This window comes from Neltuma alba, unplaced genomic scaffold, assembly GCF_004799145.2.
Source record: "Neltuma alba isolate B1F8T4 unplaced genomic scaffold, ASM479914v2 tig00002178_pilon, whole genome shotgun sequence".
Taxonomy (NCBI): Eukaryota; Viridiplantae; Streptophyta; class Magnoliopsida; order Fabales; family Fabaceae; genus Neltuma; species Neltuma alba.
The window spans coordinates 236,334-295,376 of NW_021632769.1; the positions used below are offsets into that span (position 1 = coordinate 236,334).

Consider the following 59,043-nt stretch of genomic DNA (forward strand, 5'->3'; position numbering starts at 1 on the left):
TTTTATTTCTTTTCTTATATTTTTATGATCCTACTATCCTTAATACTCCTTGATTTGCTATGAGGTTTATGTTTATCTATAAAATTACTATATATGATTATCATCTCTGATATTGGTTAATTGTTGTCTTGGAAAGTAGAATGTTAAACATATAAATGAATGGCTAATAGCCATTATATTCTTGATTTTGTGATTAGATGGCCAGAAGCCACATCACGTTTTGATGATTATTTGATAACAGACTATCTTGTGGTAGTAACAGATGGCATGACAAAATTGTCACAATTTGATAATCTATATCAAAGTCTTGAAGATTGATGGTTAAAAATGAAACGATACAAAAGAACTTTGTAGTTCTAAAAATTTTGTTATAGTCCGGAAGACTAATATTTGAGAAAATTGATGGTGTGCTATTGAAAGCAAAGAATATATTCATAAGAGTGATAAAGAGTATGATCACATTCTATCAGTGGAACTGATAACTAAATGGACAATAATCTTGGGGCTTGGCTATTGAATCATAACAGCAGAATTAGTAATAGCCCTATGATCAATATGATAAAATTATGAATAACTGTTATAATATGACCAGAAGTCATATAGACAAATATGTATTAGTTCATTGAAAAGCAAATGTTAAAGAAAAATGGTTGTGGAATCAAAAAAACCATGTGATATTATGAAAATATCGAAGCTAATTTTAATGCCTGAAGGCAGTAAGTTGTGAAGAAAGATAGATATCCAAAGTATATATAAAAATAGAAAACATATAAGTATATGCCTAGAAGGCTATGTGTATAATGTTTAATTTTTATTGGTCTTTAAATTTATTGTGATTTGTGAGAAACAAATGTTATAAGAATTTGATATTGTAATATTGATAAGTGTGTGATATAAAACTAAATAGATCAAATAGACTCAAGAGTTACTAGTTATATTTTGTTTATTTATATCTTATTTATGTGATTTGATTTAATATTAGTTTTGAACATTTTAAATGTCTATAGTACCTTGATTAATATTGAGAAGTTTTGAACATTAAGTACTTTACTTTTAAAAGTTCATTTTAAATGTTCTTCATCATTTTTGTGTGTTTTCTGTGTCTTGTAAGTTAAATCTATGATACTCATAATTATTTGTTATTATGTTAACAATATATTGAAATAGAGTTGTCTTTCACACTCCCCCTTCATATTTTGAGTTGTCTTTCATATTCCTCTTAAATTATATAGTTCCTGAAGAACTAGATGTAATAGTATTAATATAGTTCTAGAAGAACTAATACTGATTTTTCTTTATGAGCAGACAAAGTATTGATAGTGAAAAATATGACTCATAGATCTATATCACAGCTTTGGTTCTCCAAAGAGTGTAAATGTTATAGTATAATTGGATCAAAGTCCATAACTATATATGAACTAGGAAGTACTTAGGCTTCTAAGCAAAAGATAGGTTATTGGCTTTAACCTATTTTATGCTAGCAGCTATTTATGAAATATATGAATAAATGAATCATATTTGAATGACTCAATTTTGAGGGGAAAAACTATTGAAATACAAATATGAGTTGATATTGGATATATTTTTCATATCAATGGATATCATCAATCATATATTATATTGAAAAGTTTATTATTGGTAACGAAACATGATACAGTAAACCAGAAGTTTACTGATATAATTAGATTTATTGTTGGCATGACTTGTTTGATCATCTTAAACTATATAATTATTGAAGATTATGTATTGATATCCATTGAAAAACCAGAAGATTCTTCCGAATAGCCAACATTTTTAAGAATCCGTATGTGCTGCTTGTTCTCAAAGAAAATTGATTATAAAATATCACTAGTTATGTTTTGTTTTCGAATGGATCACTATATTTCTGGAAATATATATGGGCCCATTTAGAAGCACATAACCCATACAAGTATTTAATATTTGATAGATGCATCTATACAAAATGGTAAGATGTGTGATTGATATTAATTTGCAACCTGAAGTTTGCAAGATTATTTAGATAAATATTTCCAGACTATGTGATTCCCAAAACTTGATTTCAAAGATGCTAGTGAATTTATATATCAGGCTTGTAATGTTGAAAAGCCTGCTTAACAAATTGATCTAGCAAAATCATTTGTTGATGCCTCCGTGAATAGCTTGATCAATATTTATGAGAACAAATTTTTTCATTTTAGTGTTGGCATATTTGATATATTGCAGCACTTATAGACATCAAGGCAACAAAATTCTCCCAATGAAATTGGCTTTTGGTCAGGAGCAAGATATTTTCCATCTAAAGATTGAAATGTGCAATATTTATTCTTACCAATCCACCACAATGCACATAGATGGATATTTAAAGAAAGTTGGGACATATGTTGGGTAAGAACCTCCTTCTTCTTGTTTGTTTTTAAATGGAACAAAATAATGTTCCTAAAAGAAGCAAATGGATTTAGGAGACTTATACTACATAATTAGTTGACTGTTATTCGACAAAGTTTTCCTAACATAAGGGGGAGAAATTGAGTAGCTGGAAAAGAGAATGCATGGAATGCATTATTACTATTAAATATAGATCCTCAAATATATTAGTATGGACCAGAAGTTCATCAAAATTGCATTCATGAAATATTACAAAATATTTTACTGACTTGAATGAAAATTTTTAAATCTTTTATTCCAGCTAAAAATGCTCTAATTATTTTGAATATTAAGACATGCCAGAAGCATGAGAGGTTAATCGGTTCCAATATATATCTTGAATAAAGAGGAGCATACAAATTAGAAGTTGTATTGAGGAGGCATGTACTCTAGAAGAGTGTCAAGACATAACTAATTGTAAAACCCCAGAAGAGGTTCAGGTACCTGAAAAGAAAGAAAGAGATCTCAACAAGTTATGTCACAAAAGAAAAAATAGAACCGAAAAGATAAAGTTGTCGACAATTAAGAATATCACGTGATAAAATGAGGATCTTACACATAGATCTATCATGCAAAGTAGAGATAAATTTGGCCAAGAAGAAAAGTAAAAAGGAAAATACGTGATGGAAATATTGTTTCGATATGTGAAAATAGGCCTGCAGTCTGAACACATAAAATATAAAGTTTCTATAGAATAGATAGATGTTTATGTGAAAATATAGATTTTCACAAATGATTATGATGAGACATATTACTTTGTGGTGGATATCATTTTGCATATTTGAATAGTCTGGCATTATGAAATGTGCCTGCTAGATAACCCCTGGATGAGGATCATTAAATAGTAAAATTTATATGATAATCCTTGAAGGATCAAAAATATGCCAGGAGCATATATAAGAAAGTCTTTCAGTATATGAAATATTATGAAGATTAAAATAATTTCAATATGTATCATCATCTTATAGTTTTGAATCAAAATATATGAAATTCCCTAAAGAATTTCACTTGCCAGGAGCATACAATTAAGTTCTTGAGAACAAAGATTAAGTTAAATAAGTTGCTAGAAGCAATCAGGGCGTATGTGGTATAACCGACTAAGTAAATATCGGTTGAAGAAATGATATAAAAATGATCCAATTTGCCCATGTATTTTTATGAAAAGATCTGGAAATGAGTTTGCGATAATTGCGGTTTATGTTGATGACATAAATATCATTGGAACTCCTGAAGAGCTTGCAAAAGCTATGGGTTGCTTAAAGAAAGAATTTGAAATGAAGAACTTGGGAAGAACAAAATTTTGTCTTGGATTGCAAATTGAATATTCAAGAAATGATATCTTTTTGTATCAAGAAACCTATACAAGAAAGGTCTTAAAGCGTTTTCATATGGATAAATCACATCCATTATGTACTCCGATGGTTGTAAGGTCTTTGGAGAAAGATAAAGATCCTTTTAGACCTCAAGAAAATGATGAAGAACTACTTGGTCCAGAAGTACCATACCTTAGTGCAATTGGTGCACTCATGTATCTTGCTAGTCACACACGACCTGATATATCATTTGCTGTTAACCTACTAGCAAGGTATAGCTCGTCACCAACACGAAGACATTGGAATGGAGTTAAGCACGTTCTTCGTTACCTCAGGGGTACTATGGACATGGGGTTATTCTACTCAAATGTACCCAAAACTAACCTCATTGGTTATGCAGATGCTGGATTCTTATCTGATCCACATGTCGGTAGATCACAAACAGGCTATTTGTTCACATATGGTGGTACAGCCATTTCATGGCGTTCTATGAAACAAACCATATCAGCCACATCATCTAATCATGCAGAAATTCTTGCAATACATGAAGCAAGTAGAGAATGTGTATGGTTAAGATCGATAATACATCACATACGAACCACTTGTGGCTTGTCTTCCAGCAAAATGATCCCGACAATTCTATATGAAGATAATGCTGCATGTATTGCGCAACTAAAGGAAGGGTACATCAAAGGAGATAGAACAAAACATATTTCGCCAAAATTCTTCTTCACTCATGATCTTCAAAAGGATGGTGAAATCGGCGTCCGACAAATCCGTTCCAATGAAAATCTAGCAGATTTGTTCACCAAGTCACTTCCTTGTACAACATTTGAAAAGCTTGTTCATGATATCGGATGTCGTAGACTCAGAGATATCAACTGATATTACCAAGAGGGGGAGTTAACACATGCTGTACTCTTTTTTCCTTGACTATGGTTTTTATCCCATTGGGTTTTTCCTAGTAAGGTTTTTAATGAGGCAGCACTGAATAGCATATCAATAAATGTGTACTCTTTTTCTTCTTCTAGGTTTTTATCCCACAGGGTTTTTCCTAGTTGAAGTTTTTTAACGAGGCACATATTTGTATAATGGACATCCAAGGGGGAGTGTTATGAATATTGTGTGGATGTCCATTTACCCCTTGCTCTTCATCTTCTCCAAGTAACTTCTACTACCTCCACCATCCATTACTCCTCCACTACCCATTACTCCTCCACTACCCATTCACTCTTGTAACTCACCTCCATTCACATTCATAGGATTGATTATCCACTATTTGTCATTTAAGAACAATTGTAACCTATTTGTAAGATTATGCCTATAAATAGGGCATGTCATTTGTGTTGTAATGCAAGTGAAGAGATACAAAAGCAATCTCATTCTCTTGTCTTCATCTTTCTACTTTTGTGGTTTCATTTTTGGTTCTATTTCATAACACATAATAAAATATTGTGTAAAAATATACTCCTCTGGTTTTATTTATAAGACATTTTCAGCATATTTCACATAAACAAAAAAAAACCTCAAACTTCATCAATTCTCATTTAAAATTTAATAATTTTTTAACTTCATCCCTATTTAATATACATTATACCTCATGTAAATAAAGTTAATACAATAATAAATAAAAGGTAAAATTGTATATCTATACAAAAAATTTCTCTCAACAATACCTTATAAATAAAACTAAAAAAAATGTTTTCTTTCTCTGTCCTATAAATAGGATTATAAACATTTTAAATCCGATAAAAATGTCATATCCGTTGAGTTTTCCGAACGTCCGTTAGTTTTCTTTGTGGGTCCCACCAAATGCACATTCTTCTCCCTCCTACCACCCTCCCCGGTCAACTCTGCCTACCCATCAATCATTGAGGAAAATTAGATCCCCTCCATCACTCCAACACGTGCACCAATCAAGCAACCATTCATCATCATTCCTTCCTGTGTCTCTCCACTTTCTCCCTCCCTGCCTTCCTCCCTCCTGCTCGACGATAGTAGCGCCACACAACTCCTTCTCACCGATAAAACCCATCAAACCCAACCTTACTCTCATCTTGCCTCCACAGTCCACAGCCACTTCCCACCCCAAACTAATGGATACCTAACCTCCGTTATCTCTCATGTTATTCATCTTCGTCAGACTGCTACGAAGTGAATGACCAGCAGCAGCGATGGCGTCCTAGATTCTTCCTCCACCTGTTCCCAACGGCGTCTTCTTCATCCAGCTTCAGTGACAATGTTGAGCTTTACTCTTCTCGATGTCGACGACTGCTATGAAGATGAAGATAGAAGAATAAAATGGCAAACGGCGTCGTTAGAGCCGGGAATCAGGGCCGGCCCGGCCCTCTAGGGCTGGCCCTTCAGGGCTGAAATTTTAAAAATACTCCAATTTGCTAAGCCCGGCCCTTAAGCTACAGGGCCAGGGCCGGCCCGCGGGCTTTTGGCCCGTTTAAGAAAAAATACTATTTTTTATATTTATCATATTTTTTTATAAAAATATAAAAATAAACCAATGAAATTATTAATAAAAGACATAAATATGAATAAAATTAAGTCACAAATATAAAATATTATCATATATAAATATTCATCAACATCTAAGAACATCTAAAACATTCATTAACAAGATAACAACATCTAAAAGTTTTATCTATAATGCAATTATGCAATAAATAAACAATCATTAATATTTTGAAACTTCATCATCACTATAATTAATTATTTTTCTTCATAAGTATGCTTTTCTTTCGTAACAAAAATATCAAGTTTTTCTTCTTTATAAGAATTTTATTTTTAAATTTTGCAATCTAACTATTATTTTACTTTAATGTGAGAAACATTGTTGTTGAAACTCATGAATTTCTAATTCAAATTATAGAATCACAAGTTATATAAGTATAAAAATATTCTATTATCAAATATATATATATAGTTTAAAAATATCAACACATATAATATAAATCAAATCATTATTAAAGTCCAAATTAACCCATTTTTAAAAAATTTAATTGGATAAATTATTGTCTAAAACTAAATTTAATTTTAAAATGATAATAATAACTAAATATTTGAAATATTATTAACAATGTAAAAAATTAATAACATTAATATTATATAAAAAAATTTTAAAAATAAAAAATTATAAAAGGGCTTAAAAGGGCCGGCCCGCGGCCCTCCAGGGCCGGCCCTTTTAAGCCCTCGGCCCTCCAGGGCAGCCCTCCAGGGCTTATTTTCATTTTAAAAGAAAAATATCAAGCCCGGCCCTCATAATTTCATGGCCTAAAAGGGCCGGCCCGACGGGCTCGGCCCGTTTTCCCGGCTCTAGGCGTCGTCCCTCTCGTCTCCCCTCCAAACGTCCACAGCCTCCATCCAAGGTCCTCCTCTGGTTCAGTTCATGACGGTGCCTCTGGTTTAATTGATTTTCTTAAGCTTCGGACCCTTAGATTTTTTTCCCATCTCGAATTATTGCCTACGCTCTGTCAGATGAAAAATCAGGGATGAATTCAGGAGAGGAAGCAAGAGAGAGCGAGAGTCCACGGCCGAAAAAGTTGAGGGGAAAGAGTTGACAAAGATGAGAGAGATGCCGGGCCAAGAGTTGACACTTGTACATCATGTGGAACTAAAAAAAAAGAAAAAGAAAATTAACGCTCGTTTTAACAATATTTTTGTACCGTTTAGAAAGGTTTACATATATTTTTTCTTGCAGCATTTTATTATGATGTGTTATTCCTTTTCGATATTACGGGTAAATCTGTCTTTTTACCTTTTAATAAATAAATTGAACTCATAAAAGATAAAATTTTAAAGCTGTACAACTTATTTTATTGTAAATTATACAATCATTACAAAAACAAATGCATTTCAAGTGAATTAATTAACTTATTGGGTCGCTTAATTTCAAAACAAATTGTTGTGAAATGTATAAGCCCACTCTCATGCATTATGCCGTGCGAGATAAGGGATAATTATTTTTTTTTAAAAAAATCTCGTTTTTAGATGATCTTCGGTATACATAGAACATACATTGATCTCAGACGGATTTTTCTTTTTTCAAACCAACCTGATATATTTAGGATATTTCCCAGAAAAACCTTTGTTTCACTTTTTTAGTTTGTGCTGAGTTATCATTCAAAAGTCAAAGATAAAGGAATGTAACCACAAACCATAAAAATCATAGTTCAATGAGAGTCTACAACAGAGAAGCAGGCCAAATTCTTTAGTCTTGTGCTACCAAGAATACATGAACTTATTGTTGAAAACAACTAAATGGCATCAGAATAATGTGAAGCACATCATCAAAAGACTGACTGCTTCTTACTCGTTGGAAGGTGCATCCTCTGATGGAACACTTCCTCCTTCTATAAAAGGCAGAACCCATATCAGAATTTTGTTCACTTCCCTGAAGAAGCTAAAAAGAAGAAGAAACAATAACATTCCACAGAGAAAAGCAAACGGATTCAGAAAAGGCATACCTTCTCCTGAAGGAGCACAAAATGACTTCCTGTAACGTGTTTGCTGTTGTGTTGGCTGAAAATGCAGAATTGCCAGACAAAAACTGGTCATTCACATTTTGAGGAAATGGCAGTAAAATTTATAAGTCTTTCATTAAGAAAGACATCATACCACCACGATCCAATACCTCAGATTTTATGCACTTGTGCTTCGGGTGAAACTTTAGATACTGTTCAGATGTTTCTACCAAGTTTTCTAATACAAATACAATACAATGTAAAAAATTTATCACTTTGCACATGATTGGATCTTCTAAAAAAAATTTCTCCACATATTACGTATTTACTTAAAAAATCAGGCAACAAACACCTAAAAACTTCACCTAAATTTTGCCATTATATTATTTGACATACTTAGTAGTTAATAATGCTGAAGAAGGAGCCACTGGGCCAGAAAGTTGGCTGTATATCAAGGGCTGCTGCTGGTAAAACGAAAGTACCCATAACTACATAGTTGAATAAAGATTTAATTCCGACGTACATGTTTCCATTATTCTGGATATTAAAACTAGTAAAACGAAGAGCATACTCCACATTAATTTGATAACTGCCACAAACACTACAAATGGTAACTCATAGCCTTATATACGATTACTTCGTAGTTGATCTGATGGTAGGCTGTGAGCCCAATTGCTCTGAGGTACATTTAATTTCTTTCTCTCACACACACAACTGGTTTGGAGTGGTTGGAATCCGCCTTTTCACAAATAACAAGGTTAAGCAAGCAAAAAAAACTTTATATCACTAATGATACTGCAAATAACATTTTAACAGCATAGATATTTCAACAATGTCAAAGACGACCCAATCGCTGAATAGCATGCCAATTGCAACACAGAAGAACAGAGTGACAATAAAAAGAGAAGCAATTGTTATCAAGCTTCAAAAAGCAGAAAGACTTCCATACAATCATGCAATAATATTTGATTAAATACCTGTAATTTAGGCCGCAAAGCCTCCAGCGGTCCCTTGGGTTTTTCACCTCCTTGCTGTTTCAAGGTATATCAGAGTGTAAGAAAAATCAATATATGGATATCCAGCCACAATGCAATCACACTTAGAGATTTCCTTCCAGAAATACCTTTCCAAGTGCCCAATCAGCGGAATCAAAATAGGCACGTTCATGGTCCTGGAGTCAAAAAAAACAAAAAATGTTAAGCCAAAAGAACGAGAACACACATCATCAGATATAACAGAATAATTTAAATATGATAAAGTTAAAAGAACATGTACATAAGAACACCAATTACACATCTACCTTAGATATAAGCGGTTGCTTTTTAGGAAGTAATCCTCCATATTTTTTCTTTATAACTTCCTCCTACAAGATTCAGGAACTCAATAAGCCAAAGTAATGTTATCAAAATCCTTGACATAAAAAGGTCGTCCCAGCTTCACTGAAACATGCAAAAATACAATTTCTTTAGAACAACCTGCTCCTTTGTTGATGGCATGGATTCATTAGATGTGTTTACATCCATCTGTCCTTGTTCTTTGTTATCCTCCACACTAGACATAGGATCTTTTTGCAAGTTGTGGCTGCAATAACGTCCAAAAGTGTAAAACGCCACAATTGTGAACAAGAGTCTGACATCAATTACAACTAGAAATTCTTTCAAAGTTCAAAATCATCAGCAAATGCTACTATTTATTCATATATGTTCCCTTGTGAAGAGGAATTTGATCAACTGTTTTTATAAATGCAAAGCACCATCATGCTCTTTATAGAAAGAGTCTGGACAAAAGATACCGGCAAGGGCTAACAAACAAGCATGGGCAGCTCCCAATCCAAATCAACTAGGATGCTTAGATTGTGCTAATGCTCTTCAAACAGATATGTGACAGAACATAGATAAATAGACAGACAGCTCAGTAAACTACATTGATAAATAGACAGACAGATCAGTAAACTACAATAACAAATGACAGTAAATCGTTTCAGAATGGATCCAAAAAAAAAAATCCAAAATGTTCCACACTTCCACTAGAGAGACCTTAGGCAACAAAATATACAAGAATCAATTAAAATGTCAGAAAATATCACATATAAACAAAAAGAAAACAAATATTCTGGTCTCACTGGCAGTTTGACAGACTAGAAAACAAGCATCCACTTCAAACGAATATTATTCAAACCTCACCCAGGTGCCAAATGATAAAGAGGTTCAGACCAGCTGTGGTAAAGAACTTCTGTATATTGGCTCAAACAACACCCCGCCTCCCTATTCCCATTCTATTCATAAACTTCAACTGAGGGGGACAAATCCATATTTCTAAACGTTTTGCCCACACTTACATCAACTGGAAAGAAGTGCTTTAAAAAATCATAGACGGTCATGTACACATGGCATAGAAAAAATAAGAAATATTTTTTTTAATAAGTTCACAAAGAAACTCTAACAATAGCTTATCATTAGCAAAGAAAACATTTTCCTGTGTTTGACTAAACTTTTCAGCATAATAATGATAGCTTATCCTTGACAAACTGCAAATAAAAAAACTCAGCAACACCACGCCTCACAAAAATGAACAGCCCTTCTTCAAGGAGCTTTTAGCAGCTAAAATTAATTGTCTTCCAAGAAGTTAAAATATAAACGGGCAACAATCCAAAATAGCATAATTGTTTAATCATTACAAAGCTGAAAAGCCCAACGAGCATCACCCCAACCAAATCAGCTAATATACCAGTATTTTGCACATAAAAACACGTACGAATGCTTTTCAATTCGACGACCCCATTAAAAGTCTAAGCTATTGAAAATAAAACGTCAAATTAATATGTTCTTGACGAATATAAGATTGATCATGGGGCGAAACAAAAGCATCAAAGGAGCGATAGCAGGAAAAATAATTAAATCAGTTGAAGATCAATCATCACGAGATGAAGAAACTAAAACGGAAATAACAGATCCAAGCTTGAAGAACTCACTGCAGCAGTGGGGGCACAACCGTGATCAGCGGAGCACCGAACGATGGGCAATGGGCCGTTGTTCACGTCTCTGTCCTCTTCCCAGCTCTTGCTTCTCTTCCTTGTCGACGAACCTATTCAATTTCAGATTTTCTTTCACTTCTTTATTATATAAGATAGAATCCAAGATCTTGATTTTAGCCTTTTCATTTTAATTATTATAGTATTGCAGGGACCCTTTTTGGATTATGTTTTCAAAATGCTACCCTCTGACATTTTTTTTTACCTCTAGATCTGGAGAGTCTCAAAATGAAAATAATTTCAAGGTAAAAAAAAATGAAAATAATTTTATATTTGTATGCTTCTTTCGGTAAGTGTATATCTATGTACATTTATAATTAATATTTAATTATTTTTATTAGATTTTTTTAATTTTATTTCTTACATACTTAACATATGTACTCCTCCGGTCCTTAATATAGGACCCAATTGTTAATTTAGTTTTGATCCTAAATATAAGACTTATTTCTCATATTTGTCAATTTTCTCTAAATTACCCCTATGGATACTCCCTCAACCATAATCAAGTAGAATAGGGAGAGGAGGTATTAAAAAAAGATGATTCTGGTATTTTAGGAAAAATGTGTCACATTTTTTATAATTAACTAACTTACCTAACTTCCTTAATCTAATCAAATTAATTAAATGGGTCTTATATTAAGGATCGGAGGAGTATCTTTTTTGTTTGCACTTCTTGCAAGTTGCAACTTTTTTTAAAAAAAAAACCAGCATTGCAAGTTGCAACTTACAAGTTGCAACCTCTAAAAAGATATGCTGATTGCTGATTTTCCCTCTGTCGGATCATACTCATTTTTTCTAATCTGTATAAAACTTTGAAACGATTATATAAATTTCAGAATAATAAGATTATAATTAAATCGAACTCTTTTCCACTAGCCTCGTACTTAACAGGTTTGAGATCAGCTATACTATTTTACAGCATTAATAACATTTTTTTATAAATTTAACATGCTCTTCTAATTTTTAACATAAGATCTAATTTAAAAATTGATACTAGTCTTATACATAATATATATTTAACATATTTTTCAAATTTATTTAAAAATTGATACTAGTCTTATACATAATATATATTTAACATATTTTTCAAATTTTTAAATTAACCCTATTAATATTTTCTTAACAATAATCAAATAAAAAAAGCAAAAAAAATTTTAAAAAAATGATTAGAATGTTTCGAAAAACACGTATCATATTAACCAATTTAATTAACATCTTTAATTTACTCATTAACTAGGTCATACAAGCCACAAGGATCGTATATCTATAATGGTCAAAAATAACACGCCTCGGTCATTAGAGGTTAAAATGTTTTGTAAAGATTTAAAAAAATGTCATCTTCCATGGATAGGTAAACGAGTAAATTAACGGCAAAAGTGGGGTCAAAATTTAAAACTGTTATCCCCGTTTTAACTTGGTCTGCCAACATTCCTGATCAGCTAACGATAACCACGATAATAGATAGACATAAGTAGCTACTTCAATAAACAAATTGAAGTGTAGGACATTAAATGGAAGCTGATAATCGAAGTCAGATAGCAAGTGAGATTTTTATTAGCTAGTAATTTACAAAAAGGACACAAAGTAGCCCCCACAAAACCAGCTTATGCTCTTTGGTATTCTGAACCTAGGGATGCAAAGAAGCTTTGCGTATTTTAATGCCTTGCATTACAAGGATAAGAGAAATAGTTAGATCTTCTTGTCAGCCATGAAGCGCATAGGCCTGCCTTACCACCACTCTCAGCAACATTGATTAAATCTGCAAGCTCATCATCATCATCCCAGTATGCTTTAATTTCAGAAACCCATCTCCTGATTCAACAGGATGTTTGCTTCATCAATCCCCTGGAGATGGCCAGTGAACTAAATAATAATTGCATCTAGGGATTTCAGCATGATGTTCTTCGCCACTGCTTCTTCCCTTTCTTCTGAGGCAATTTGAAGGGACTCCAGCTCTTTCTGCGTTTGGAGGTCTCACAGAAGAAGCCAGAGGCAAGAGCCTGCTGAAGCCACAGCTCAAACGCCTCTTCATCTTCGTCAAGCATCATTTCAGCATCCAAATCCCATGGATATCGACCAGAGTTACACCGCGGGCTTTTCTCCAGGCCAACCATGTTCACATGGAAGCTCGGTCGATGGGTGTTTGGCCTACAAGCCATTCCCTGCATGAAAAAAAGGACAAGCCACCCTTTATGTTCAAGATTCCTTTGCAACAATTGAACTAACCCTTGTGAGAGGATTGCGAAAGAAAGCAACGGGCGCACATATTGTCTCAATCAAAGGTTTTACCAAGAATTCCGGAGTCTGGACTAATCAGGGAATCCCAGACAGGTTCCTAAGAGTCATTCTTTACAGGATAAAATGATAACCAAATAACTTAGATGTCGCATGAATGTGACCCAGTCAATTGCAAGGGGTATATATACTGAAAGCCAGTGTAATGCATCCGTGTAGAAAATATTTACCTTTCTTTTCTTTTTTTCTTTGTTTTTTTGTTTTTTTGGCATTGTGTAAATAGCCAAGGAGTTTTATCCGAGGAAAAGGATAAAATATTGCAAAGAAATAAGTAGAACTAGAACACTGCTGACAAGCGCTACGTATTGTACATGTGACAGTAGCATCTTAACACATCATCATTTCCGTTTTACCAGGTGTGACTCTGATGTGCACCTCCTAGAAGAGGCAGATATTTATGAAAGAAGTGAATTCCGATGAAACGATTTTGATCTGCACTTGGTCACGTCTAGTAGAGAAGATGAGAGATAAAATGCCTATAAAAATTCTTTAATTTTAACTATTAATATTTGATATAGATAAACTTACAAGAGCAGCTGTAAATGGAAGTCACACGATTTTCGCTCCACCCCTTACCATTAAAGCATGCAATGATTCTGACTCATTTGCAATACTTCACATCTTAATCCCTACCCAAGCAAACCCTGCAAGTGCACATTAACATGGTCTACCTTTGCTGTTCCTAGATATCCTTTTCAATTCTCTATTTTTAAATTTCAGAAGAATAGAATCAGGTAAAAGTGAATTATAATATGTAGACCAATAAAGTAGGCATGTAGAAGAGACAACTGACCTGACAAATGGCCCATTCTGACACATCAAAGATCTTGCTCTCCGCACAAACAAAAGCACGTGGAATCTCCATCTATAAAGAAAAGAAACTACAGTCAGCAATATGCCATGTGAATTAAAGAAAATGAAGCAGAGACCAATATTTGCCATGAAGGAATTACCTTTTGAGCCCTCTCAAAAACCAGAGAACCTTTGTACTCAACCCATCCATCTCCATCCTTGGCTTGATGATACTGACAACAGTCCTGCTCCCAAAGTGGATGTAATCAATTTTCAATTAATAAACATAGAGCAACCAAGCACAAGAAAGATCGGGAGAGAATTAATTCAATAATCAATAAATAGAACGTAGTAAAAAGAAATCTAACCTGACACCATCTTGCCTTGGACTTAATTCTATTAGTGCATACCCATATATGTGAATTGCCACACTTGGTGCACTGTATACGCCTGGATTCTTCAGAGCGATAATCAGAATTGTCCTGCAAGGATTACCAGCAGAATCACTACCTTACTAGCAAAGGTCCTCAGCAACCTACGGAATCATGAGAAAAAGATGGCTTTGCTAATCAAACTACCAAACTACAGCTTAGCTTTACTCTGCATTTTTGCAGGAGGCTGTTTCCGCAATGAGTCTTACCCACTATACCAGCATATTTTTCTTCCCAATGGAGTGAATTCAACAAAGGGTCAGCAATCCATGGTTCCTGAGTAACCGTGTCCATGCCAACTCTACCTAGGTAATTATTATTGTTATTCTTCCCTACTCTAACATATCACAAACTCCATCAACATTTAGAGGGTGTTTGGATTAGTTTTTTAGAAGTGATTAAGAGTCTTGTCTCGGTTTGCATGAAAACACTTTTTTAAAGTGCTTTTAAGGGTTACCAAACACCCCTTTAGTCTTAGTTATTGGAATCAGTCCGGGGATAGGCCCAGTGTGGTTGATCTATTGGGTCACATAATAAATATGTTGAACCAGCCATTATAGCTAACACACACACACACACACACTCTAAACAAGTAGATACACAAGACCCATGCCTATAGAGTTAAGGAAACAAAGCAAAACTCCCTTCATTTCAAAAAATCAAACTAGAATAACCACAATATTTGCCTGGCAAAAATACCAAAAACTAAGAGTATGTCAAAATCAAGTATAAGGAAACCATCATATTTACCTGACGTGAAGCACCATAGGATTTCTGGCAGACACTTTTAGCCCTGAATTCCTCTTTCCTCAATTGCTCATCATAGTCTCTCTTCTTTGTGGCATCAGAAAGAACCTGAACATTCCAAATATTTAGTGAATGCTAAAAAGCCACTGCCAGAATATCATTTATGCTTATCTTTCAACTCCAAGAGAAGATTGCAGAGTGAAGCCCGTGCTTAAATTAAAAGTCTACCTCATATGCACATTGAAGCTTCTTAAAAGAATCACTTGCCAGTGAACTGCCCATATTCTTATCAGGATGAACAAGCATTGCCTACATCAGTAAATTTAACTAAATTTAAGTACAGTTCATTCCGTATAAAACATCAGAGCATGAATAGGCAAGCAAACACAACATGGCTCAGGTCAATGAAACCCCGCAGCATCATCATCTGGCACTAGTTAAGCAAGATTACTTCAGCATTAACGAACAACACAGGAGTGCAGGAGAGAAGTAAAATTAGGATTATTTTCACCTCAACAAAATAGATAAATAAGAAACACAAACCTTTTTCCGGTATTCCTTTTTCAAAATCGCTGCATCAACTTTCTTGTGACGGGGAAATCCAAGCGCATCATAATGATCCAGACTATTTAATATTCTCCTCATTTCATCAACAGAATCAGTTTGTACTTTCACCACTTTGCTAGCAGAAAACTCTTTCTGGTTTTCAACAACTGAAGTGGTAACAGCCGGTTTGCTGGATGATTTACATGAATGTGAATTTTCGGATTCAGCAGTAGGAATGGAATATTCACACTCTTCAGTAAAGTCATCTCCCAGAACTGTTTCCGATTGTCTCTGGTCTTCAGAATGTGAGCTGCTTTCACTCAAATTATCAAACCATTGGAGAAGGAAATTCAAAATGTCGTTGGACAAGAATGCAAGGTTTACACACAGAAAAACACCAAGCCATCCCACCCGAACTTTCACACAGTATAAAGCATACACAGTTGCCATTAGCACCACCAAGCGTGCATGATTTAGGGAGAATAAATAACCTGCATTTGTGTATTAACAAAACAAGAACACAAACAGCTAAGAACTCAATTTTATGCATATCACTGCCCAAATAAAAAAAACATTTCAGATCTGAGTAATGAATGCATTAGTGAAAAACTGAGGAAATGGCATCAAGCAATGTAATTGTGAGCACACAATAGTCATGATGAATACTTTAAGACGATAAAACAACAGCCATGAACTCTCACGCCTGTTTTCCTAGTCATTAGAGGAATACAGCTTAAAATACAAGGTGAGTAAAGTGTACCCTACCTCCCACAATAAGTAATGTTCCTGTTATCCAGAAGTTAGCATACATCCACAAGATAAGGATAGCAAAAAGCCCTACAATGAAGACACCAGGAGTATAGCCCAGGTACTGGACAGCAGCTCCAGCAACACCCTAAAGCATCCAATTAAACTGTGAGTAACAAGTACAAAATTTACTCTATAAACTGTGTAGCTGCACTGAAATGATATAGCCCAGTAAAGAGCATTATAAAAAGGTCCCCTCAGCCTCTCGAGCTAACATCAAAGAAAAAGTTAAAAGAACCAAAAATCTGAAGATTGCAGTCTCATTAAAATGGCAGAAAAAAGAAATACAGAATAATATCAGCAGAGTCATTATAAAGAGATTCGTAAGGGACAGAATGTTAGACCAAAATAAATAAGTGCATGGTACGTTGAGCTTACTATGCTCATATAAATGTATAATCTCCATTTATGCCATAAAGTTCCAGTATCACAAAAGCACTGAAATCAAGGTGCCGCTATAAGCAAGCCTAAGGAACAGTCATGAAAAATTTCTACCACCTAATAAAAGAATCCTATGCCAAAGTTTTCCAGTGAACTTAAAAAAAAAAAAAACAAAAAACAATGCATTAGAATTTTTTTTAAGACCAAAATGACTCGACTAATTAAAGGTTTCAAGTACATTTCATAACAGGCGTGAGTTCTTTTATAAAGTGGAGGACAAGAAGGACAACATTTGCAGCAACTTTAAAATGAAAAAATACATTTCAGCAATCTAGATGAGGATTATAACATTTAATCTTCAGTCAATGGACCTGAAAGTAGTCCCAGAAAAGGCCATCCTTGAGGTCAGGTAGAACATGTACTGAAGTTTGAAACGACCGAAATAGAAATGTTTGAGTAAACATAACTCCCAAATAAGATACATAAACTCAACGCCATTAGAAATTGAAAAGGAAACTAGTCAAAAGAGGGTAAAGGGAAAAAGAGGAAAGCCCCAAGACAAATACAACAAACGTATATTCCCTAGAGAGCAATTAAAAGCAAATCAATGCAATTAAAGTTTTGTTGATGTGAATGACATTAAGATCTACTCAACAACCTGAAGCAAAGTTTGTGGGGGACTGCAGTAAATGGCAGGTCCACATCTTGCACAACATTTAAAGTTCTCCGATGTCCCAAATTACATTTAAATAAAAAAATAAAAAAGCGTCCAGTTTTCATATCTAAGCAGAATTCTTCAAATTTTATTCTCAGACTCTTTACAAAAATTTCTGATAGAGTAATCAAACAGTATAAGCATTAAAAACCCATTACTGCAATAAAGTATAAGCCAATCTATCACTATTATAAAATGCAATCAAAGTGAAATTAAAATAACAGAATGAATAGGTACATGCTAGAGCAGATGAACACATACTAGAAGCAAGAACAGAAATCAGAGATCAACAATGCTAGATTTAGGCAATGTAGCGTGAATGACTACATACCATACTAATAAGTACATAAATCAAGCAATGCATCGAGGTCAAACTAAGAAGACAACACCACATTATGAGGAGAAGCATAGCTGGACCCAGCTTGATGAACGACTGAAAGCCCCTCACAATACAATCTTTCCAATAAAAAAACGATAGCCGAAGGATGCTTCCCAATCTGAAGCATGCACTGCATACTAACGGCCAATGTTGCTCGATGAACATGGCAGTTTTGTCCCTGCAGCAACTCAATGAAGTTCGGGCACGCCAGTAAGCATCCTTCTGCGATCGAAGCCATTGCCAACCTTGTTTGAACAACCCTATATCCTCCATCACCAAAACCTTCTCATAGACCTAGAAACTATCAAGGCACCGCCTATTACTGGTAATAAAACCTCATCTGAGAGCGATGCTATGGATGCCGATCACCATGAATCCGACAAACCATATAGCTCAGCGATTGTGACGCTAAATCATCAATGCTACCCATAAAAGGAAAAAAAAATTAAAACTGAGGAGGGGAGGAGAACCCTGATCTGCCCAAGTTCAGCTTGTAAACTGGGGAAAATTAATAAATTAACCAGCACTGCTAGCCAATCACGGGTTTCTCCAGAAGAAGAGCTCCAAATACATAAAGAAGTGGGATCAAAACAGACTAGTATTCAGTCCATGAAAGAACTAAATACAATCACGTTTCATTCAAAGGCAAATTGCTTCGCAAATAAGCTTCCAAAAAGCAGCTACTGTTCACAAAAGAGCGAAACACAAAAGCAATAAATAATCCCCCTTTTTGACAACAATGTACCCCTCTTTTACAAACCACAGAAACAAACTCTCAGGCCAGCACCAACCAAAAGAACACAACCCCACACTGAAACAGTTCCAACATGCCCAGCACTGGAATAGGAAGGGAAACCAGACCCCATAAAAGGAAAGAACTTGAAGACGAGCCAGTAACCATGGAAACCCTAAACATCCAATGGCAGAGAGAGAGCGCGAAACTTCAAGCACCGCCAGTCGATATGGATCGTCGTCAGATAGAATGGGAAAGAAACTTTAACGGATTCCTAAAGGGTAATGCGGAGAATCTTTCCTTGGGCTGGGTGTAGAAACCAGAAGCATTGGCTCTCTCTAGTTCAGGGATTGCTCGTGAAAAAGAGAGAGTTTCAAAAAGTTTTATAAAGGGGATGAAGAGTAGAGTGAAGACTTTCCCTACAGGGAGAGGAGTGAGGGAAGAGAGAGATAGATAGAGAATGAGAGAGAGGAGCGATTTGACATCATTCAATATAATTTTTTTTTCCTTTTGCTTTGTGGATTAGGGCTGGAAGCTGTCTAACAATGATGGTGTGGGTCCCAATCCTAAATCCTCCCATTGAAATTTGTTGTTTGCAATTCGTTTGCTGAACTTAAACCAGGTTACGTGGCTTTGTTGCTTCCATGGGACACACTGGCGCTAATGCTTGAAACTAAACAAATACTCGATCGCTCTTATTTATAAATTTTAAATTTAAAAATAAATATAATTTATTTTGTAAGTTTTAATTTTGAGTTTCTCTTGCTGGTTGAAAAAAAAAATTTTAATTTATCTTAACATTTAATGTACTCTTTTTAATTGTATCCTTAATTATTGATTTTTTTTTCTTTTGTCATGCTTTCTCTCATCACATTTCCATACATGATCTCTATCATCATTTTTCTTATTTGCTATAAGAGCATATTTGAAAGTAATAATATATTTTTAACATATTTATTACTTTTAACTAATTATTCGTTATCCACAAATTAGATATTTGAAACTTATAATAAAAACTAAACGGAGTATTATAAAATGTAAATTAAAATATTTCTGATTTTTCTTACAAAAAAGGGTACCTTTAAAAATAAAAGGTGAAAAATAAAATACATAGTCTAAATGAAGGTGAATAAAATTAAAAACTAAACTATTTCTATGATTTAAGTACTGGATTGTATTGAATTTTATTTAATAATTTTCATTAAATATATGTTACTATTATGAGTATATTAATATATATTTTACATAATATATTAATATTTAATAAATACATTGATAATTTTCTGGTTCAGATTGAATCATTATTATATATTGTCCGTATGTTATCCTTTACAGTTATCAATTAGATAGAGTAATACAGTCCTTATTTACCTAAAAAAGAGACAAATACAGTGATTACTTTGGGAAAATCACTATGACTGTTCCCTTTTAATCTAGTCTAGTCTTATGAAATTAACTATACCAGCAAATTTGTGCCACAGTATGCCTTCCTTATTAAGCTTTTGAGTATGAATTTGTAGGTAGAACTTGAGGCAAATATCATAAGTACCTTACATTAATCACCAAAAATTTATTACTATTATAATATGACGTGGGTGTTTGTTATTTCATCTATTTTTCATACCTTTATTATTCCATAATACCTCCTATTTTCTTCAAATTTATAGATCTGGATTAAATCAAAGTTGTAAACAAATGCTTATAAATACAGGGTATCTCTATTATATTCTACATATCAAAACGTAATAAAAGATTTTTTTTTCCTTTCTTACTCTCTTTTTTTCCAACTTTCCCTCTTATGTTAGTATTCTTTTTTGTTAATTTATAGTTTAAATTATTTATAACATTTTGTCAGTTCGTGTTTCTGCTAATTTTTTCATGATTGTGATTTAATTTTAAAAGGAGATAATTTCATACTATATAATTTAATTATTTATATTTTATATATAGGATGAGAGGGACTATCATTATTCACAATAATTTCATAGGAAGATAAATGCACATGACCGAATACCTGTTCTTTATAAAAGGATGACACCAGAATTGAAGACCACTAGCTGTAGCATGCAAGTTGCAAATAAACACTCCCTCTAGCCATGAAAGGATTTATTCCAATAGTGATTGTCAGTATTCCCTTATAACTCATCGTCTCAACAAGAGATCAAAGAATATCTACAATTCGCTAATAATAGTTAATCTAATTAATAAAGAGTCAGCTCATAACCCATAAGATTATGAGCCAAGATCCTGCTACTAATACGAAGATCCTGTTAGTAGGTAATTTGTAAATACTACAATAAGTGTTCTCTAACTCAACTAAATTTTTTTCTTTAAAAAGAATCTCTGCAATTCATTTGATTACACAAGGCTCAGTCTTATCATCACCAAAAGATCTCAATGTCTATTGTTGGATTATGCTCTTTTTTAATTAAAAGAGTATTGTGTGTTCTTAGTCTAAAATTATATACAGGAGTTTTAATATCATGAGGCTTGTTAGCTTATTGCCGGTTTATACCTAGCTCTTTAATTATACATCCTTGGAGTTGCTATACTTCATATGACAGTTTCGTTTTTCTTTTGTAAAAAGAATATCTGCCGGCTTATTACTTTTCATGAAGAACCTCCCAAATTTTCATGAATTCTAAAATTTTCTAAAGAATGTGCTTTGTTAGCTATAAATTGTACATTTTTGGCCTCTCCCCAAAGAAGCCTGGCAAAAAAAAAAAAATCTCTCGCAAAAGTGTGTTTGAATTCTTCTCATGATCAAATGACAAGAGTTAAAATTGTGTTTTTTTAAAAAAAAAATCCAAATAGTTTTTCACATGCTAAAACTAATTATAAATTCAAAATCACAATTATTACATAAGTCATCAAGCACTCCTTAAGTAAAAGAATTTAATTAATTTGTTATTCCTGCATGGTTGGAAACATTATGTATTTAGAGTTTGTGGGCTCACAACAAAAACAAAAAGGAATATATATGTGACTTCAAAAGCACGGCCCTGCCCTCGTCATCACATCCACTTCCTTTCCTTTCCCATTTTTTCGGGTTTTTTTTTTGGCCGGACTTGTTATTCACTTTTAAGACCAAGACCAGATTCGCTACCTTTTCTAAACTCTTGGCATTTAGAATTATTGATATTTAATTACTTTTATGATATTACAAATGTCGACTTTTTTTGACCAGCATTACAAATGTCGACTTACAACATCCTATCTCATATTTAAAATATAAGAGTTAGGCAACTTTCACTATTCATAACTAAAATTTAAATTTGTTTGAAGGATTAAAGTTGATTTTTTTCTAAAATTACAATTGATAGTTCTCAACACTTCAATTCATACATTTTAAAATTACAAATGCAAAATATCCTTATAATATCAAAATGGATTGTATTATAATTTCAAAAAAATACTGATAATAACTTTCTATACTGTCAATATTCATAATATAAAATCTATAAATCTAAAAAAAAAGAATTATTTGTAAATCACACAAAGTGTGATATGTTTCTTAAATTTTGTGAAATGTATGGAAGAATGTGTCATGTTAATTATCGTTTTTTTTTTGGGTAAAATGTTAATGATAGTTTTGATCGTTGTATCTTTTACTTCTGAAATTTCAAAATTTAATATAAATTATACAATTATACAAATCAACACAATATCATCATTATAAATCAACAAAATTTTTAGAAAATCGTATTGTTCATAAATCTTTTTTTGACTCATTTTTAAACCCTATAAAGAAAATGGGCTTGAATAATTTGGTTCAATCACGTGTTTTCATCAACTAACCACATTATTCCTTTCAGAAAGAAATCGCCACCCTTTCTTCAATTTTTAAGATGACAAGGACTGATGTTGATATTTTCTACCGTTTGGTTGAAAATAACCAACTTTTTTAATGGAATTCGTTAAAAGATTTTTTTTTTTTTTGGGTTTAATTTTGATGTGCGCATTACGTTATTCGAATGCTTACTATTTTAATCTAACAAGAGCAATTTATAGATACTTTCACTCTTTATAATTCTATATAACTTGATTTTTTTTGAAAGCTACAAGAAGTCCACAATATTGAGCTTCATATTTCTATGGTGAATGCAAACTTGTTTCAATGCGATTCCAATAAGTGTATTGCTCATCACTACGATAAGATCTCTACCGTTCAAATACAATTGTTACACGTATGATCTGCAACATCAAAGTTAAATTACACCATATCCTCTCTCACGAAGGAGCTTCCCATCATGAAAAATAATGCATGAACATGTCAAGGATGGATTTACTATGTTTCTCTTTATGATCTGATTTAATGGACTCATCTTTTTATTTATCATCTGAATTTAAGAATTTCTTTCCAGAATCTGATGTTCAGGACAAATTACAAGTCATGAGGTGGCAGATAACAACCTGCGTGTGTTCTTCACAGGCAAACAAACAAATGGTACACAGAGAAAAAAGGTAAAGGGGAATGTTCACCAATGAATGTAGGACTTGTCCATATTTACAAGACAGTACTTTCCAGAGAGAAACTTCCTAATCTTGGAGGGTTTGCACAAAAGAATAAAACACTCCCCCAAAAAAAAAAAAGGAAAAAGAAAGGTAAAATTTGCAAAGTTTACTTGACATAACAAGCATTGAAAAACATGTTGAAAGAAAGAATAAAACATTAGCGTCTGAGATTTACATGCTCTGATCATATTGCGTGGCAAAGGTTGTAGTAGCAATGGTTGAAGAAGTTGATGACAACGTAGTGTCCTGGTTGTCCGAGGCAGAGGTTGCGTTATATGAAGATAATGTCTTCATATCAACTTCGTTTTTCCGGTTTCCACCAATTTTGAGGTCCATAAAGTCAGAAATCAAGGCTGGTTCTGTTATCTTACTGTCATCAACTTCCTTTTTGCCGGTGAGCATCTCGACCACTGAAGACATGGATGGCCGGAGTTTCGGAACTTCCTGAGTGCAAAGAAGGCCAACTTTCAGAAACTTGCAGGCTTCCTCGGCATCGAATTCCCCGTTTAGTGATGTGTCTACCAGCCCTACCAATATCCTTCGCTGATAATGTTTCCATGTCTGGAACAACAGAAGTTTAAATAAGAGCAGGTCCTGAAATCTTTTATGAAGCTTCAAAATAGATTGCAGTTGCATAAATTCAATCAAAGTGTGGAGCAATTCCTCTTCTAAATTGTATCTTTTAGGAGATACAGCTAATTTATCAGTTTAATTCTAAATTCCGGTCAGGCTTGTATTTAATGTTACAATCTTCCATTGACAGATTCTGCTTCTCTAATTTCATTGTTTACAAGCACTTCATTTCACAATAACAAGTCATCTGAAATTCAAGAGCGATTCATAAATTAGCAGATATTCAAACCAACAAGCAAAAACAGATATATAGATCTTCATGAATCAATTCCAGTGTGAAATCTTTAGACCTCAAAGGCTCCAAATTCAATTTGAAACAACTTGAAGGATCGGTAAGAAGCAACTCATATTACTTTAGAGCCCCATCAAGAATTAAAGTGACATTACGTCGGTAAGAAGCAACTTGAAGGAAATGAATGACCGATAGGATTGAGAATATGACAGAAGAGAGATCCATACCCTGTCTAGAAGGTATTGTTCTTCCTCTGGCAATCGTGTGTTTGTATTACATCTCCCACTGACAATTTCCAAAAGAAGTACACCAAAACTGTAAATGTCTACTTTTCTATTCACCTGCCCTCTTACTGCATATTCCGGTGCCAGATAACCTCTGAAATAGAAAATGTAGCAGTAAATTCCATACGTCCAATAGTTAAAAAAAAATGAAAATAGCATAAGAAACATAACTCGTCTGAGATATTGAAGCTTCCCTCTTCACGCGCAGAGGGAAAGGTGATCAATAAGTAATAGACAGCAAAAATAATTCAATCCTAAATATTTATGCATGCTTGCATAAACACATAACTGCTCCTCAGCACTTAGGTTAATGTGAGAATTGCATTTTTTAACAACAGAAATTCCCAAACAATACCAGGTTTCTTGAGTCAAAGATAACACCTTATGGTAGTAAATGTATTGTTTAAATTAATAATTAACAAATTAATCATTAAAAATATATTTCTATGTGAACTCTAAAGTCACCAATTGACATGGATGTAAATTTATATGTGGAACAAAAAACTTGAGTATTTTCCTCCTTTGTGACCGCCCCTTCTGAGAGATCAGAAACCATTGATGCGTACAAAAAGTGAAATCAATCTATTTAGTAGCCAAATAGAAACTCTTTAACAAACAAAATATGGTGTAATTTTGGTTAATAAGCATGTGTTAGGAGTGCTGACTACCAAATTCCTAGTGAAATGCGGGATTTTGAGTTTAAAACTGGGAAGTTGATGTGGAAAAATCGAGTCTTCCTACCAGGACAGCTACTTTGCATAATGAAAACAACAGACAAAACTGAACTTATAAACAAGAATCCACCAGTTTCCGCAGAGACTGTAAATCAGAAAAGAAAGTCTCATAGAAGCAGAACTTACATTGTCCCTGCCACACGTGTGCTGACATGAGTCATGTTTGGTGGGATAAGCTTTGCAAGCCCAAAATCTGAAATCTTTGGTGTAAGGTCTTTGTCAAGGAGAATGTTGCTTGCTTTTATATCCCTATGAACAATATGTGGTTTTACTTCTTCATGAAGAAATGCAAGCCCACGGGCAATCCCAATGCAAATTCTAGTCCGTGTTCGCCAGTCGAAGAAAATATTGCTGTGACATCCACCTGAAAAAACAGGCATAAGGTCAGCATTTAGTAAAATCTATCAACAAATAAAACACTAAGAGTTACTGATGAATTAGAGTAAATGCTTTCACCTAGAAGTGTCTGTGCAAGACTGTTATTCTCAAGATAATTGTAGACTAATATTCTGTGATTGCCATCCACACAACAGCCATATAACTTAACTAAATTTTCATGCTCTATTTCTGAGATCACTTTGATTTCTGTCAAGAATTCATTCACCCCTTGACTTGATCCAGCTGCAAGGACTTTGATAGCAGCAATTTTCCCGTCTTTTAGCTTTCCCTGGCCATTCATAGAATTCTCTTAAGATCTCATTCATCAAACAATGGAGAAGAAATCTATTTCCAAACTTCTATGGCAATGCAAGCAAGAACTGAAATCTTGGGCTTATAAGTGCTGCGACTACCTTATAGACAGAACCGAAGCCTCCCTCTCCAATTTTGTTGGCTGGACTGAAATCCTCGGTGGAAACACTTAATTCTTTGTAGGAATAAAGAATAAGATTGTGAACACCTGATAATTCTGTTCACAAATATATACAGTCAAAATTTAACACTGGGTCTAGTATTTGTTGAATGCATCATGCTAAGAGTATCTTAATTCAAGCACACACCCATGTCCTTAAAACATAAATCAATTTTAATATCAACTGTTTAAAGAAGTATTTTACCTTCATCAATTTCAGGATCTCGTATCACTGGAGGTGTAACCTTCCTACGAGTTAAGCAAGAAAAACATGACGTCATGACCGACTGAAAGCAACTACTAAGGAGCAGTTTTCACTTTCAATTGATAACGATTGCTTCAAATGAAACCACCGCAAAGCCCACCTAATTTAACCATCAAATTGGAAACGGTCAGTGTCTCAAAGAACAAGATAAGAGCTGAACAATCTAGAAGGATTCCATGGTATGTTACCGGGATGTTAAATGCAAAAAGTAATAACTGACTAACTAATTCCAATTTTTCTACTAATGTCCATGTTAATGAAAGAGGATTGCCACTGAGGTGTGTCCAAAAGAATCAAAAGCCTAGTTAAAATTAAACTACATAAAGGCACAGAGATCTCCATCAGATTTTCTGGAAATCTAATGCAAAACCAGCTGAATTCACTATGTGGCTTCCATGTAACTAAGTCATAACGTTCAATGTAAAAACAAGTCAACACTAGGAAATGCGGTTAAGGATTTTAGAGAACATCTCTTGCTGACCAGACAGAGTAATGAAATTGGGATCAATCATACTATTGCCCTCTCTTTAGTCACCTATTGCAGGGCATGCGTTTGACTTTTGTTCCACTTTATTTAACCTAACTTTTGAGAAACGAAGTTCTCCTTCCTGGTTATACATGTCTATTTTACCATTGCTCAGGGTTTAAGCATGAAAGTTTGAAGTGCTGAAATAGAATGAGAAAAGTCCAAAAGTCCATTACAAAATTTAGAGCATAAGAAAAAGGGGGAAAGAGCAACCAGTCAATAAAACCGCCCACAGAGACAGAGGAACACTTAATCACCGTTTGTTTCAAGAAACCAAATCCAAAACACTTGCAGGTTTCCAAACAGAAATAAAAACAGAACACAGGCCTATAATTGAGGGGTAACTAAACAAAATATTGGATGAAAAGTATTACTGAAACTAAGCTGAGAAGCAGCTATTGGAAGCAAGAGAAGCACCACCTTGACAAAGCTGAGAAAAAAAGGAAAACAGGTAGAAGAAATGGGAGAAACCAGAGAGAGAAAGTGTGATTGAATTGGGTTTTGTGAAGCCTCTTGAAGAGGATATTGGTAGTTATTGTTTTGGCGAGGTCGACGAAGGAAGAATACTACTTTGAAAATTCATCTTCTTTCCAGCTATGGTATGAGGCGACGGCTATGCATCCCAAACAAGCGGCGCGTGTTTGATAATTTAATTAATCAATTAATAATAATAATACAAATTTGTTTTGAATATTCTCCTAGTTGTGATGCCAGCCTTCAACAAATTCAGTGGGGTCCTCGTGGAAATTAGTGGGAAAACAGTAAACATGATTGAGGTTCCTCTTACCGTTATGGCGTTATCCATGCATAATAAAGTATTCATCCGATCCTTAATATAAGATCTATTTAATTAATTTAATTGAATTAGGAAAGTTAGTTAATTATAAGAAATGTGACACATTTTTACTAAAATATCATAATCACTTTTCTTAATACCCTATCTTCCTCTTCTACTTGATTATGGTTAAGGGAGTATTCATAAAGATAATTTAGAGAAAATTGATAAATATGATAAATGAGTCTTATATTTGAGATCAAAACCAACTCAACAATTAGATCCTATATTAAGAACCGGAGAAGTAATAAATTCGGGAAAGTTTTTAGTTGACTATTCTTAAAAAAAATTTGTGTTGACTTCTTTTCGTCACGTTTTTTTCGATAACTTCCTTTCACTAAGTTATCGGTCAAAATCTGAATTTACACTATTAAAATATGTTTTCCCTCTATGTTGTCAAAAGAAATGCACCATTTAACTAGGTACACACAAGATCCGAATCATTGTTTTTCTGTTCATTTAATCTTAATAATCACAAAACCACATATCTTATCGTTTCTTTCCCCCGAAGCAGCGGGCAAAGGCAAGCTGGGTTTGGGACAGCGACTCGAATCTTAGTATGTTTCTGTTGTAAAATTAGGCATTCAGGCTCAGTGATGTCTCACTAGCATTTGTGTTTTCTCTAAAATTTGATTTACTTTTTTTTTAGATTAAACATACAGGAAAATAGACAAGTAAATAGCCCTAACATCATCAAACCCAAATCAATTCCCGAAATTCACAAAATCCCAAATCCCTTCAAAGATGTTAAAATTGAATTTCAGAATTTGAGAAATTCATCAATCATGAAAAAACCTCTCACCTCTAGTAGTCGTGTGGCACTGGCAACGGCCATCAACGGCGGCCCCTACCACCAACAACCAGATAATTTTTACATTATTTGTTATTTGTAGGATTTTCTTACATATCAAAAAGAATATTAAATAGATAAAATTTTCCACTTTTTTTCTTACTAAAAATATATAAATATTGGGAAAAATATTATATAATACTAATATATTTTTTCTCACCATCTCTTGATTGCCAAAATAATATGTAATTATTGAGTCACTAAAAGATTTCTTAGTAAAATAACACAAAATGAGATGTAATATAATAATCAAATTTTGATCTATAAATATCAACAATATGACTAGAAAATGATTATGACATTAACTAAGTGTTTGTGAATATAGTCCAGCTCTAGCATCGCCAGGTTTTTTATGAGGGAAAATGAAGTAAATGTTCTAAATTCTAAAATTCATTTTAGTACCTTTGATCTGATTCAAAATTTTGTGAATTTACGAGACTAATTTAAGTTTTCACGATTTTAGGGATATTTATTTGTCTTTTTCTTTTTTTCCCCTAATTTAGGTTTTTTCCATTTTATAATGTAACTTTCCATCAAGTTGTAAGAATTTAACCCTTGTATGATGCATGATTTTCCCTTGGTTTTCTTTGCCTTTTTCCTGTTTATGTTTAAATGAATTATCAAAAAAGTCTTAAGAATTCAGTCTTTGTCCAAAACATATTCTGATATTCGCATGATTTTCCCTTCTTTTTCCTGTTTAATAATTTTGTCATTGAACGAAAGCATAAACCGTGAAAAACTGGAAAAAGAAGAAAGTTTGACTTCAAACTTTTGAAGTCAATAAAAGGGTGTGAACATAAATTCCATACACAAGGTCGATAGCTGCAACACGTTTTTTTTTTAAAAAAACAAAGGCCAACTACAGTACAACACGTTTGAACTGAAAATGATTATATTGACTTCAGAATAATTAGATTTTGCCTTTTTATTCTGGTCGATGTTCAATGATCAAGATCGACTTCACCATTTGACTTGAATCATTTCAAATATTGACCGGTTTCCCATCAATCATAATGCAAAATATGATTAATTTTTTTTTAATTCATTACAATTTTGTTTAAGACTAACTAATTGAGACCGTCGGACAATTTTGGCTTTGTCTGTGTTTTCAAGTATAAATTGATGGGCTCAAAACTTCAACTCGTAAAATTAATAAATTATATTATCTCTTATTCTTAATATAAAAAATAGTTGACTAATTTAAATAAATTAAGAAAAAAATTAAATTAGTTATTTGTAATAAATAAGTATTGTCTTTTCTAAAATACTATTGATAATCTTATGCCTTAGTTAAAACTACTATTTGATGAAATATTAACATGTACAACCATTATAAGGATTACTTTGAAAAAAACGAATAAATATGATAGACAAAGTGAATCAGGGTCTTACATTTAAAACCACATTAAATATTAAACTAACTCTTGTATTAAGAACATGATGTAATATTAAACTAATATTGATTCCTATCATAGTATCAATGCGTAATAATGAGAAATATACTCTTGTTTTTCCTACCGGAGAAGGAGGAACACATCTTGAAAAAGTACATCCAGAGCAAGTATCTAAAGAATAATTTGATTGAAAAATGACATAAATATAATTAAGGATTTAATTTTAACTTAATATCAAGTCCAAATCAATAGTTGTGGATATCAAAATGTTCATATCCAAATTATTTTTGGTTTACATTGATAGTTTTATAATTATTTCTCCATAAATAAGAAGTCGCAGTTATATATTTAATCTCTAACTTGAAAAAACTGGATTTACCTCATCAAAATCAGGTAAGATCATTAATTTTTTGGGATGAGCAGGGACGGATAGCGGAAATTTGAACTAAAAGATCATTTTACTGAATTAAGAAATTACATGAGTTAGAATGTTGAGTGAAAAAATTAAGAATTGAGCAATGATTGAATTATTCTGAGTCAAACATAAAGATTAAAGTATTTTAAACCAAAACTTACAATTAAACAGATAATTAAAAGGAAAATTATAATTAAGTTCAAAAAAAATATAATTACTATAAAATCTTAATAACAATTGAGTAATTCGTAATGTCAAGTTTTAGAATGATTAAAAAACCCTCACTTGTTATTAAATTTTTTTAGTAATTTTTTTCTGAGATTCTGTTACAATTCTTTTATAATTAAAAGTTACTATATTTGTCTTAGTTTCTTTTCTTTCTTTCTTTTTTTCATTTATATATATACACACGCACATTATTCAATGAGGGTGAGAGAATGAGCACGAACCAAGGCCCTTGCGACGACGATCACCTAACAATAATGAATTACGCATTCGGGAATTAGGTCCCCGGCGGACCGGTTCAACACCTACCCGACCCAGAAAGCGGGGTACGTGTTCGAACTCCGAACCACTACCATGATCGTTGATTTCCACCTCCAGTAGATTGGGACCAGTGCTGCTACTTTCTCTGCTCTTTTTTACTTCCGCGACAAAGAAACGCGTTTCCGAGAGAGCTGGGCTCATTTACCAGAACCAGAGAAGCCATGAACAGCGCCGTCACCAAGGTTGCCGTTGTTGGGAGTGGAAGTAAGTGATGTAGTTTTTTTTTTTCCCCTCCTTTTGGCGTGGTGCTTGCTTGTAAGCTTCATACTTTTAGAGATGGACATTAAGAGAAATTAATGGAATGTGGGCAGTTTCTGGTGCTGTTTGCGCTTCAACTCTTGCCGGGAATGGAGTTCCCGTCACTCTCTTCGAGTCAGCCAGAGGCCCTGGTGGGCGCATGTCCCAACGGAGGTTCCTTCTTTTTCACGTTTTTATTTTCGTTCTCTTACATTGTATCAGCATGTCAAAGTCACTTCTGGATTTAGGAACATCACGTTTAAAGCTTTTACTACTTGGCACTTCTTTTCTTCAATGATGATGATCATGGTAATTATGATCCCGGAAAAACTTAACAGAACGAAGACTCATTGCTCCGCCTCCCCCCCCCCCCATTTGTAATTGCCTTTATATTATTTTTTTCTAAAATCTCAGTTTCAATGGTTTAATTATATGATTTTAAGTGTTTCTGAGCAGTTAAAATGTTTATAAATGGCTCACAATTTATTATTCCCGAAATACATTTTATTGATTTTTTGCTGTTCTGTCAAAGTAACAACAACTGCATTAGTCACAGCAAAACTAGCAGCGCTGATGAAATTCTCAGATATAACATTGTGATCCTTGAAAAAAAATCCTAAATTTGATATCTTATTAATTTCAGAGAAAACACTGAAGACGGGAAGGAGCTACTCTTTGACCACGGTGCTCCATTTTTCTCAGTCAGCAAGTCAGAGGTGTTATCTCTAGTTCACGAGTGGGAATCAAGGGGCCTCATAGCTGAATGGAAAGAAAAGTTTGGCTCATTTGATTTTTCTACTCGTAAATTTACTGAAATAGAACAGGTTGACGAGTTTTCTTCAAACGTATGATATGATTGTGTCCTGTATTGAGCAGTGATATTTGATCTAAATTATTTGGTAGGCAGTGTTATTATCTGTTTCAATGGTCACTGGCACCTAATATAATTTTTTTAAAAATGATAAGCTATATATATATAGTTAGCTCACTATTTCCATTTCAGGATATTTATAAGATTTTAGATCGTGGTCATACAAGTACTTGCTTCTCATGCATACTCATAACTTAGCTGGTTCAGTTATGAAAATTCAAAGTTAGGATCATTGTACAAATTGACACACATGGATAATGACTCTGTTGTTTTGTTGCCTTTCGGTTATGTGGGGCACTATTTTCCTTTTCTCACTGTCATTTCCAGCACCAATTATGTACTTGCTTAAATTTTTTTTTTTTTTTTGGGGGTTTGCATAAGCATTGTTCTTTCTCTGACTTTCAAATGTTAAAGGAAGGATTAAGCAAGAGATACGTGGGTGTCCCAGGCATGAATTCGATATGCAAAGCATTGTGCATTGAGAATGGTAATCACTTCATTCTGTTGTCTATTTCTTTGTTCAGAGTTGATGGTGGACCATCAAAAATGCGAATTTCCCCCCTTGTCTTCAGGTGTGGAAAGCAAGTTTGGAGTGAGTATTGGAAAAATTGAGTGGTCAGATAATGAACACTTATGGTCATTGATGGGCTTAGATGGACAAATTCTTGGCCAGTTCAAGGGGATTGTTGCATCAGACAAGAATATAGTTTCTCCCAGATTCACAGAAGTGTCAGGGCGGTTGCCACCTCTTGGTATGATATTAATTTGGTACTTTATGGTCTACTAGATGAACCAACATGAAATTGATAAGCTGGACAGATGGGCTATGTTTTGACTATTTATATTCAAATCTGCCCTAGGGGCATCGATGTAATCAGCTTGGTTATATGTGTGTTTGTATTCTGAAAGGTGAAAACCTAGCGTCTAAACTCTGGGTGCTTTATGTCAAATGATACTTTCTGTGGCATATCTGTGGTCAATAGTGGCATATTGACTTTTGCGATGGATGCAGATATGAATTTGATGCCAGAGTTATCAGCAAAGTTGCGTGATCTTCCTGTTAGGCCATGTTTTGCTGTAATGCTGGCATTTGCGGAGCCTCTAAACTCAGTATGATAGTAGCTACACTCCTCTGAAGTTGTCATTAATAGTGAATGAATTCTGTATGGCTTGTTTGATTTCCTTATTCACTGCATGACTGGTTTTGGCTTGGCCATTTTCTACTTCCTTTAGTATATATGGCTTGCTATCCAAACTGAAAATTGAAGTTGGTAGAGAAGACGGGAGGTTTATGTCTAATTATTGTAGTTTTTTTCGCCAAAGACTAATTATTACTCCTCTGGTTCTTAATATATGACCTAATTGTTGAGTTAATTTTAGTTCTAAATATAAGACCTATTTTTTATATTTATTAATTTTTCCTAAATTACTCTTATGGATACTCCTTCAACCATTATCAAATAGAAGATAGAGGGATGATATCAAGAAAGATGATTATGGTGTTTTAGAAAAAACATATCATATTTTTTATAATAAATTAACTTACCTAACTTTCTTAGTCTCATCAAATTAGTTAAATAGATCTTATATTAAGGATCGAAGGAGTATTATAGTTAATTATACTAAAATAATGGCTTGATTGCGTATTTTAAATATATACTTAAGATAATCTTCTGTGAAACAAATTCAGTTTATATGGTTCAAAATTTTCAGTTACCCTTCAAAGGCTTCTCCATCAAGAATTCTAACACTTTAAGGTGGGCTCACTGCGAGAGCAGCAAGCCAGGCCGTTCTACTCATAGGTATTTGTTTAATCTTCTTTCGTTTTCCGTTAATTAATAACTTATTGATTGCCAGTGGCATGTTTACTTTACAGTGAAAGATGGGTTCTTCATTCAACAGCAGAGTATGCAGAGAACATAATTGCTCAAACTGGACTCAGGAAGCCCTCAGACACAACATTGAAAAAAGTGGCTGACGAGCTTTTCCAAGAATTTCAAAGCACAGGACTCGACATATCTCAACCTTTTTTTAAGAAAGCTCACAGATGGTCAGTATGTGAATAGGAGTTCTAAGCATACTGTTAATTTTTTTGGTAATAGCATACTGTTAATTCTTACAACATGGACATCTACTTTATTTTTCTGCCTACTTACTTTGTTTACTAGCCATTCCGTTACTTAATGGTAAATTCCTGTGAAATTAACACTAGCAGGCGATTCTATGCTAACAAGGGAACTGTCTTGCAATGTTGGTTGGTTTTTTAGGGGGAGTGCGTTTCCAGCTGCTAGTATTACCCCTGTGGAAAGATGTCTTTGGGACAGAAATAAGAGATTGGCCATATGTGGAGACTTCTGTGTGAGTCCCAATGTGGAAGGTGCTGTAGATAGCGGTTTGGCAGCTGCTTCGAAGCTTATGGAGTCTGTGAATTGTTTATAGTTGGAGAAGTATCTCTATCATGTAACTCGAGTTTTTTATAATATGGTTCTTGTTCAAACTTCGGAGAGTTTGCATGAGTGTATTTTCATCTTTACTCAGAAGGATAAGGACATATAGAAGCCCTCTCAAGGGCACTGGCACATAATAATAACACATACCAAGGGCACTCGATAATTTTAGCATCATTACATTGATCGATTTCCACCGAAGGATTTGTCATTTTTTTCCCTTTTTTTTGGGGATAAACGATCAATTTTATTGAAAGATGAAACGATTGGTTACATAAAAATCCAAGCTAAAAGAGGTCACTCCAACTTGAGTTTAACACACACACACACAACATAAAAACGAGAGACGGAAATTAAAGAAGCCCAGGCTGTATGATATGATTATTCCAGCTGCGTACAAACGCTACAACAATAAATAGTTTAACCGTCAAAGCGACGTAACCAAACTAGGAAAGTAAGAAACTTGATAACATGAGACGGAAATTAAAGAATTCGTCATGTTGGTATGATCATATATAATAAGGCTATTAGTTATTCTGTCAGTGACAAGGGCCATCGGTGATATTACTCCAACCCCAAACAAATGAAAAACTAAGAATGAACATGAAAGGAATTCAGAAGCGATTGCAGCAAGCAATAGAAGGGGAAAATAGCAATCAAGGAAATAAAATGGAATAACTATTACCTTTTTTATTTGTTACGAGTTAGAAGTACAACATTTGTACTGCTTTCACTTTCTCTGTTTGCTCATTTCTCCATTTGTGTTGCTTGTGCTTCTCTTAAGATCAATGAGAAAAGCAGTACAAATCAAATCACCTGAGCTGCATAAACATTTCCCAATTGAACGGGGTTCAACCAAGAAATGGCATTTAAATCGTCAAAACCAGATCCACTTCACTTGTCATGGGGAGGAAATCTTTCTTCATCAGTAAGCTATGCATCACCCAGTTAATCAGTAACGCCAGAAGAATTTGCTCTTCATGGAGTTTCCTCAAGTATAATTTCATCTTCAAGGGATGGTGCCGTGTTCCTGCTATATGCAAATCCTGCTTGGCCAGTTCCCTCTATCAGTGAAGACCGAACAACCTACAGGTAGTTTAATTATGTAAGTACTTATGATATATAAAACTCCACTTAATTCACTTGCGTAACTTCTCCCAGCAACTTGCTTCACTCTAAAACCCTCAAGTAGATAATATGGAAGCAGAACAATCTTTCAAAGTAATTGGGTACAATGATCATGCATGGCATTTGATAAGTGAATCATTAGAAAAGAAATGCAATGAGAATAAGAAAAGCATCATAAGGTGATTGGGTGAGATCATTTAGGTGTTCCAACATCCTGACAGATAATCATTTAAGCGTAAAGGCAAAACAAACGGAGCAAGCAGCAATCACTTGATTAATTTCATGAGAGAGAAGAGCATACAACATCTGACCTTGTTCGCTATTCAATGAAAAGCATTCAGCAGACTTAAGAGTAACCAACCTTTTCAAGTTCTTCTAGAAGATGAGGGTTCTCCTTCAAGTACAGCATTGCTTTGTCCCTTCCCTGTCCCAACCTATTTTAACACAGAGGATAAATCACATTAAGCCAAGGGGATTCCATGTCTTATAATTAAACAGTACACAGCGTATGTCACTTCTTACTGGAAAGAAAGCACCAGGAGAGCATGCCAAACTAATATGAACGAACACTAATTGGCAAGTTGTTTGAAAGCATACCGATGATCTCCATAGCTATACCAAGAGCCCTTCTTTGAGACAACATCCAAGATTTCTGCGCAATCTAAAATGCAACCCTGCATTGAAATACAAAGTCAAAATAGTGAATGATGCACACACAGTGAGGTGACAATCGCTTTCTAGCTGCGATACTTACCAGTTTGCTGACTCCCTCTCCAAATATAATCTCAAATTCAGCTTGTTTGTAAGGCCTTGATACCTAACACAGCTTGCTAGGTCAGGGATCTTTAGAGAGAAGTGTAAAGTCAGAGAGAAATACAACATGGTGCAGATCAGAACATCTTTGAGTAAAACTTGGCAGTGATAAAAAGGCTCAAACAACCAGTGAAATGAAAGATTTTAGTGCAAGGCTCATGAGGTTGTCACCAAAGTGTAACTCTAGTAAGAATAGAAAACAAAAAAAGATCAGGACATAAAATAAAGACAACCCTACAGATGCTTTATGGAGACGGGAAACTGAAGTTCAGCTAAAAGAGCAGGTTATTGTTTAATTCACCAAGACTGTTCCAGTAGAGGGCCAAAAAAGCCCTAAAGCCCACACACACACACACACAGAGATCCATAATTACAGAGAAGATTTTTTTATCCACACGATCTTTATGCCATAGTTCAATGTCTCATTATGCTTCTCCTTTTTCTAAGTTGGGTCTGTACACTAAAACTAGCGCAAACCCAGCAACAAAACTTACAGACACATAGTTGAAAGGAAAATTTTGAGCCATTCCAGAAACAAAATGTCATATTCCAACTGAGCATGTCAAGCGCCATCACTGAAATGACAAACAGCAAAAGGAAAAACATTGACAGGCACATACTCATAAATTCTAACATACCTTGCTCTTTTGGACTCTCACACGAACCCTAAGGCCAATTTCTTCATCACCTTTAGCCTAAAAGGAAACGAAATGCACAAATATAAATCAATTATGATATTACAATCAAAAGAAAGATATATTTATTTATGGCACAGGTTTTGCACTTACAGATTTTATCTTCCCTGTGGAACGTATTTCAAGTCGAACTGAGGCAAAAAACTTTAAAGCAATTCCACCACTTGTCACTTCTGGATTTCCATAGTAAACACCGATCTACAGAAGTAAATGAAGTTGAGCCATCTTATCAAAAGTTTTTCCTTTTTTTTTCCCCAGTCACTAAGAAGATTAGGTAATCAGCCATGACCAAACAATATATTTTAACCATATGCACGTAGACATCCAGAAACAAAGCAAACCTAATTACCTAGAAGTACCTTGTATCTTATTTGGTTTAAAAATATAAGAGTGCAACCAGCTTTAGAGGCATTTCCAGACATCTTTCTCAAAGCTTGGCTCATGAGACGAGCTTGCAACCCCATTTGCTGCATTCCAATCTCACCCTATATTTTCAAGAGAAGAGCACAAAGAATTACAAAAGCTACCCAATCCCTAACCTGTTTAAAATAATAACAATTAAAACCCAAATGAGAAGGAAAATGGTTGCATACTTCAATTTCTGCCCGTGGAGTGAGAGCTGACACAGAATCTACACAAATGAGATCTATCGCACCAGATCTACACATGCGATCTGCAACTGTAATAGAGAAAGAACAATCAACCCACATACATCGTAACACAAAGCACCCCCTACTGCCACAAGGACTATACCAAAATCAACAATTTCAACATAACCACATGAAGAGAAAAGACAGTATTACTCTCAAGAGCCATCTCTCCATGATCAGGTTGGCAGACAATCAAATTTTCTACATCCACTCCTAAAGCTTTAGAATATGCTGGATCAAAAGCATGCTCAGCATCAACAAGCATTGCATTACCTCCTAACTTCTGCACAATATGATCAGAAGAGTCAATATCAGTCTCAATCCCAAAACTCATTTGACACCAAGTGAACCTTCAAGCCAAGGAATTAATGGTAGCATGAAAAGATCCAAAAAGATGAAATACTTGCACTTCCGCAATGGCATGCAGTGCTAGGGTGGTCTTCCCACTGCTTTCTGGTCCATATATCTGGAAAGTGATAGAACAGATAATGTGAGCTAGTCATGGCAGGCTAATATTTCAAAGGATTTTTGAGCAGACTGCCCCATGCCATGTTGCAAAATCAAGAAAGGAAGAATTAGAGTAGCTAAAAGTCTATACAAGCTTGCTCTGATGGTTCATACCATAAATCTCACAAACGACCGCACTTTTCAGTGTAGCTTAAGCACCATATGATATATATGATCGCCAAAAGAGTCAACGTAAGAGCAGAAGATAAAAGAAATTAAGAAAAGCACAAAGACAGAATCAATACCTCCACAATTCTTCCTTTTGGAAGGCCACCACCTAAAGCACAGTCTAACGTCAAACAGCCACTTGGAAAAGTTTCACTGCAATGAACGTTATGTTTAAGAAATTGTCATGTGTCATCTGATCTACAACACAAAAGAAAGTGGAAAGAATAATTTGAAAATTTGACAAACTTAAAGACACAGGAGTCAGAAATATTGGCAGAGATGTAGGGAAATACATACACCAAAGCTCCTCCAGCACTGCCTAATCTTGTGACACTTCCCTTTCCAAATGAGTTATTTATATCATTCATTGCTGCTTCCAACGCTTTTTGCTAAAAGACAAATTTCACCGTCAAAATTAACATACTTTTGATTCAAATTTCATTTTGGATACAGGAAGAGATTTCATCAAAGAGAGAAATAGTACAAATAGGAGAGAGGATTCTGTATTATTCAAAACAGAGAAACAAAAATGAAAACAAGGAGCCAAATAAGCTTAACCGCTCGAGGAAGCAACGAAGCTTTCATATCTATCTGCATGTTAAAGGGTGGAAACTCCTTAAAACACCCAATTTTTACCAAGAACTCTAAACTCCAAAAGAGAAAAGAAGAAAACAAACTCCAAGGGAAAGTCACCATTTGATTATGTTAAAGCTGTTTTAGAACTAAATCTGCACATAACAGCACATATTAAGGGAAGAAAAAGTGAATAGGACTACAGGATTTGTGCTATGACATTTGTAATAAACCCATATTGACATGTTAAATGCTACACAAGCCTGGAAGCTAAATAAGGTATTTACAAGCCTAGAAAACTCAACCATTCCCTCCACGGGAAGAGATGACGAGCACAAAGTAGGCAGCAGGCAGCAGGCAGCAGCGCGCGCACGGTGTTTAATTCAAAATGCTCCACAACCTTCTTGTGTTTATTCACATTAAATAATTTCATAAATCCTAGGTGTATATCCAGCATAACAGTAGGACAGCACAAATCAAGCATAAAATTTAGATACAGGGATTCGCTATCAATTTTTTTTCGCTAAAAACATTACATGTGGAGACTTTCCGATAAACTTTTTCTTAAACGTTTGTCCCCGTGATATAATTTATTGAAAAAATTCGCTAGACAAACACCTAAAAAAACTTAAAAGGCTTTTCAACATATCAAACTGAGAGTTTGTGACTCAGAATAACTACTAGAAGTTCAGCTCACTGGAATACGATAACTACGCAAAGAGTTGTGAGTTTGTGACTGACAAACTCTCGTTTAGGGTGACTAGGAACAAAGAGTTAAAAGTGGTCAAAACATTGCAGCATTTACAAATTTCAAAGAGAAATGAAACAAGCCTTCACCAAAAACGCAATGCTACAAGTGATGAAATGAACCTCTGAAAATCATTTTTCGACAAATCGAGAAAAGCAGGCAGATAAAGCAATGCATATACATACCCGGTCAATGAAGCGGGGGTCAAAATCACCAGAAAGAGCGCCGTTAACTTTCCCTTCGAACTCGCACCGAATCTTAACCTGCTTGGAGGCGGACTTAGGGATGAAGCGAGTGCGACAAGACTGGTACTTGGGAGGGAAAGGAAGGAAGAGGGAGGAGGATAGCTTGAGATTGACCCCATGAGGTTTAGTAGAGAATAGAAAATCCATTACAACAGATAGGAATGACCTATGACAAGACGGCAACACAATATGCTGCTGCCCAAGCAGCTGAAGAAGAACGAGACGAAGATACAGTGAAACACAATGAGGAAGAAATGAGCGCGGGTTACCGATAGTCTGATACTGGCGAACGAATATCCCTTTTCGTTCCACTTCTCCCCACACAAAAATCTTGCACTCGGTAACAATCCAACAACATCAATACCAATATTCAATTCAACTACAAAATTACGTTTCATTGATCATATAAAAACAAGGGCCAATTCGCTTTTGTTTCACGCAAAAGAAGTACTTCCTTTCAAGCGTTGCTGTGATTAAGAGGAGTTTGACTTCATGTGAATTCTTCGGCTACTAGGTGAATGACTGAATGATGAAGAAAAAAGTAACCTTTTTTTGTCAAATTTCAAATCATAAATTGTAATTATTGATTTAAATTATTATAAATTTAAAAATATGAACGACAAATTAAATATATAACTTTTAAATATAGCTCTCAATTTGCATGTGTCAACTGATATTTGTAAATTATTTTTTTAGAAAAATTTTAAATAATCTAGCAGTCATTAAATTGCTATTAAAGATTTAACAGTCATTTGCCCAGGCTCCTTTTTTCAAAGGATAACTAGGCCCAGCTCAAATTGGACCTTTGCCATCCCACAATAAATGCACTTCACCTCTAACCCAAATAATAGAGTTGGGCCACTTTTACTTTAGGTTGTCCCCACAAAGTATTAGAAATGATTGGCCCAATAGAAATCATCGGATCAAATAAAAAGTAAAAAGTTGCCTCAAGTACCTATAGAAAAAATGCCCACATTTACAGTAACTCAAACATAATTGTCTTACATACCTTCTAGGCTTTGTATAGGGCAAAAAAAAAAGGAGGAATGAAATGAAAAATTAGACAAAAGTGTACTAAAAAGGTATTAAAATTTTATATTCAATATGAAAACAAAATTTTTTTTAACTAACCTCTATATTTACAATCAAAGGGAGTATTCTTTTAGAGAGCATTAAAGCTTACACAGACACTATTAGTTGTGTGATAAATAACGGAGGTGGAATATTAATGTGGTAGCACTAGGAATGGCTACCAATTTTTTTTTATTTTTCATTAATTTATTGATAATATGATGAAACTTGTATTTCACTTTTTCTTATTTACTCCTCCGGTCCTTAATATAAGACCCATTTAACTAATTTGATTAGATTAAGGAAGTTAGGTAAATTAGTTAATTATAAGAAATATGACACATTTTTCCTAAAACATCATAATCATCTTTCTTAATACCCCATCTCTCTCTTCTACTTGATTATAGTTGAAGGAGTATCCATAAGGATAATATAGAGAAATTTGATAAATATGAAAAATAAGTCTTATATTTATGACCAAAATCAACTCAATAATTGGGTTTTATATTAAGGAACGGAAGAGTATATATATATACAACGAAACTTGGATTTCTAAATTATGGAATGGATTCAATAGGAGTTAGGTTATTAGTTGCTTTCAGGAATATCAAATACTTGTTATCTGCAACAGAAAGAACAGATACTCCTTAGACTTTGAGTTCCGCGCACCCAGCCCAATTTTTAATTCCCAATTTATGTCACTATCACCCTTTTATATATATATATATATATATATATATATAATCTTTGAATTTTTATAATCGCAAATCGATTTTATATCATATTTGCCATAAAAAAACACATTTTAAGTATTTTTAAATCGCTAATCAATATATCATTGAAATTGACATTGATTAATGATTATATAGCTGTGTGAAACTGAAAGTTATGTATTAAAAAAATGTCATTTTCGGTGCTTTGATAATTTTATCTTACATTAAATGTGTTGTTTGATTAATTTTAAAATCCTGTGTAGTTTGAAGCCAGAAAAAAAAAAGAAAACAAATAAAATCCTTTGTAGTTTCCGGAGGAATTAGTATTTCAAAGAGGCAAATGTGCATTTAATTCTACCAACTACCGTTCGTGTGCATTGAAAGGGAGACATACCGAACCTTTCTCATTTGTCAAAGAGGCTTACGGAACTTCATTCTAACAATTATATCAAATTTATTTTTTTACCAAAATCATTTAAAATACGTTAAATCAATTTAGATTTGAAAACACACATAAATTACACTTAGAAATCTATATTGAGACTAATATTTAGAAATAAAAGAAAGCTAAAAGTTCGTAGCGATATTACTAAATACTCCTAACGGAGCTGAATAACTCAAAAATTATAAATAACTTGATTTATCTCAAATTTCAAGCCATATAAAAAAAATGTATCTGATTTTCTTTAAAATAGTAAAGGAAACACTCTTAAAAATAGTTTTTTCTCTTTGTATTATATGCACGAATAAAGGTTAAGTTGAAGATATATGCGTAGAAATTACATTTAAGGCTACTAGGAAATGAAATTAAAAATGATAGAGTATAAAATCGCTGCTAAACATGATTTTTTTTTTGTGAGAAAAAATGACTAATTAAATCTATCTTCATTATATTAACATGCATAGCAAAATTCACGACAAGTCGTGCTGTTTGCAAATCATGAAGGGTTTGACTTGTGGTGAATTTTATTATCTAATATATGTTAAATTTTAAAAAGATAAATAGGTTATAATTATTACCTTTGTAATGATTCTAATTAGTTTTGCAATGATTTTGACAAGTTAAAATTTGTCAAAATCACCTATTTATTATTTAAAATTTAATAGGTATTTTTTGTCATGTTTATATTTAATTTTGTACGATTATCTTAATAATTGATTTATTTCTAATGAATTTGATATAATTATAAAAATATCAGATTTTATGGCAGTTGTTTTTATAACTCTATCATTAAGTCTCTAACATAATAAATAAATACTAGTAATTCAATAGAAAGTTTACATAGACAACTTTCATGTCAAAAATTAAAATCTAGGAATACAGATGTAAAAATCTTCATGGCTTTTTTAATACAAATTGTATAGTCATGACGTGAAGGATCAAAACTCTGTGTTTTGGAGTTATTTTCTTAACTTCACGCGGATTTTATCCAATAATGTCATGTTTTCATATTTTGAGGTCATTGTAAATCCATAATCAAGGGCACGGATTTCAAAATTTAGCTGAAAGTCAATGAATTGACTATTTATATTATGATTAGCACATTAATAGTCTTACTTGTCGGTGCAAGTGATTAAATAAATTTAAAACACTTATCATTTATTAATTGATTGATTGATGTGAACGGGGAAAAAATATCTGAAAAATGCAAATTACCGTTGGTTGTCTTTTTTTCTTTTTTTTAAGCATATTATGGCCTGTTTGACAGAACGGTAAAAATTTTATATAAACATATTTTAAGTAAGTCGAGACAAGACTCTTTTCATATACTTATCTTGTATTCTATAGATCACTATTGAAAAACAGCTTATAAATTATTTATAAGTTGTTTCAAACAAATCCTATAACTTATCAGTTTAACATTGCTCACACGAGTATCTTTTAATTTTCTCCTCGTCATTTTTCATCCCTTTAATCATCAATCTGGCTACTTTTTCCTTCTTTTTAAGTACAGTCAAGTAATTTTTTTTTAAAAAAATAATTAGTTATTTAGTTTTTATAAATGGTTTTCAAAATCACCCGACACCCATCATTAACGTGGTTGTTGCCTTTTGTAACAAAAAAACACTGTTTTGTAACAAAATATTTTAATTTTTTTTACAACTGCTTGATATTCAGGTATCTGGTTAAAATATTAAATTTTATCCTAGCAGCGATACATTTAATTGGATATAACCCTTTCGATGTAATTTTTTTCCCATAATGATCACTTTTACTTAAAGGGAATCAATTCTTTCTACTCGACTTAACCATGTTTGTAAATTTTATATTTCCATTAATAATATATTGAGTTGAAATTAGGAAAAATGGCAAATAAAAACTCCTCAATATGTGAAATTGCGATTTGAGACCTTCAATTTGAGAAATAGCAAATAAAGACTTGGTCTCATATTACAAATATAAAATCTTGATAAAATGTCTCAAATGTCCCTCAGCCAAATGATATGTTGATTATAGGAAATGACAAGTTCACTTTAACAAATAACAATTTTAATAGATCAAATCACAACTTAGCTGAGGGTATGCCAAATAACAAGTTGATTATAAAAAATGATAAGTTCACTTTAGCAAATGACAACTTCAGTAGATCAAATCACAATTTGACTAAAAGGCATTTCAGACATTTTACTAAGATTTTATATTTGTAATATGAGATGAGGTTTTATTTGTTATTTTCTAAATTGAGAGTCCCAACTCATAATTTCACATATTGAAGGGTTTTTATTTGCAATTTTTTCTTGAAATTATTTATCACTCACCAATAGGTGTTGGTCATGGCCAAATGCAGGGGGCTTCAAGCATTTAAATATGAAGTTTTAAATTTGATTTCGTGTGAATGCAAGAAAATTTTTAAAAAAGTTATCCCTAATTAAAGTTGATGACACTTGCATTTCATATAGTCAAATAACTATATCACCAAAAAAAAAAATCAAAAGAGTGATCCCTGATTTAATCCCTTAAATATGAGTTTGTTTGAATGCCAAAAAAACAAAAACAAAACTCTAATTAAGCTTGATAATAGGCTCGATAATGTTTGAGTCCCGTTTAAACACATAGGTATATTGAAAAAAAAATTATTTATCCCTCCTTGTCAAGGCTAGACCTACCACCTAATGACGTGGGAGTTATAAAACTGTGGCGTTTATAGTGTCAAAGTTTTAATAAAGATGGGTTATAGTGTGAAACAGCATAGAATAATATAACATGGAAGCGTGACCTTTAAAAAGGAGTCAGGGGATCCATATGGTGAGGTCACGCAGATTTAGTTTTCAACCCATAGCAATTGTCTCCTCCCATTTACTTAATCCAAAATGAAAGTGACAGTCATTATCATATTAATCAATGATTAATCATGCCCATTTAACAATACCAACTCTGTTTTCTCCAACCTACTTAGCTTTTTTTTTGTGTGTGGCCTTTTTTGCTTCATGGTCCTGTGAATGTGATTGAAAACAAAGCAAATGTTATGAATATTGATTGGAAGTTTGCCCTCCGATTCTATGAATAAGCTTCAAATTTAAAGATGATATGGTCTATTTTATAAATTCTAATTTGAGATTTGTCCAAACATTTAATGTATTTTTCTAATTTTGCTCTTAATTATCTCATTTATCATACACTCTTATCATATTTTTTTATACATCTTTTTTATTTATTATAAGAGCTTATTTGGAAGTAAAATTATATTTCGAATCTATTTATTATTTTTAACTAATTTTAACTAATTACTAATTATCTGTAAATTAGGTATTTGAAACTTATAAGAATAAGAGGAAGTATCAAAGAGAATGATGCTCATTCTCCGTGAATGAGAAATAAAATAGATGACTTGGATGGTGTAACATTATAATCAATTTTTAAAAAAATATTTTCACACAAGTTGAGACAAAATTTTTTTCTCATGCTTATCTTGAATGTCATAAAATTACTTCTAAAATGTCAATTCAAATACTCCCTTGATGGTATTTGGATATGAATTTAAGACCTCATCCAAATGTGATGGGAAGTGAACAACTTCATCTGCATACTTTCTTTAATATTACTCTTTTTGTCTCTTTTTATAAGCAATAATTATCATATTTTTCTTATCTTTACGTATAACTAATATTTACAAGTTGTCTTAAATTTTTATAGCAAATTTTTTATTTTATCTCATTAATTATTTATTTTAATACTCAATATATTTATTATCTTATTTTTCAAATCACCACCTCTTTTTCATCATAGTACTCAATATATTGATCTTCGTGCAACGCGTTACAGATCTTATTGTATCAATGATCAATTCTTGGTATGTAAATTCCGCAGAGTTTGTGTAATGTTATTAGTTTAATCCTATGAGGAAGATTTTCATTACCCACTTTGATATTTCGCTTAACGCAGGATCAATAGCACAATCCCATACCGATATATAATAAACATCAGTTTTAAAATTTTGATTGAAAATTTAAAGATTATACCTGCTTCTGTAATTTTTCCCCCCTTCCATGGCCTTGTCAATAATGTTTTTACTTTTTAATACAAACAGAATAGAAAAAATTGCAAAAAAACCGTATAATTTGAAAAATTGTAAACAAAGACTCATTAATAAAAATTGTTAATAAAACCTATACTATTATTATCAAAACTTATTGTAACGGGTCTCTATTTATAATTTTTTAAATTTCACGGCCATTTTTTGCAATTTTTCCAACCGAATAATATTGGATAATTTGTAGTGAACTAAGTTATGCTATAATATAATAAATTTTAAAAACTAAATCGCCATTACGTTAAGAAACATGCGTATTTTAACACCAATCACCAAATTGACTGCGAAAGTGAATCAGAAATTGCTCCACAAGCTGGGCATACACACATCAGATAAAAGACTCTCAGAACTTGCTTCCCCTAAGCTTGGTGAACCTTTGAGAGTACTAATTTGGCTTTGTTGTTTTCTCTGATCAATCTTAGTGAGCTGATCCACGCAAGCTTTCAATAACTTTCTACTATCACCAGCGAAATCCAAATTAGGATCTAAGCAAGAAGAATCCAGATCGCATGGCGTCGTTCCTCCACCATATGTGGTGGTCACATTGTGGTTCTTGACAGGTACTACGAAATTTGGCTCCATAATGCTTGCGCTGCTTGTGTGGTTGAAGTTAGGGTTTGTATGGATCTGCGAGAAGATGGAGAAGCAGGGCACTTGCTCGTAGTCATCTTGATGAGTTTGAGCTTGAGCCTGTTGGTCGAAACTGATGTAAGAATCCATTAATGCAGGTAGAGATGAAGAGCCTGTGTCGTCGTAGCAGCTTCCGATGCTCTGTTTCGCCGAAGGCTCTCTGTTTTTGAGGAACGCCCTGCACAGAACCCAATCCTCCTGCGCGGCCATGCAAATTCTCTGTTAGTAGGTAAGCGAATGGTAGATATAATTATGATTGATTTGGTGATCCTTTGGCTTGATTCATTTATGAGTAATTTTGAATTTCTGCGTCTTTACAGCTAAGGAATTTGGATTATCTTCTTATGCTTACGTACGTTAGGTGTTTGATAAAAATTTGAAGAGATATCTTCTTAGGTCAGCCACCAAATAACTAAATAATCTCGTGGTCATAGCCAATGGCCATGCGAGACAAAATTTAGTTATGATAAAAAAGGGAAGAAACATATTCTACAAGGACTTGGTCAAGGTAGCAATCACAAGTGGCCTCTATAATTTATGAAAAGGAATAGGATATTAAAGATATAATAAAGAACAGAAACCATTGAAAAGAAAACAAGAAGGAATATGCTCTGAAGATTCAAAATAGTTGATTGTCGAAAGGCTGAAAACTTGGCCATTTGGTGTGAACCAAAAAACAAGTAAGATTCCTCTTTTATCTGAAAATTATAGAAAAAATTTAAATGTCTGGTCACCTCAAAACATAATTAAAAAAATAACAAATATGGAGGCGCAAAGTTTAGTGGATAATAGGGCATAAAATGTCTCTATCGTCTAAAAAAGACGAAGAAGTAAAAACTAATATAAAAACTAATCACGTAAATTAAACACTGTATACCAAAATTTATTATACCTTGGCTGAAGAAAGTTTAGGAGGGCCAAGGGGACCTTCAAGGCGAAACTCATGCATGACCCACTCGGTCTTTCTCCCTTTGGGTGCCCTTCCTTGATAGAAAACCAATGTCTTTCTCATACCAACAAGGGTGCCCTTGCGAAGGATCGGCCTGTCCTTCCCTGTGGCCTTCCAATAGCCAGAGGCAGTGGCACGATTTGTGCGTAGGCCAGTGGCGTACTTGCGGTCTCGCTGTGTGTAGAAATACAACTCCTTCCCTCCTACACATGCCGCCTCTGCAAAACCATTAATTCAAAAATGGGTCAGAACAACCAATATGTTAGTATATTTCATAAAATATGTAAAGAGCCACACTATTCAAGCTCCATATGAAGCATGCACTCACGGTCTAGTTATCAAGTGTTAATATCATAAGTCTAAAAGTGTTTTAAATACGAGATCGCTGGTGAACACAGTGATTTTAATTGCAAAAAAGGGAAAAAAAATTATGGAAAGAAAGCTGCTAGATCAATAAGATGTAAATGTGTTAAAATCGGGTGATGCTCCCAAGCTTTTCTTTGACAAACTAGAATAGTAATATCTATGGAAGCTAGTCAGGGAGAATTGGCAGGTTATAAGGTCAAATATATCATAACTAAGAGATTGATTTCAGAAAATACATGACCTCTAACAGTGACACAAAAATAATATACGAAGAACAGAAAAATTTGTTAGGATAATGTTGTATTTGTTTTTAGTCATGGTACTTGTTTTGAAGCAATTATTGCGCGCCCCGGGGGGCGGGATATATTGCAAATTGCAAATAATTCAGATAACCATTCATATAGGCCCCATGACTAATTGACTATAGCCTCTTTCCACTAATTGCCTTTGTATCTTCTGATTTGTCTATCATTATCTTTTCAATTCTGATATGACATGGGAATAAAAAAAATACAAGACTAATTATGGAGATTTCATTATCAAATAGTCGTAATATATCAAAGTAATATAAATGCTGTGAACGCGTGGCCAAGCAGACCAAAGCATTAATGTTGACACATCTATCTCCCTCTAAAATATTGTCCCAACTTCTAGACGAAGAATCGCATTTAAAATGAATTAATATTGCTTACTTTCTAAGTTATTACAAACAAACATTGAAATATAGATGCTATTATTGAAGAAAATATTAAAAGATCGGAAGAAAAACTCCTATAGAAAAATGATAAAAAAATTTGCGGATTCTTATTCTGAGGGGTCGAGAAGTTAACTCCTCCTGATGTGAAATGCCATAACTGATGGGGATAGGGATAAGACTTGATAGGATACAGCAAGGATGAATGTTAGACTAGGGAGTTTGACTACTTTCATAAGAAATTCAAGTTTAACGTGTTCATGTTCACGCCTGTGGATTTTTATTTCAATATGAATATCACTATCGAACACTTTATAATAGCACAAGCTCAATCTGTCAATATAGTTAAAAAGCTTTTGAAGGTGATGTAAAACAGTTAAACCATATATATATATATGCATGATCTTTGCAGTTCCCGTTCAAAGCTGCTAACCGTCACTACTGTATAAATTCCTTTCCCAGGCTTACACGCATGTATTTATACCCATAGGAACTTGATATAATCTTTTTATCAACATACACAATAGGAAAGAGAGTTCTATCATTCAGCATATATGGGTGACATATTTCATGATAAAAAAACCTATTATTTTGATATAATTATTTTTTCAGAAGTCGTCTGATATATTCAGTCCGTATATAAATCTAGCTGAAATTGAAACAAATCTTAGAAAAATCATCATTTAAAAAACGAAGTTTATGTATCTTTAAAAAAAAAAAAACTACACACGCGAGCGCGTGCGTAAGGGTTGACATATAAGCTAAGCTTCGCACCACTTAAAGATAATAAGATTCATTACACCAAGAAAATTACAATGCGTGAAAACACGAGTTATCAGCATAGTTCAACCTCGTCATAGGGGAAAAGATAAAAGTACACCATTTTTCTGTTGGTTTTTTATGTCAAGCTAAGTTTTTTAATTTCATATCTTCCGTTGTTTGCATAAGGCAGCAGATAATTAAGTTGCCAGTAAGCTCTATTACATGTTCTTGGCTTCTGCTAGAAAAAATATAATTTAAAACCTTTTTTTGGCCAAAAAATAATTTGAAACTCAAGATGCATATATTAACTGAGCAAAGAAAACTTTCGGAAAACTCTGCTTTATGCCATTAGTCACAGTCTGCAGGTATCCTTTCCCTATCAATGACATAATTGAAGCAATCAGACTGCACAAGTAAACGAAAAAAATGGGATCTATTAATAGCCATTGCAGTAGCTATCACTTTACCCGCACAGCCACAGAAGTTGGGAAGGAAAAAAAAAGTTCGCTTCTATGGTATTTTGGAAGGGGAAGATTGCAAAATAGAGGAGAGCCTGAAAGTAACGATCCCATTTGTACTTCACCAACCAGAATAGCAAACTTAGATGTATCAAACAAGCCCTATATTTAGCAGCTTGTGAGTTGCCTAGTGTAAGAAGAAGAACAAATAGGAAAACCTTAAGAAACTCGATTCGATTTCAGGCCCTTCTTTAGCTTATGAGAGTTCAACAATTAGCAAGATAGAAATCTCAGATGAATGAAGCAGGTAGAACAATCACGTATATGAGAGACACGAGAATCTGAGATCGTGATGATGATGAGGGAACTGAAGGGAAATAAGAAAGAGCACTCACCAGGAATGTCCCATGGTTCACACTTGTTAAGATCAACATCGATCATGAGAGAGGAGTCACAGTGTGTCACCTTCTTCATTAAGTAATCACATACAAGTTCTTCATCTCTGGGATGAAACCTGAACCCAGGAGGCAACTTTGCCTCTACCATGCTTATGCTGCTCATTTTCTTTTGGACAGTGAAAAAGAGATTGGAGAGAAAAAAGGAAGAGAATTAGAAGAAGCTCAAGTGAGAAATGTGAAAGATAGAAAAGGAGGACGAGAGAGGAGTATATTTAAATAGAGGGAAACACAAAGCAGGTAATAGTCAATTAGCAATTCTGTGCAAGGTAAGGATGGAGGGCAGGACTGTATTAATATATATCCATTGAGAGGGAGGGAGGGAGGGAATTTGCCTATGCATATGATGACGTGGACAAACCAATCGCTGCCAACTTGCTGACATGTATTTTTTAGTCTTGGGTTTGTTGCTTAATTTGATTTGTAAAGAATTTATGTGAATTAGATTAATAATAGATAATTTAGAGTAGGCAAAAACAATCATCCAATCTCAAAATAGAGGGCTTGCTGGTTGTGATGACATAGTCTTTTGAGTTTTGTCCATTTCTGCTTGGCCACAATCTTGATTGGTATGGCTGCTCTCTCTCCCCCCTAATAAGTTACTCGTAATGTTTCTATTTTATGGGCATAAATTTAATATGGATGATGGGATTTTCTATATAATTTGGCAAATGAATGCTAAATAATAATCTCTGGATGACATTTGTTGTTATACAAACTGGTTGTCTTTGTGTAGGTAAGCTGGCATCCACTGGTTTTTTTAACGAATGACCTTTTGACAAAGCAGGAGTGTTTTTTATTTTTTTTTGTGTCCCAATAATTTATTATTTATGGGTCATCATGAATAATTCAGATTTAATAAAAGACAAATTGTGGATAAGACATAGCCAAAGAGTCTTTATTGCAAAAAAAAAAAAAATCTGATAGGAGGAGAGAGAAGTTAGGACGTTAGGTAATCAACATCGTCATTACAGTTACAAAAGGGGTAATCACAAAATAATTGGAATCAAATCAAGTTATTAGCTCCACCCTTAAAAAAGGGTTACCATGCTTCTATTTTTTTAAAATCGAAATAGATGTATCATGGGAGATTGTAATAATATATTCTTAGGAAACAGAAACTACGATTTTGAAGAACCCAATTGGCATGAGAGAGGAGTCAGAGAACCCAAACGCTATGTTTGGATATGATCCTTTCCCCCCTTATTCTAGCTACCCTTAATATGCCAAAATAGTCATTCACCTTTGAGAGAGTTGAATGGAGGACCTTTCGTTTTCTTTAAAACTTAAAATAGGATGAGGCATGATTCGAATATCTGCATTTTTTGGGGCCCGAAATTAATTTACATTTTCTTCGTGACGAGATATTAATATTTTGTAATTAGGTGGATATTTTATTTTGTACATATTTAAACATTTTTAAATCCTTAAATGCACAAAAAATTCAAGGCAATATTGATAAATCATCATCAACAGAGAAATAAATTCACTGCAAAAACAGAAATAAAAATAATTCCATGTAATTTTTTTGCAAACATATTATAAATAAAATTTTAAGTTTAAAAATTAAAAATAAAAAAAAAATCTGTTATGAAAATGTTGTATGAGATTATTTAGTTTATACATGTTGCCTTTTCTCCTTGTCATAGGAAAGATGTAGCGATATTAAACTTTGAAGGGATGGTGCCCCTTTTGTTCTTTTCCTTTCTTTTTGGCTGAGCGGTACGGCGTACTATTGAAGAATTTATATTGGCCTGTTTGGACTGAGAGTAGAAAAAATAATTTATTTTTAATTTAATTTTTTAAAAAAATTAAATTAAGCAATGTGATTTGTGTTTGAGTTAACTTTTATAAAAGTTAATTTATAAAATAAAAAATTTATTTGGATTATGATTAAATAAGTAAATTTAGTTTATAAAATGACTAAAATAGGTATTACTTTTATTAAATAATAAAAAATAATTAAAATTATGAATTTAAAAATAATAATTTTAAATTATTATAATAAGAAAAATTTATATTTAATAGATAAAATATATTTAAATTATAAATCATAATAATGTGAAAATTTGTGAACCAAATAATATTACATAATTAATTGGATAATATACTCTGCATAATTTATGTAAATATAAAATAAAAAGTAATATTAAAAGTTAAAAATATTTAAAAAAATTGTTAAAGATTATTTTTAATTAAGAGAATATTAAAAATAAATAACTCAAAACTTATTAGAAAGTACAAGGAATATAGAAAGAGAAGCATAAGAACGCCATAAAGATAAAAGCAAAAATGTCTTTTAATTCTAAAAAAAAATATTTTCATATAAGTCATAAGTAAGTTTTAGGTGCTTTTGTAATCGTACTTAAAAAAAAATTTTTGACACATAAGTCAAATTGGCTAAAAACTACGACAAACAGTTTTTAAATTTGCAAACAGACTTATTACACTTATAAACTATTTTTTCTCTGCCAAAACGCCTTACCAAACAGTCATATTATCTATATTTCACAAATAAACTCATGGTGTGCTTCTCAAAAAATAAATAACAAAAATGAGAAAATGAGACCATACTTCAAATATTATGAACCAAAAATACGAAGACAAGTTTCCAATTGCAAATGCACAGATTTAAATTTTAAAAAAATATACTTGCCATAAAAAAGTATCAACTAGAAATAAAATAACACTGGTATAAATAAATAATAAATAACACGTATTATACTGATGGTCACGCCCCCATCAGGCTTGACAATAACTTTCTGCAACTACCTAAATTAAGTTGTTCAAACCAGGAAAGTCTTCACCATTTTTCTGACCTTTTCATCAAATTGATACAGAAAGTTCTACCACGTGAGTGATTTGCAATTGGTTTGAAACTATCACTATAATATGCATAAAACACAGTCCAAATATCTTATAAAAAAATGACTCAAGGGACAAATAAACTTAGATGCAATGATTAAGGATTCTGCAACATTAGGGATTTGAACTCGCAGAAGAGAACTTCCCCAGCGAGGAGCTCGAGGCGTCGAGGGAAAAAGAAGATTTAAACGTATTGTTCTTTTAAAAAAAAAAAATCTTAGACAATAATCTGAAGTTAGGTGGGATCCAAATCCAAATGGAAGGTTGATGTTTCTGAGAGGTCTCTCATTTGACGTGAAATTAGGAGGAGAAAATTGGGCGGATGGGTTGAGTCCACACGTGAAATTTTCTGTCAATGCCACCTTTATTTTCTCTCTCTAACTTCCTCTAAGTCAACTTCATTGACAATTTTCTCGTAGGTCGTAGCACAATTATTTCAATGTTCAAACCTTCAGGGAAGGGGAATTGTATCTAGGGTTGATATTAACTCGAGGAAAACAGGGGCAATGGTGGATCATATGATAACGAGGGTTGAAAAAGAGAATTAAAAAAACGAAAAACATCTGGGTTTCGGGGGTGGAGTAGTGAAATAGTGCTTTGGGATCACAAATAAACAAAGGACATGTAATGGGCAATGCTCAAGGCTCGAGGATATTGAGTTTGCCATATACCATATCTCATTTTTAACATAAGAATTAGATAATTACTTTAGAGTGATTTAAAAAATAAATTACATTAGTTATTTATAACAAAGGTATTTTGATTTTTCTAAATTATCCTTACTCAATCATGTACGTTGGAATTACATTTAGATGAAAATACCTTATAATTAATAAAAATATTTTTTAGATTGCATTAAAGATTTAAAAGACAAAATGGATTAAAATCTTATATTTCGAACTCTCCACTAGTTTTTATATTTAGGACCAGAGATATTATATCTCTAAATAAAAAATAATAATAATAAATAGTTATTCCCTTCGTTAAAAAATATAGATCTTATTTTAGAAGATTTTTTTAAGAACATGAGCCGTTTTATATGGTTCTATGAATAGTCCATGATTTATTTTCATAAATACTCTTAGAGTTTGCAAAATTAATGGTATCTTAGTATTTATGGTGAATTATGATATTATGAGGACTAACTATATCTATATAGGTACATTTGGAAGGAGAAAAGTGTTTAAAATATCAACTATTTTCATTTGTGTTAGCTAAAAGATACGATTAATATCTCACTTAGTAACTTGGAATAAGAATTCTAAGGAGGGGATTCATGGTGAGCACTAAATCCGAACTGTGCAGAATTTAATGTTTGCTTTTATATTTTCAATAGTTTAATAGTTTGTCATGTACACAAAATCTAAAATAAAGATTATCTTTAAACTATCAGCTTTTAAAAAATTTGAAACTGAAAATTCGAATAATTAAAATTATATTTAGATGAGGCAGATTTTGCCACTAGCGTTGCAATGAGCCATAAAACCAACTCATAAAAAGCGACCGAGAAAATGTTGAATAACCGAACGAGTATTTAAGAAATGATTTTAGAGATCACCTTTCCTTCGCCTAGAGAACACTGATGAAACGCTAGGCGGAAAAGACAAGTGGCGGCTTATTTGACCATTTCATGGTTTGGGGTTTGGTAAATACTAAATGAAAGATCCCCGTTTTGAGGTGTCAAATTTCGGTGGAGATCTTCATGCCTAAGGGATCGTGGCGGCCTGGCCGGTGCCATTTTCTTCCGTGGTTTTAGAATGCGTTTGGCATAGTTTTCAGGGGAAAATGATAGGTAGATCCAAAACTTTCAATTAATAATAATTAAGTCTCAAGTAAATTGTTGCCACAGAAAAAAGTCACAAGTAAATTATTAAAAGATAAATTATAAATATTGACTCAAACAGTTATAAAAACAGAAATCACAATCACAAGTTAGGAATTAATCAAGTCTCATATAGTATGTTATGCAATCGAGACTCCTATATATAAGCATAAGTTATAACTATTTGAAAAGTTAAAATTTTGGGATTAAATTGCCGTTCTCTTAATTTTCATGCTATGCTATCATAGATCCTCTTAGGACCGGGGGATATAAAAGCTGTTAGGTACTATTTTCGATTCTTGACATAAGAAGCAGTTTGATTTTTAATTTAATTTTAAATATAAGACTTTAATTTATTTTGTTTATTATATTTATTTAATTTTTTTGAGGTAATCCTTGTAGTAGTTGTAAATGTTAAATGTTTTATAAAATGATAGTTTTAGCTAATACACATGATTAACAAGAATATTTCAAAAAAGACAATACATATTTATTGAAATAACTAAGTTAACTAGTTTTTTAATTTACTTAAATTAGTTAACTAGCTCTTTTATTAAGAACCGTAAGTTAGTATGGATTATCTTGATTGTTGCTTGTCAATATGTTATCAATTCTTTTCAATAAAGATATTTGAATGTGGAGAGTTTCTTTTTTAAAATATACTACTACTCAAGTAAATAATGCCTGATTATGAAAGTTATAGAGGTGCTATTTTTAAGACATCTAGAAAAATGGTGATACAAGGTTTCCATAGTAGTTTAGTGCCACCTAATGGGCGATGCCAATCAGTCTAAATATGTGTGCATATCAAATACAAAACATCTAATGACATTTAAGAAAGTAGAGTTAAATTGATAGTCTGCCAAACTTTATCTCAAAATATTGTTAAAAGCTAGAAAATGAGAATTAGATAAATTAAAGATAACTTTACACTATTAAATTCATCTCAATCCTCAAAAAATGGATATCGATATCAGGTGAACTATTAATTTGTCAGCAAATTCGTGCCTTGATTATCAGGTCAGAGACTTTTATATGTCGGAGAGAGCAAATGTAAAGTGTTGTTATTCTCTGTTAAAAAAATCATTTTGTTCTTAATGGCTTAAAATTTTTAATCTAAGACTATATAAATTACTAGCTCTTATCATAATTATAAAAACTAGTTGACTAATTTAAGAAGATTAAAAAGATAAATTAAATTAGTTATTTGTAATAAATAACTGTTGTCTTTCTTAAAATATCATTACTAATCAAATTTATTGGCTAGAACTATCATTATTAGATAGATTACCTTGAAAAAAAATATATAAATATAAGATACAAAGTAGATTGAGATTTTATAATTAGGATCAAAATAAAAGTCAAACGAGATCTTATGTTAAGAACTGTAAGTAGTATTTTAACCATTTGAGTATACTTAGAGGGTGTTTGAGTAAGATCAAAACTATAACTTTAAAAATGCTTTTACGGTATACAAAATAAAATAAATATGTGAAAAAATTTATTTTGATTTGTAAAAGAATACTTCTAAAAAAAATGTTTATTAGATTACTCAAACACTTTTTTAGATTATTTGGTCACGATTGCCCAAAAGCAAAAGTAGGACAGAAATTGGTAAGCGTGCAAATTTGTTTTGGTATAAAATCAACTTTTCCCCTGGCAATCGGCTCGCCCTATCTTCACTTTTTACTCTGAACCGAAAAATGGCCCGTACGCATTCAATCAAAATCATCAACAACTGGGATCAAACTCTTGCTCACATTTCATCTTTGATAGATTGTGACTAGGGAGATATCAGTGGCAGAAAAACAGAACAAACAAAACAAACACCGAGTTCCACCCTTTTTTTTTTTTTCCTTGAAAAATAATCGTGGTAATAGTTTTACCTTACCCCCCTCCCAAAAAAAAAAAGAAGATAATCACCAAAAAGCATATTCACTGCAGTTTCAACGAATCACTAAGCAACATTATCAGGATAACCTAAAAAGTTAGAAAACTACATTATCAATCGATTTTCATTTGATGTTTCAGGCTCGTCGGAATGTGAAAAACTTAGAAACCGGATTCGACTGTGAGATCTACCATAGTGTTTTATTTAAAAGTTTCGATGAAAGGTAGAGGCGGAGCTCCTTGGCTCTCATCTCTTTATAATTTTCGCCAATGTTATTAGGTTAGATACTTCCACAAATTCTATGAAAAATTTCTCTTTAATATCTAAGAGTAAAAACGACACTCACAGACTTTAATAGTTTATACACTCCTCTTGTCTTCAATACAAGACTCAATTGTTGAGTTGATTTTGGTCCTAAATATAAAACCCATTTATCATATTTATCAATTTTCTCTAAATTACCTCTATGGATATTCCCTCAACAATAATCAAGTAGAAGAGAAAGATATGGTATTAAGAAAGATGATTATGATATTTTAAGAAAAACATGTTACATTTCTTATAATTAACTAACTTACCTAATTTTCTTAATATAATCAAATTAGTTAAATAAGTCTTATATTAAAGATCGGCGGAGTATCGTCTTAAAAATTTGAAGTTATCAATCATCGTTAAAAATTATGAATTAAAAAAATAATTTATCACATCAAGAAAACAAAATTAAAATTTTCAGGCATGTAAGTTTTGAAAAGTATTGATAATAACTTTAGTCTTTAAATTTTTTAAATCTTTATCAAGTTTGGGATCTTTAAATGAAACTTTGTCCAGAGAAAAATCTACTCCATAATGTTGGTTTGGTCAAAAGAAGCAACTATCCAATTTATGGGAGGACATAGCTGGTGGGTTTCAGAAAATGCTCGCCTATTCCTCAAATTTGATACGTATTTAAATTGCACCGCCACTCTCTCTCTAATTAAAATTGGTAGATATCCATATGGTCGAACCATCTCTAGAATCTTTCAATGTGATTGGTTCGAGAAAACTAGAGAGGAGGGAATTTGTTTTCTTCCTCTAATCTTAGCTAAACAAAGAGGAGCGAGACTTTGTTTAGTAGTAGAAAATGAAGGGGAGGAACCTCTCATGGAAAATTCTTTTTTTTGGGGGGGGGGGGTAAGAATATGAAGTTATAACTTAAACACCACTCCTTCTCCTCCTCCTTAAACCAAACCAAAGGTTAACATTAATTTGTCTTCCATCTCCTCAACCCCGGGCCACGTCCATGTATAATTTACTTCCTCAAGTCTCATGTACAAGACAGAGAAAAAGATGTGGACGGTCCCATATATAAACCACCTATCCAGATGCCTGATATTTTCTTCGAATAATGCCTATAATAAATACTACTTATAATTAACTAATCTGAGAAAATTAAGAAAATTACTAAATTACTTAATTACAACATATATTACATAATCCCTCTAAAACACTTATATAAATTATTAGATTATATAACAATTTACACGTGAGACAAATTAGTTTGAACATAAATGATAAATATAAATATTTTAAAATAATTTAGTGATTTTTTTAATCTTTTTAAATTAGTTA

General features: G+C 33.0%; 6 protein-coding genes across 9 annotated transcripts; 1 reads left to right on the top strand and 5 right to left on the bottom strand.

Annotated features, from left to right (window-relative positions):
• Positions 1-7,836: 7,836 nt before the first annotated feature.
• LOC114719197 (uncharacterized) lies at positions 7,837-11,313 on the bottom strand. The gene is made up of 7 exons (XM_028904658.1): positions 11,181-11,313; positions 9,685-9,790; positions 9,510-9,572; positions 9,333-9,380; positions 9,187-9,240; positions 8,213-8,267; positions 7,837-8,098 (listed from the first exon to the last, which is right to left on the bottom strand). Exons 2-7 carry the CDS (start codon positions 9,766-9,768, stop codon positions 8,055-8,057), a joined length of 348 nt encoding a protein of 115 aa, XP_028760491.1. The 5' UTR covers positions 9,769-9,790; positions 11,181-11,313; the 3' UTR covers positions 7,837-8,054.
• A 1,385-nt stretch (positions 11,314-12,698) lies between these two features.
• Positions 12,699-19,494, bottom strand: LOC114719681 (uncharacterized). Of its 3 annotated transcripts, XR_003737928.1 has the most exons (10): positions 18,286-19,494; positions 16,817-16,946; positions 16,049-16,542; positions 15,734-15,814; positions 15,509-15,613; positions 14,696-14,809; positions 14,489-14,572; positions 14,329-14,400; positions 14,112-14,179; positions 13,329-13,402 (listed from the first exon to the last, which is right to left on the bottom strand). XR_003737928.1 is itself a non-coding variant. In XM_028905200.1 (9 exons), exons 1-9 carry the CDS (start codon positions 18,604-18,606, stop codon positions 13,130-13,132), a joined length of 1,674 nt encoding a protein of 557 aa, XP_028761033.1. In that variant the 5' UTR covers positions 18,607-19,493; the 3' UTR covers positions 12,699-13,129. The 3 variants fall into 3 exon arrangements, 2 of the variants coding, with proteins under 2 accessions (XP_028761033.1, XP_028761040.1); XM_028905200.1 differs by lacking the exon at positions 14,112-14,179 and having other exon boundaries at positions 12,699-13,402; positions 18,286-19,493; XM_028905207.1 differs by lacking the exon at positions 13,329-13,402 and having other exon boundaries at positions 14,153-14,238.
• A 3,929-nt stretch (positions 19,495-23,423) lies between these two features.
• On the bottom strand, positions 23,424-27,651 carry LOC114719258 (cold-responsive protein kinase 1-like). Of its 2 annotated transcripts, XM_028904740.1 has the most exons (7): positions 27,526-27,651; positions 26,520-26,679; positions 26,256-26,371; positions 25,921-26,131; positions 25,591-25,828; positions 24,674-24,824; positions 23,424-24,142 (listed from the first exon to the last, which is right to left on the bottom strand). In XM_028904740.1, exons 2-7 carry the CDS (start codon positions 26,593-26,595, stop codon positions 23,753-23,755), a joined length of 1,182 nt encoding a protein of 393 aa, XP_028760573.1. In that variant the 5' UTR covers positions 26,596-26,679; positions 27,526-27,651; the 3' UTR covers positions 23,424-23,752. The 2 variants fall into 2 exon arrangements, with proteins under 2 accessions (XP_028760573.1, XP_028760565.1); XM_028904732.1 differs by having other exon boundaries at positions 26,520-27,651.
• A 3,491-nt stretch (positions 27,652-31,142) lies between these two features.
• Positions 31,143-34,896, top strand: LOC114719273 (renalase). Its single transcript, XM_028904753.1, has 9 exons — positions 31,143-31,349; positions 31,457-31,556; positions 32,026-32,206; positions 32,668-32,740; positions 32,826-33,005; positions 33,266-33,363; positions 33,967-34,055; positions 34,130-34,303; positions 34,521-34,896. Exons 1-9 carry the CDS (start codon positions 31,307-31,309, stop codon positions 34,690-34,692), a joined length of 1,110 nt encoding a protein of 369 aa, XP_028760586.1. The 5' UTR covers positions 31,143-31,306; the 3' UTR covers positions 34,693-34,896.
• Positions 34,897-35,183: 287 nt separating this feature from the next.
• LOC114719249 (DNA repair protein recA homolog 1, chloroplastic) lies at positions 35,184-40,552 on the bottom strand. Its single transcript, XM_028904722.1, has 13 exons — positions 40,168-40,552; positions 38,959-39,050; positions 38,739-38,814; positions 38,390-38,452; positions 38,140-38,269; positions 37,930-38,015; positions 37,696-37,821; positions 37,430-37,534; positions 37,280-37,336; positions 36,583-36,645; positions 36,426-36,502; positions 36,190-36,262; positions 35,184-35,786 (listed from the first exon to the last, which is right to left on the bottom strand). The coding sequence occupies exons 1-13, from the start codon at positions 40,372-40,374 to the stop codon at positions 35,679-35,681; spliced, it is 1,263 nt and encodes a 420-aa protein (XP_028760555.1). The 5' UTR covers positions 40,375-40,552; the 3' UTR covers positions 35,184-35,678.
• Positions 40,553-46,742: 6,190 nt separating this feature from the next.
• Positions 46,743-51,115, bottom strand: LOC114719725 (NAC domain-containing protein 21/22-like). The gene is made up of 3 exons (XM_028905246.1): positions 50,798-51,115; positions 48,066-48,340; positions 46,743-47,371 (listed from the first exon to the last, which is right to left on the bottom strand). Exons 1-3 carry the CDS (start codon positions 50,961-50,963, stop codon positions 46,838-46,840), a joined length of 975 nt encoding a protein of 324 aa, XP_028761079.1. The 5' UTR covers positions 50,964-51,115; the 3' UTR covers positions 46,743-46,837.
• Between the last annotated feature and the right edge of the window lie 7,928 nt (positions 51,116-59,043).

What these genes read in the sequence shown, in the direction of transcription:
- LOC114719197 (XM_028904658.1), bottom strand. Translation starts at nt 9,768, where the DNA reads ATGTCTAGTGTGGAGGATAACAAAGAACAAGGACAGATGGATGTAAAC. An exon ending in AGCAACCGCTTATATCTAAG is followed by an intron (nt 9,381 to 9,509) that starts GTAGATGTGTAA and finishes TTTTGACTCCAG; the next exon opens with GACCATGAACGTGCCTATTT. An exon ending in CTTTGCGGCCTAAATTACAG is followed by an intron (nt 8,268 to 9,186) that starts GTATTTAATCAA and finishes CTGCATTTTCAG; the next exon opens with CCAACACAACAGCAAACACG.
- LOC114719681 (XM_028905200.1), bottom strand. Translation starts at nt 18,606, where the DNA reads ATGGAGGATATAGGGTTGTTCAAACAAGGTTGGCAATGGCTTCGATCG. An exon ending in TTTATGTACTTATTAGTATG is followed by an intron (nt 16,947 to 18,285) that starts GTATGTAGTCAT and finishes TGGATGCTTTAG; the next exon opens with GGTGTTGCTGGAGCTGCTGT. An exon ending in AGCTTCAATGTGCATATGAG is followed by an intron (nt 15,614 to 15,733) that starts GTAGACTTTTAA and finishes TGGAATGTTCAG; the next exon opens with GTTCTTTCTGATGCCACAAA.
- LOC114719258 (XM_028904740.1), bottom strand. Translation starts at nt 26,595, where the DNA reads ATGACGTCATGTTTTTCTTGCTTAACTCGTAGGAAGGTTACACCTCCA. An exon ending in AGATCCTGAAATTGATGAAG is followed by an intron (nt 26,372 to 26,519) that starts GTAAAATACTTC and finishes ATTTGTGAACAG; the next exon opens with AATTATCAGGTGTTCACAAT. An exon ending in TCTTGCACAGACACTTCTAG is followed by an intron (nt 25,829 to 25,920) that starts GTGAAAGCATTT and finishes CTGTTTTTTCAG; the next exon opens with GTGGATGTCACAGCAATATT.
- LOC114719273 (XM_028904753.1), top strand. Translation starts at nt 31,307, where the DNA reads ATGAACAGCGCCGTCACCAAGGTTGCCGTTGTTGGGAGTGGAA. An exon ending in TGCCGTTGTTGGGAGTGGAA is followed by an intron (nt 31,350 to 31,456) that starts GTAAGTGATGTA and finishes GAATGTGGGCAG; the next exon opens with TTTCTGGTGCTGTTTGCGCT. An exon ending in TTTAAGAAAGCTCACAGATG is followed by an intron (nt 34,304 to 34,520) that starts GTCAGTATGTGA and finishes TTGGTTTTTTAG; the next exon opens with GGGGAGTGCGTTTCCAGCTG.
- LOC114719249 (XM_028904722.1), bottom strand. Translation starts at nt 40,374, where the DNA reads ATGGATTTTCTATTCTCTACTAAACCTCATGGGGTCAATCTCAAGCTA. An exon ending in AGTGCTGGAGGAGCTTTGGT is followed by an intron (nt 38,815 to 38,958) that starts GTATGTATTTCC and finishes CGTTCATTGCAG; the next exon opens with TGAAACTTTTCCAAGTGGCT. An exon ending in TAAACCAAATAAGATACAAG is followed by an intron (nt 37,535 to 37,695) that starts GTACTTCTAGGT and finishes TTACTTCTGTAG; the next exon opens with ATCGGTGTTTACTATGGAAA.
- LOC114719725 (XM_028905246.1), bottom strand. Translation starts at nt 50,963, where the DNA reads ATGAGCAGCATAAGCATGGTAGAGGCAAAGTTGCCTCCTGGGTTCAGG. An exon ending in TGAACCATGGGACATTCCTG is followed by an intron (nt 48,341 to 50,797) that starts GTGAGTGCTCTT and finishes ATGGTTTTGCAG; the next exon opens with AGGCGGCATGTGTAGGAGGG. An exon ending in CTAAACTTTCTTCAGCCAAG is followed by an intron (nt 47,372 to 48,065) that starts GTATAATAAATT and finishes ATGGCCGCGCAG; the next exon opens with GAGGATTGGGTTCTGTGCAG.